The 72,089-nt window shown below is 36.0% G+C and overlaps 1 protein-coding gene across 2 annotated transcripts; it reads left to right on the top strand.

Moving 5' to 3' along the window:
• Positions 1 to 36,899: 36,899 nt before the first annotated feature.
• On the top strand, positions 36,900 to 48,931 carry LOC131148672 (glutamate receptor 3.7-like). Of its 2 annotated transcripts, none has more exons than XM_058098541.1 (6): positions 36,900 to 38,220; positions 44,587 to 45,920; positions 46,199 to 46,476; positions 46,628 to 46,659; positions 47,455 to 47,861; positions 48,368 to 48,931. In XM_058098541.1, the coding sequence occupies exons 1-6, from the start codon at positions 37,965 to 37,967 to the stop codon at positions 48,779 to 48,781; spliced, it is 2,721 nt and encodes a 906-aa protein (XP_057954524.1). In that variant the 5' UTR covers positions 36,900 to 37,964; the 3' UTR covers positions 48,782 to 48,931. The 2 variants fall into 2 exon arrangements, with proteins under 2 accessions (XP_057954524.1, XP_057954525.1); XM_058098542.1 differs by having other exon boundaries at positions 37,071 to 38,220; positions 47,458 to 47,861.
• Positions 48,932 to 72,089: the final 23,158 nt, after the last annotated feature.

Here is a 72,089-nt window from a genome sequence, read left to right as displayed (position 1 = left end):
GTTCAAGGAATTATTCTTCGAGCAATATTTCCCTGCTATTGTTCAGAGCGCAAAGGTAGCAGAATTTCTGCATCTGACTCAGGGGTTGATGACATTGACACAGTATGCTACGTGATTTCTTGAGCTGTACCGTTTCACCCCACATTTAGCACCGAACAAGGAGAAAAAGGTAAGGAAGTTTGAAGAAGGTTTGAAGCAGAGTTTATTTGAAAAATTTATTGACTTTCGGGCTCAGACGTTTGCAAAGGTGGTGGATATAGCTGCTATTATTGAGAGTGGTACGTAGAAAGGTGTTGCAGCTCAGGGTCAGAGGAAGAGGTCCACACCTCAGGATTTATAGGCGAGCTCTAGTTGAGGGCCATGGAGAGGAGATCGCCATGGAGGTGGTCAGGGACAGTTGTTAGGCCATGGTGGTTTTTAGGGTGGATGAACTATTCTTACCTATCCTAGATTTGGCTGTAGACATCTAGGTGAATGCAGAATGGGAGAGGACATATGCTACCGTTGTGGGTGACTCAGGCATAGATCTTGGTCGTGTTAGGGATTGCCAGCTCAGGAACCAGCTCCCAAACCACACCGGGGTGGTTATCAAGTGCCCCGTGGAGGACAACAAAGGAACATTGCACCAACAAGAGTGTACGCGTTGACGCCGGACGACACCGATGCAGCTAGAGACGTAGTTACAGGTACCCTTACTGCTTTCTCATATACATCTGTTGTTTTATTCGATACAGGTGCCACCCACTCTTTTATTTCAACGGTATATGCTAAGTTAATGGGTTATGAGGCACCGTTGTTGAATATTGGGTTAGCTGTAGCTATGCCGACTAGGTCAGTGGTGAGATGTAGGAGGGTACTCAGGGACTTTACAGTGACTATCCAAGGAAAGATGTTACTAGCTAATTTGGTGGTATTAGATATGCAGGGGTTTGACATAATTCTGACTATGGATTGGTTGGCAGTTAATCATACTAGTATTGACTGTTATTTAAAAGAAGTGATTTTCAGATCTCCAGGCGAGCGAGAATACATATTTCTTGCTTCATGGATACGTTATTCGCCATAGCTTGTATCGGCTATTTAGGTGAGAAAATTGATTCAAGAAGGCTGCTAGGGATTTGTCACCTACATTAAGGAATTGCCAAAAGAAGAATTGAAACAAGCTGATATTCTTGTGGTGAAAGAATTTTCAGATATATTCCCAGAGGAATTACCTGATTTGCCACCAGACTGTGAAGTTGAGTTTACAGTGGATTTTCTACCAAGGTCAGCACTAGTATCTAAAGTTCCTTATCAGATGGCCCCAGCCAAGTTAAAAGAACTAAAGGATCAATTGTAAGAATTGTTGGATAAAGGATTCATCTGGCCCAGTGTGTCGCCCTGGGGAGCGCTGGTTTTATTTGTGAAGAAGAAAGATGGGACTATGAGGATGTGTATAGATTATAAGGAGATAAATAAATTGACAGTTAAAAATAAATTTCCTCTTCCTAGGATCGACGACTTATTTGATCAGCTCTAGGGGACTCATGTTTATTCTAAAATTGACATGCGGTCTAGATATCATCAAGTGAAAGTGAGGGCAAAAGACATCTTAAAAATGGAGTTTTGAACAAGATATAGGCATTACGAGTTCCTAGTGATGCCATTTGGGTTGACTAACGCACTAGCGGTATTTATGGATCTAATGAATCGAGTGTTCCATTAGTACCTGGACCAGTTTGTGGTTGTATTCATTGATGATATACTGGTCTATTCGAGGAGTTTTGAGGAGCACGAGCATCATTTGAGGCTGGTATTGCAAACATTGAGAGAGAGAGGAAGTTGTATGTGAAATTTAAGAAATGTGAATTCTAGCTGAGGCAGGTTTCTTTTCTTGGCCATGTAATCTCCAAGATCGGTGTATCTGTTGACCCGAGTAAGATAGAGATAGTGGTAAGTTAGGTAAGACCTGGTAATGTTCAAGAAGTTAGGAGTTTTCTAGGTTTAGCAAGCTATTATCGGCGTTTTGTGAATGGTTTCTTCAGTTTGTCAGGTCTGATGACGCGACTCACGAGGAAAAATGTGAGGTTTGAATGGACTGATGACTGTGACTAGATCTTTCGGGAGTTGAAACAGAGGTTGGTTATAGCCCCAGTGTTGGCTATCCCATCGGGGGAGGATGAGTTTGTGATATACAGTGATGTGTCCCTGAAGGGACTCGGGTGCGTACTGATGCAGCACGATAGGGTCATTGCACATGCTTCTAGTCAGCTTAAAGAATATGAGAAAAACTATCCTATGCATGATCTATAGTTGGTCGCGGTGGTGTACGCTCTTAAAATCTGGAGGCATTATCTGTATAGTGGAAAATACGAGATCTTCAAGGATCACAAGAGCTTGAAATACTTCTTTACCTAGGAAGAAATAAATATGAGGCAAAGAAGGTAGTTAGAACTTATTAAAGATTATGACTGCACTATTAGTTACCACCCAAGGAAAGTAAATGTGGTAGTAGATGCTCTGAGCAGGAAATCAATGGGACCAGCACTGGCAGCTATGGAGATTCAACATCCGATCCTGTTAGATTTGGAGAGACTTTGAACTTGAGAAATTATCAGTAGTATTTCAGACAGATAATATTTGTGTATTTATATAAAAGAAAATATTAAAGAAGAGCGTATCGTTACACCTAGTTTACGTCCTCGTCTTGAGTAACCCGCTCAAGGATTCAACTAAATAATCTACTTCTTTAATTAGGATGGAGCTTCCCTTACAACCTACTGCTTACAAGAGGTGTAACTTCCTCCTCAATCCTGGTTCACAACTCGAAACATGTATACAAAATGGAAATTACAATTTCTGCAATAACTCAAAAACGCTTCTACACAAAGCTAGCGAGGACAATAAAAACCTAATACATACTCAAATGATAAAAGTTGAAGCTCAATGTGTGAGTATGATATTCTATGATATTTCTTGAAATAAGTGATGAATGATCTTTATATAAAATATGTAAGACAAAGATGCTCCAATGATCTAATCAACTATACGATTTTTATAAAATTATTTGAATAGCCAGTATAGTTCAAAAATCCAAATCATGTTTATGATCTTCACAAAAATTACTCAAACAATTGATTATCAGTAGAGATCAAAACTATATTCTTTATCAAAATACTTAGTTATTAAATTTTCTCTAGAATATTAAATCAGATAATTTCTTTAAGCAATAATTATGCTAAGATGAAATCTTTGAGTAAATAATAATTTTGATAGTTTTTTCAAAGATTTGAACCTTTAATAGTAACTTTTTCTCAAAAAATGATCTTTCACAAAAATGTATATATAATTAATAACTCAAGACCAATCTCTCAAATAAAATATTCAAGAATAAGTTTGAAAACAAAATTTGAAAATGAGCAAACAATTAGTTTGATCACCAAACCTCAATACCCAAGTTGTTTGCACAATGTTCACTGGAATGTCTTTTGAAAATCAACGTAACCGAAGCTTAGATTTGATGTGAATGCTTTGAAATCACAGGTAAGGGCTTACTAGCGTGTTCAATGCTCTCAAGAGATGTACAAAAGGTTCAAGGCTCCCAAGAATCTTTAAAAAAGTGAGGCACTAGGGTTTTTAGGTTACTTTTATAAGTGTTCTCGGCCCTAGATTTAATCATGGCCGTTGGATCAAATAAAAATAATGGTTTTCATCCGTGTCCACACTGAATTGTGTTTCGGCGTCCCGATCTTCATCAGCAAATGGGTACATTCGTCGACGAGAGTATAACACTCATTTGTCGACAAATCCATGAGTTTGTCAATGAGAGCACTATCTAAACTTTTAGGGCTCTTGGTATTTTTTTGTTGATGAGACAACACTATTCATTGCTGAATGGCTTTCATTAGTTCGTCGACGAGGCCATAGGGTTTGTCGACGAGGCCACTAAAATTTGCCTCCAAAAGTTTATTCAACCTATACTAATGTGAATGAATTTTTCATGAATGCATGAGTTCTAAGGTCTGTCTAAAGTGTATTTGAGCTTCTAATTATATCATATGACATATGTAAATACATTCAATTCTAAATAAAAATTATCCATTGAAGATCGTGAACTTTAAGCTCGCTTCTTCATCCTTCTATTCTTCAAGTTCCATGGAGTGAGCCAAGTAATATGTGTTTTAGGTTGCTCGTGGCTTCCACATCAAAATTACCATTCATGCATTCTAAATCATAATCTTGTTCACAAACTCAATTGCACATGTCAAATACAAAGTGATTTGTCATTATCAAAACAAGATTGGACTCATAGAGTCAACAATCTCCCCCTTTTTGATAATGACAAATACACGTGAAAAAATGGGTTACGCCTAACAAGGCTTCCCCTAAGATAATGTATAATTTAGAATTTAGCAAGATAGTTTACACACAATGAAGTTCATACATATTATAGAATATGTAATATTTTTGCTAGTAAAACTTCTCCCCTTTTTGACATTTTGAAAAATCTCTTCCCCTTTATTTCAAAAGAAAGGAAACAAAATTTTGCGTATTGAATTCTCCCCTCTTTTACAAAAGATAAATTATAATTTATTTTACAAACTTCTCCCAAAAATCATTTTATCATTTTTGCTTTAATTTCCTTTTTTGACATCAGCAAAAAGGTGTATATAAAAATGTTCGGACAGAAATATATCTCAAAAAAATCCAACCTTTACATTTCAAAATTGTATGGCGAAATATATCTTCGTGTATTATTCAATTTATGTTAGCTTTGGTACAATCCCAAGAGGGTGGGGGTGAATTGGATATTTAAAATTTATTGCCTAGGTTAAACCAGATTAACAGTATTACTTAACCTAGGGTCTGTCTATGTAAGAACCCGAACCATGATAGGTGGGTTTAATTGATTAAGAGAGATGGGCAAAATGGTAATTAAGCGAGCTTCATCGACGAAACCAGAGTTCGTCGATGAAGGCCCAATATTTTTCGTCGACAAGGTGCAGGGATTCGTCGACGAGGAGAAGCCAAGGGATTTTGGGAAACCGGGAATTTCAGGCTCGTTGACGAGGACGCCATTCATAAACGAGGATGGCTGAGTCAAAGGTACTATAAATAGATATTTTCATTACTTCTCAGCTAAGAAATCTCATTTTCTCTCTCTATCTCTCTAGAAACTCAACCTACTCTCCATCTCTCTAGATTTATTTGCTATTCGTTGCGGGAATCGTTGATCCAAAGTTACCACGAGGATCGTGGAAGGATTCTCTATAAGTTCTATGGATCGGATTTTCGGTTCGGATGTTTTCGGGTTTTGGCGTAAAATCGAGGTAAGGCTCAATTTTCATTTCTGTACTAGTAGTTTTGTAGAGAATGGAGTTGTGAGTATATTTTGTACTATATGTTGTAGGTTTTGGAACTTGGTTTGCTGTTTAGGGGCCTTGGAGTTCAGGTTTTTCCATTTGGGGAATAGGTAAGGGGATTCAGTTTATGTCGGTTATTTTTGAAATCAGACTCGATGGAACTGTGGTCCACGGTCCTGTGTGCATTTTGGCTACTCAATTTGGGGGGATCTAATTGGTAAAATTATGGTTTTCTCATGATTACAGTTTTGGGAAAAGGGGGTGACAGGTTGCATCCTTAGTTTTGTTGGAAAACTGTGTGCATAAGGTGATTTACACTGTGTAATAGGGATATTCGTGCCTTGACTTGTTTAAATTGTATATAGTTGGAAAATCATGATTTTAGATTACCAAATAAGTGTGGTTTTGTTTGGTTATATGAGCATGCATGTGTTGTATTTTGGTGAGATAGGAACGGGGTTTCAAATTGTTCTAGGTTTGAAAATCCAGCTTTTTTCGAAGAGTGCGCAGTACCACTAGATTGGTTGGCTTTCGAGTCGAAGGGTGTGCGAACACCAGATCTGCACCGGTTCAATGCTGATGCTATGCCAAGTTATCGGGGGCACCAGCGTTTGCCAAAGGGTGTGAAATATCACAAGACTGTCAGCCTTTGCTGAAGAGTGTGAAATATCACCAGATTGTCGGTTTTTACCGAGGGGTGTGAAATATCACCAGATAGTCCGGCTTCGACTCGAAGGGTGTGACGACACTAGATTGTATTGCTTGTTTTGTGAAAATACTAGAACTGGTTTTGATTGTTTTGACTATTGAACTATGCATATTAGTATATCTTGATAACACTCATATGCCACACATTGATATAACCTGTATTCTTCCTTACTGAGAGGTGTCTCACCCATACTGTACATACATATTTTTCAGGTCCTTCGAGTAACCAGAACTAGCATTCTTATGTAGGAGCATAGTGGTTGGTGTACTATGGACGGTACTTGGGTAAGTACTAGGACTGTGCTGGGTTGTCTTTTAAGGTTTTGGGTTGACACCCGGGTTGTGTTTTGTCCTATGGACCTGGATTTCCTTTTTGCATAGACTTTGGTATAGTGCTCTGTATGTAGAGAATGACCTTTTTCTGCTACGTATATTCTGTTGTGTATGGATGTGAATAAGGTGCCTGGGAACCCCATGAGGTCAGATCCTCATTCATTGTATTGTATCTTTGGATGATTTGTTGGATACAGGGATAGGTTAGATTACATTTTCACCCCTGGGTCTCATTTCCAAGTTCGGGATGTGAGAGCTTGGTATTAGAGCTAACCAAGTTGTTAGGTCTTGTAGACTTGGTTAGGTTTAGCTATGTGTATATACCAGAGTATAAGATGTTGGATTTGGGTAGAGTATGTTGAGGGTTGTTTCGTTGCTAGACTGGGACTTGTCGGTGGTATTCTGTGCTTTTCTTGGAATGACGATTCTAGTAAAAGTAGGGCAGACCATTAATGACTTTTGTGTCAGTGTGATAGGACATACTTGGACTTGACAGGGAGTAGTTAACATAGTTAGTTGTAGACATTTGTGTTAACTGTATGTGTTGTAGGAGTATTAATAAATTCCTATCGTGTTTTCAAAATGAAGCCCAAGGATAATGACCTGGGAAGTGGCTCCGAGGAGACTGTGAGTGACGAGTCTCCTACTGTGCCTCGAGGACTGACGAGGCAGGTATTGCAGGAGATTGAGCAAAGTGTCAAGATACGTGAACGTTCTCTTACTGCTGCGGGGTGCACCATTGAGAGGTTCACATGCATGCATCCTCCGACGTTCTCTGAGGGACATGACTCAATGATAGCAGAGGATTGAGTGGAGAAGACTGAAAGGATCTTGGAGGTCTTGCACTGTACGGATAGGCAGTGAGTCCTCTATGCTACCTTCCAACTATCTGGGGAGGCGGATCGATGGTGGACTACGGTGAGTCTTCTAGAGAAGCAGTGAGCTAGTCCAGTGGAGAGGATGTGGAGTCATTTTAAGGAGGTGTTCTTCAACAGATACTTCTCGGATTTTGTACGTGATGTTAAGGCAGATGAGTTTTTTGATTTTACTCAAGGGAGTATGATGGTGTAGGGGTATGCGACTCGGTATATAGAGCTATCCCGGTTCATGCCGTGTTTGATCTCGAGTGAGTATGCGAAGACTCGGAGATTTGAGAAGGGCCTGAGGAAGGACATCCGCAGATTGGTGGGTATGCTTCAGATCCACGAGTTCTCGGTTTTGGTAGATAAAGCCACTGTGATTGAAACCGGTATCCGAGAGGACGAGGTGGATCAAGAGCCGAAGAAGAGGCTAACACCTTCTGGTTTTCAGTCTAGATCTCATCAGGGATCATGAAGGAAGAGGAACAGGGGCTCGGGTTACCGTCAGAATACCAAGCGCCAAGGTTCTCAGGTGGACCAATCGCGTGATCATTATATTAGATGCCACAAGTGGCATGACGGTGCATGCCAACCTTTTGGAGGCAACTGTTATAACTGTGGCTAGTCATGTCACATGGTTCAGGATTGTCATACCCCAAAAGGGGACCGCCTTCTTCGAATTAGAATCAGGGAAGTAATTAGGTATCCTAGAGGACTTATCAGGCGAACACAGCTCCGGTACGAGTGTATTCGCTTACCCCAGCGAATGTTGAGCATACGGGGAATGTGGTGATAGGTACTATGATGTTGCTTTTAAATAGAGTTATGGTTTTATTTGATTCGGGTGCGACTCACTTCTTTATCTCTGTAGATTTTGTGAAACTGTGTGGGGTGGAGACCTAAGTCATTGATGAAGAGTTGTCTGTAGTCACACCATCTAGGAGTGTATCATTCTGTAGGAGGGTGTTGGAAGACTACTCAGTGGTAATTCAAGGGAAGCTGCTACGGGTGAATCTTGTGGTATACGACATGTCAGGGTTCGATGTTATACTGGGGATGGATTGGTTGTTCTCTAGTTATGCTGTGATCAACTGTCGTAGGAAGGTGGTAATGTTCAGACCTCCTAGGAAGCAGGAGTATGAGTATGTAGGACCGTGTGTGCTTTCGACACTACAGATTCTATCGGCACTACAGGCAAGGAGGTTACTCTTGGAAAGATGTCAGGGGTACCTAGCTTGTGTGAAGGAATCGCCGCGGGATGAGTTGAGACTCGAGGATATTCAGGTAGTCAATGAGTTTCCAGATGTGTTTCTAGAAAATTTTCTCGGTTTACCTTCGGATCATAAGGTGGAGTTTACTATAGAGTTACTGCCTGGCAAGGCACCGATCTCTACAGCTTCGTACCGAATGGCTCCAAAAAAACTTTGGAAGTTAAAGGAGTAGTTGTAGGAATTACTAGACAGGGGTTTCATTTGACCTAGTGTTTTGCCTTAGGGAGCTCCAGTATTGTTTGTGAAGAAGAAGGATGGGTCAATGCGCATGTGCATTGATTAGCATGAGATTAATAAGGTGACTGTGAAGAATCATTATCCTTTGCCTCGTATCGTTGATCTCTTTGACCTATTGCAGGGGTCGCAGGTCTTTTCAAAGATCGACTTGCGGTCAGGGTATCATCAAGTGAGGGTCAGATCTGAGGATGTCGCGAAGACTACTTTCTAAACCAGATACGGCCACTACAAGTTCTTGATAATGCCTTTTAGGTTGACGAATGCTCTGGCAGTGTTCATGGTTCTTATGAATAGAGTTTTCCATGAGTACTTGGACCAGTTTGTAGTGGTGTTGATCGATGATATTTTGGTATACTCGAGGAGTTCGGAAGAGCACGAGAACCATCTGAGGTTAGTATTGCAGGTTCTGTGGGAGAAGAAGTTGTATGCTAAACTGAAGAAGTGTGAATTTTGGTTGAGTCAAATTGCATTCCTAGGCTATGTGTTATCTGGGGACGATATCTTAATTGATCCTAGCAAGATTGAAGCTGTGGTTGACTAGGTGAGGCCATAGAATATGTAGAAGGTTCAAAGTTTTCTAGGACTGGTGGGTTACTATCGTCGGTTCGTGGAGGGGTTTTCTAAATTGTTCGGGCTTCTAACTCAATTGACTAGGAAGGGGGTGAAATTTGAGTGGACCAATGATTGCGAGTAGTGTTTTCAGGATTTGAAGCACCAACTGGTTACTACTCTAGTCTTGACCATTCCTTCGGGGGATTTCGGGTTTATGATTTATAGCAATGCATCTCTGAAGGGTCTGGAGTGTGTGCTTATGTAGTAGGGTAAGGCAATAGTGTATGCTTCTCAACAGTTGAAGGAATACAAGAAGAATTACCCTACACATGATTTGGAGTTGGTTGCTGTTGTATATGCACTGAAGATCTGGCAACACTACTTGTATGGTGTGCAATGTGAGATTTTCACTTATCACAAAAGCCTCAAGTATTTCTTCATGCAAAAGGAGTTGAATATGAGGTAGAGGCGGTGGCTTGATTTGATCAAAGACTATAATTGCACCATCAATTATCACCCTAGGAGAGCTAATGTGGTGGCTGATGCGTTGAATCGGAAGTCGAAGCCTATGATTGTATCTGCAGTTGTAGCTTAGAATGACATCAGACAGGATCTAGAGAACTTGGGTGTAGAGTCAGTATCTAGGGATCATCAGGCTTTCATTGCTAGTTTGATAATCCAACCGACTTTGTTTGAGCGTATTAAAATCGCGCAGGCTAGTGATGCGGAGTTGTTGGAGGTTGTGGAAAAGCTACAGTAAGGATTGGCTGCAGGGTTTAACATCTCTAAGAAAGATATGCTGAGGTTTGGGACCAGGTTATGTGTTTCGAACGACAATAGGATCAGGAGGACGATTCTGGAGGAAGCGCATCATTCGTTATATACGGTATATCCTAGTAGTACAAAGATGTATCGGGATTTGTGCGAGACCTTCTGGTGGAGTGGTATGAAATGGGAGATTGCTTAGTTCATGGAGCAGTGTCTGGCGTGTCAGTAGGTAAAGGCTAAACATCAGAGGCCGGCAGGGCCGTTGCAGCCCTTAGCTATTTCGGAGTGGAAATGGGAGCATATTTCTATGGATTTTGTGACCGGATTGCCACCAGCACTTCACAGGCAGAATGCTATTTGGGTTATCATGGACAGGATGACGAAATCTTCACTTCATATTGATGAAGGTTAGCTATCTTTTGAGTAGGCTAGCAAATATGTATGTGCATGAGATTGTGAGAATGCATGAAGTACCGGTGTCCATTGTATCAGATCGAGATCCGAAGTTTACTTCTTGATTATGGTCGAGCTTGCAGGAGGCACTGGGGACGAAACTTAATCAAATTTATAAAAAAGAAAAAAAATAATAATTAACATTTATTTTTATTTTTATTAATAAAATATATTATTATTAATATTAATTAATTAATTATTACACCTGAAGCTTCCTAAGAAGCTTCAGGATTTGTCATCTCTGCGTAGGAGGCCCCCCCTCTTCCTGTTCTACTTTCTTCTGTGCACAGGTTCTCTCATTCTCTCTCCCTTTCTCCTCATTTTTCCTAACGAATACTCGCCTGATCGGGAATCGGAAGATACCGTTGGACGCCATTCTCCGCTACCGTCATTTCTACCGGAGCGGATTGGCGGTAAGAGCGGCGTAGGCGTATCTCCTACGGTAAGCTAATTTCTTCTTTTACCTCAATTTCTTACAAATTATAAGCCCGATTGACGATCAGACACCACCATGAGAATCTAGGGATAATTCTCTACAAGTTTAATGGAGTGGAATTCTCGTGGGGTCGTCGTAGGCATAACCCCAAATTTGGGATAAGAGGGTTATTAAGGGGCTTATTATCATTTAATTACTATTAATTTAAAAATATTAAAATATTGAGCATCTGAAGTTGAAGTATGATTTTCGGAATTTAGGGCTCGGGTGAGCGCCAATGAGTGTAATTTTAGGACTCGCAGACATAATTTAGAAAATTAAGTGGGGATGTTAAATGTTAGTTTAAATGTTAATTTGGGGTATATGGAGCCTAGGGAAGGTTAGATGGATATTATTTTGGGGAAATGAGTTAATTAATCTGGGAAAAATGCAAATTGTAGAATTTGAGTTTTGAGCGCCAAAGGCGTAGGATTTGGGTTCTAACAAGATTCTTAGTAAGTCAGGTAAGGGGAATAAATTATAGCAGTATTTTTAGAATTACTGTTTAACTTAATATGTGAAAATGAGCATATGGTATTTTTCCTCAAAGTTATTATGATATAAATATCAAATAAATTGTGTGACATTTGAGTAATATTAAATTGTGATGTTTTGGAGTGTGAAAGTAATATATTATGAATATTAGATGAAAATTATGTGGCACATGACATGTATTGAAAAATGTGAAATATAACGATGAGTATTTTCTGAGAAAATATTGAAATGAGAATGATTGATGTGATTAGTGGAAAATAATGAAATGTGATATTTATACGTGAGTAGAAATTATTTGCATGAAAAATGAGATTTTACAAATTACTGATATAGGTATTTTGGGAAATGTGGAAATACATGAAATATGATATGTACTATTATGAGATGATGGAATGTGCACAGAAAATGATGAGAACATTTATATTGAAATGAATTAAGATATACTGATGTGTGATTAATGATGTATATTGACATGGAAATACTGAAATATGGAAATGGAAAATATGAATACTACAATATGGAATTGAAATATGATTGATGAAATGCCAATACCGCATAATGATTACAGGTATGTGGTACTGAACCCTGATGGATGGTTGTGATATTGAGCATGGTACTGTTGCTAGTGGTGTAGTGCAACCACATGGACTTTTGGAGCGTGTGGTGTGACATTCGACTGAGTCATTTTGTAGGGTTATTGGGCCCCCTAAGTCTGGATCAGGGCTATAGGCCGGCCAGTCGTTCTACAAACATGATATGATATTTTGATCTAATCGGGAAGCCAAACGCAGTTAGATCCAGCCTTCGGGCCGCATAACCTTGACCATGGGGGGAAGCATGGCATGGAAAGAATGATCCTTAGGGTGGCCATGAGTTATAGACACGATGCTAGTATTTGATACCAAGGATACTCATGAGCCAGAAAGTAAAATGGAAACAAAAAGTGAAAGAATGAAAAAATGGGCTAAAATGAGAAATGGAAGAAATAATGAAAATTGAGAAATAAAGAATGATAAAATTGAGAAATGGAACTGTGTGAGTTAATAACATAAATAATTGAGGCGAAGTGTCCACCTGAGGGCTTACTAAGTAAGGTGAGTGCTCTGATAGGTATCAGATGTGATCATACCTGGGTACATAACGTGTTAGGGTAGAGGGAAGCTACCTGTATGGGCGGGTAATCTTCCCTATTCTCAGGAAGTTCGCAGGTAAATATGTGTTGGAAATCATTGAATTTGAGAAATAGTTTTAAATCTTATAAAAGCTTGTGTTGTATATCTATATGATTATGAGAACGTGCATATTAATGTATTTTCTCAGATGAAATGATGATTTGAAAAGCAAAGTGTATTATAACTGAACTCATATGGCCACACACTATAAATAATTTATTCCTTCTTACCGAGATGTGTCTCACCCAAATTATCTAAATTTTTTAGGAAACAGGGATAGGTTAGGTGATAAAGCTCTGTGACCATAAGGAGCTGGGACCCTAACATACAGGATGAGTTATTGGACTAGGGAGGTGTAATTTTCCTATGGTTGAGTTGTTTTTGGGTATGTGATAGGTGATGTATATATATGTATGTTGATACTCTGGATATTGTATTTTGATTGATATGTATATACTGTCTTCCGCTGTTAGGTTGTACAAATGAAATAACTTTTTACCCGGTACTCAATGCAGGCCGGGTCATATGAATGGTAATAGGGTTGTTGACGTGGCTGATTTATGGATGTTGTTGATGACATGTGGATTTATATATATATATATATATATATATATTATTGTATTGAAAAAAAAATTTGTATGAAAATCAAGGCATCACGATAGCGTTCCACCCCCAGACTAATAGACAGTCGAAGAGGACGATATAGATCTTGGAAGACATGTTGCGAGCTTGTGTGTTAGACTTCGGTGATAGCTGGATACAATTTGTGCCACTAGTAGAGTTTGCTTATAACAACAGCTTCCAGGCTAGTATCAGGATGGCACTGTTCGAGGCTTTGTATGGTCGGCGGTGTCGATCTCCTTTGAATTGGAAAGAGGTTGGTGAACATCAAGTGTTAGGACTTGAACTTGTGCAGTAGGCGTCTGAGAAGGTAGGTTTGATCCAAGAAAGGATTAAATTAGTTCAGAGTTATAAAAAGAGCTACGCAGATGTTCGCCTCTGTGAGTCAAAGTTTGAGGTGGGGGGTAAGGTATTTATGAGAATCGCTCCGATGAATGAGGTGATGAGATTTGGGAAGATGGGCAAGCTGAGCCCACGGTATATCGGACCATTCGAGGTTCTCGAGCGAGCGGGTCCGATAGCCTATAGGATTGCACTACCCCTAGCACTCTCGAGGATCCACGATGTGGTTCACATATCCATGTTAATAAGGTACGTGTTGGATCATTCACATGTTATTAGTTATGAAGATGTGGAGATTAGGGATACTTTAGCGTATGAGGAGATACCTATTCAAATTCTGGACCGTAAAGTTCAGAAGCTACGTACCAAGGACATACCATTAGTGAAGGTTTTGTGGCGGAATCACGAGGTCAAAAACGGAAATACACTACAAGTATCCACAGTTGTTCTGAGTATATGTACATTACCCTACTTTGGGATGGGATAGGTGGTTAGTTGTTGGGAGTGTATGCTATTGTGAACTCTTGAGACGATTTATGTATGTAACCACAGTATTCCTTCGCTATAAGTGAGAGTACGTATATATTGTGATGGGGTTGCGTTGTAGTAGTCGTTGGTTTCTTTCTAGAATTGCGTATATGTATTTTTTGTATGTTGAGTTTGTGAATGAGAAATGACAAATTTTGAGGGCGAAATTTTTGTAAGGAGGGGAGGTTGTAAGAACCCGAACCGTGATAGATGGATTTAATTGATTGAGAGAGAGGGGCAAAATGGTAATTAAGCGGGCTTTGTTGATGAAGCCAGAGTTCGTTGACGAAGGCCTAATATTTATTGTCGACGAGGTGCAGGGGTTCTTCGATGTGGAGAAGCCGAGGGAGTTTGGGAAACCAGGAATCTTAGGCTCGTCAACGAGGTCATCACTTCGTCGATGAGGTGTCGATAGGGACTCATCGACGAGGACGCCATTCACCGATGAGGACGGCTGAGTTAGAGGTACTATAAATAGATATTTTCATTACTTCTCAGCTAAGAAATCTCATTTTGTCTCTCTATTTCTCTAAAACTCAACCTACTATCCATATCTCTAGATTTCTTTGCTATTCGTTGTGGGAATCGTTGATCCAAAGTTACCATGAGGATCATGGAAGGATTCTCTACAAGTTCTACGGATTGGATTTTCGGTTCAGATGTTTTTGGGTTTTGGCGTAAAATCGAGGTAAGGGTCGATTTTCATTTCTATTCCAGTAGTTTTGTAGAGAATGGAGTCGTGAGTATATTCTGTACTGTACGTTGTAGGTTTTAAAACTCGGTTCGCTGTTTAGGGGCCTTGGAGTTCAAGTTTTGCCATTTGGGGAATAGGTAAGGGGATTCAGTTTATGTCGGCTATTTTTGAAATCGGACTTGGTGGAATTGTGGTCCACGGTCCTGTGTGTGTTTTGGTTATTCAATTTGGGGGGATCTAATTGGTAAAATTATGGTTTTTTCATGATTACAGTTTTAGGAAGAGGGGGTGACGGGTTGCATCCCTGGTTTTGTTGGAAAATCATGTGCACATAGTGATTTACACTGTGTAATAGGGATATTCGTTCCTTGACTTGTTTAAATTGTATATAGTTGGAAAATCATGATTTTAGATTACCAAATGAGTATGGTTTTGTTTGGTTATATAAGCATGCATGTGTTGTATTTTGGTGAGATAGGAACGGTGTTCCGAATTGTTCCAGTTTTGAAAATCCGGCTTTTGCCGAAGAGTGCGCAATAACACTAGATCGGCCAGCTTTCAAGTTGAAGGGTGTGCGAACACCAAATCTGCACCAGTTCAACGCTGATACTATGCCAAGTTACCAGGGGCATCGGCGTTTGCCGAAGGATGAGAAATATCACCAGACTGTTAGCGTTTGCCGAAGGGTGTGAAATATCACCAGATTGCCGATTTTTACCGAAGGGTGTGAAATATCACCAGAAAGTCCAACTTCGAGCCGAAGGGTGTGTTGATACTCGATTGTATTGCTTGTTTTGTGAAAATACTGGAACTGGTTTTGATTGTTTTGACTATTGAACTATGCATGTTAGTATGTCACGATAATACTCATATGATACACACGGATATAATCTGTATTCTTCCTTACTGAGAGGTGTCTCACCCCTACTATACGTATATATTTTTCAGGTCCTTCGAGTAACTGAAACTAGCGTTTTTGTGTAGGAGCGTAGTGGTTTGTGTACTGCGGACGGTACTTGGGTAAGTACTAGGACTGCGTCAGGTTGTCTTTTGAGGTTTCAAGTTGACACTCGGCTTGTGTTTTGTCCTATGGAGCTGGATTTCCTTTTTGTATAGACTCTGGTATGGTACCATGTATGTATAGAATGAACTTCTTTCCGTTGCGTATATTCTGTTGTATATAGATGTGTATAGGGTGCTTGGGAACCCCACGGGGTCGGACCCTCATTCATTGTACAGTATCTTTGAATGATTTGTTGGATATAGGGGACAGGTTAGATTACATTTTCACCTCTAGGTCCCATTTCCGAGTTTGGGGCATGATAGTCTATGCAAATTTAAACCCAATCATTCACAATATAACATACACATGCAGTAAATAAATTGCAGAAATGGAAAGAACACGCATGATATGTTATCGAGGCTCGGCCAATTATGCCTACGTCCTCGCCTTGGCCACACCAGTACAAGGATTACCACTATAATGCTCACTTAAACGGGTGGAGTAACACCTATACAAACCAGGTCAATTCAAGGGGCTGACCTCAACCAACATGCCTTAATAGGATGGCGCACCTAGCTTTCCTAACCGGGTCTAAGCCAATCCGAAACTATTTCATAGGACTAGTTTCCCTCTTCAGGCCCGCGCCTGGATACAACCAATTGTTATAAAATGTTTGTTCACGGAAATGCGCTTCTAGACAAGAAGATGTGTGCACCAATACAGCTCAATCAATAATGCAAGCATAAATGATATGTAAATATGTTCAGTGCTTTAATGTATGCTAAACACTCAATCACGTTTAAATTTTCAGTTTAGATCTAGAGTGTATACCCAAGCAATATTTAAAACACACTATATGAATAATAAAATATCATATTAGTGTTTCAAAATATGCTAAGCAAGTTCAAACAAACAAACTCAATACAATAGTCTAATATTCAAAGTACACTAGAGTTGTTTGAAGCACTAGCTTTTGAAACAAATTTTTGCACACAAAATATAGGTTTAGGTATCTTGCAACAACAATGCAATAACCACAACCCTCAAAGTTTTTCCACACTAAATTTATCAAATGAAATTGGTGGAAAAACCTTAATGCTAAACACTCGCAGAAAATCAATCAAACAATAATATAACTGAGAGTTCTAGCTACAGAGATCAAGCACAATAGCCTTAGAAAATACTCACAATGCTTGTAGAAATCAAGAATGAGGAGTATGTGAGTGTTTGGAAGTATTATTTAGCTAATAAAGGATTTGGGGTGTTAAGAAAATTTTTTTCTAATCAAGTTTGCTAATCCTTACTGATTTTCCCAAATGAAGGGGTATATATAGACACACCATGAATTATGACCGTTGGGGACAAGGTTGGTATTATTAGAAAAGATATAATAACGTTTAGAAATTTTAACCTTGTTAAAAAATAGTTAACCATGGTAAAAATTCAAGTCAACTCGAGAGCACCGGTCAACCAGAAGACTTTTAGTCAACCAAAGTTCTTATGGCTTGGTCGACTGGTCCAATTTTGAATTTCAGGGTTGGTCGATTGGGCCAATTTTGAACTTCAGGGTCGGTCGATCGGGAAGGGCGATTTTTCCAAAATAGCGCAGTTCAGTCGACTAGGATGGAAATGAACTAACTGGTCGGTCGACCAGACTATTGGGTTCCCACACATGGGAACTCGGTCAACCAGGTTGGTATAGTACAAAAATGTCTCGGTTGACTAGGAAGTCAAACTATTGACTTTAAAGGGTTTCGGTCGACTAGAGTCAAATGAACTATTATATCTCGGTCGATTGAGCTGTGGTCAACTAGTTGACCCAGACCGGATTCAGTTGATCGAGGGCAAAATGACCTGTATAGGTCAGTCGACCGAAAGTGCATAACTTGTGCATTTCAGTCCTATTTCAATACACATTCACCCTATTCAAGTGTCTATCACAAACAAGTGCAAAAGTAAGTGAACTAGGGTCATTTCTGGGTCCTTTTGAAGACACCAAAAAAATCCGGTGTTGGTCGACTGAAGGGTGATCCCTAAGGTCTTTCTAAGGTCTGTGTAGGTACCTAAAGTCCAACTAGGGTCTGTTATGAGCATATCTACCTACCATGCATGATGCAAACTATTACAAGCCACAGGGTGTACAGTCCATAATAAAATTACATCCTAGAATGAAGAAACTAAATAATAATTACAAAGACAACACAAAATTCTTCATTCATCGACACGAACACCGCACGCCATCAAAGGTATTTCTTTCAATCTGAATACACGTGCACAGTGAACCTGCATGCAATCCTTAGTACAACTATCAGTACCAAGAGTATTTATCATAATCAAAACTGGGTGTGACCTATCATGTCTATAGTTTACTTCTCCCCCATGCTAAGGTATAGCTGTGTTATTAAATTAAATTTCAATGTAAACATACACAGTGTGGCAATTTTCATATGCATAGATAATCAAATTAGCCATTTATATTTACAGTTTATGTGAGCATCAACATGTGTCATGTATCCATAAGGAATTTAACATGCAATCACCATGCTTTGAGTTTAATACCAAATATGAGAAAAATTTTCCAAATGTGATACTAGATGCAATATGAAACGTTTAACCACATGTTAATGTTAATGTAAGTTGTTCCCCCTTAATTATGTAGTCTAATGTAATTTTAAGCAACTTCTTAACTATGCATCAAACCTAATTCACGTCTAATTTGGATAAACCTATCCTTCAGAAGTGGTGTCATGAATATGTCTCCCCATTGTTCATTTGTGCATACAAACTCAAGTGTCACATCTCCTTTTTGCGTTTGCGCATGATCACAAAGAAAATGATGTCTAATTTCCTTATGTTTAGTTCATGAATGTGATATAGGGTTTTTTGAGATGTTTAGTGCACCCATATTGTCGCATCTTATAGGAACTATGTCATATTATAGTAAAAAATCCATAAGTTGTTGTTTCATGTACAACGCTTGAGCACATCAACTTCCAACCGCCATATATTCTGCTTTGGCTGTGGAAAGAGCAACTAAATTTTGCTTCTTAGAAAACCAAGATACTAACGAATGTCCTAAGAAATGACATGTGACGCTAGTACTTTTTCAATCTACTTTACTTTGGTAAAATCTGCATCTGAATAGCTAATAATCTCAATGGAGGTATACTTAGGATACCATAATCCAAGTTCAATTGTTCCAATTATGTATCTAAGTATTCTTTTGACGGCTAATAGATAGGACTCTTTAGGTGCAGCCCGAAATCTTGCACATGAGCATATGCTAAACATTATGTCAGGCCTACTGGCAGTCAGATATAGTAAGCTGCCAGTCATCCCACGATAAAGCTTGACATCTACTAGTATACCTTGTTCGTCTTTGTCTAATTTCAAAGAAGAGCTTATAGGTGTCCCTAGTACTTTTCCATCTTCCATATTAAACCTTTTAAGAAAGTCTCTAATGTACTTTTATTGATTTATAAAGATTCCACATTTTGCTTGTTTGATCTGAAGTCCTAGGAAGAAGTTTAGTTCACCCATCATGCTCATCTCAAATTCATTTTGCATACAACTTGCAAACTCATTGCACAGCTCTTCATTCGTTGCTCCAAAGATGATATCATCTACGTATACTTGTACTAGGAGCAAATTTTCATTTTTAACTTTTATGAATAGTTTTGTATTAATCTTTCCTCTAGTAAATCCATTTTCCAGTGGAAAACAGCTTAGCCTTTCGTACAAAACTCTAGGAGCTTAGTTTAAACCATACAAGGCTTTAGTTAGTATATAAACATGATTTGAATACCTATGGTTTTCAAAACCTAGGGGTTGTTCTACTTATAATTTTTCACTTATGTAGCCATTTAAGAATGCGCTTTTGACATCCATATGATACAACTTGAAATCCTTAAATGTAGCATAAGCAAACAGCATTCGAATGACTTCCATTCTAGCTACACGTGCGAAGGTTTCCTGAAAATCTATTCCTTCCTCCTGATTATATCCCTGAGCTACTAGCCTTGCCTTCTTTCTAACAACTATTCCATTTTCATCTTTCTTGTTCTTATATATCCATTTTGTTCCAATGACTATTTTATCCTCAGGTATAGGAACTAATGTCCAGACTTTATTTCTCTCAGACTGATTTAATTCTTCTTGCATAGACATTATCCATGATTCATCCTCAATTGTTTCACTCACATTTTTAGGTTCTTCTTGTGATAAGAAGGCAAAATGACTAATCATATTTCTAAATGAGGATGGTGTAGTTACTCCACGAGATGGTTCTCCTATAATTTGATCTATAGGATGATTCTTTGTGTACTTCCATTCTCTAAGAGGTTCATTAATCTCTTTTTCTGCTTGAATATCTTTAGTGGATGTTTCCTTAGCTTCAGTGTTCTTATCTGAATTATCTTCAATAGATAATTTTACAAATTTCTTATTAATCTCAATTTCATCCTCATCATTCTTTTGAGAAAATGGGTTGGATTCATCGAATACAACGTGAATGGATTTTACAATGGTTAATGTTAGTTTATTATATACCCTGTAGGCTTTGCTATCTAAGGCATATCCTTGAAAATCCCTTCATCATACTTCACATCGAACTTTCTGAAACGTTCATTGTCTCTAAGTACAAAGCATTTACAGCCAAAGACATGAAAATATGAGATGTTTCGTCTATGGTCATTCCATAATTCATATGGAGTCTTATTTAGGGTTGGTCAAATCAGGACTCTATTTAGAACATAACAGGTGGTATTAACTGCCTCTACCCAGAAGTACTTAGGTAGTTTATGTTCGTTAAGCATAGTTCTGGCCATTTCTTGTATAGACCTATTCTTTTTTTCAACTACACCATTTTGTTGTGGTGTTCTAGGAGTTGAAAAATTATGAGATATTCCTAATGAATCGTAGTATTCTTCCATACCTTGAATTTTAAATTCTTTACCCCTATCAGGTATATCCCTTTTTGTTTTGAATTTTCTTGCACAGTTTAATAAATTGTTCACATGCTTCATCTTTGTGACCTAAAAATAGTACCCATGTAAATGTAGAATAATTATCAACAATAATCAATGCGTATCATTTTCCTCCTAAACTTTGAATTGGGTTTGGACCAAATAAATCTAAGCACTTGGAGTGGCCCAGTAGTAGAGATTATTTTCTTCTTCTTAAAACTAGATCTTGCTTGTTTTCCTAATTAACAGGCATCACAGATTTTGTCTTTCACAAATTTTGTTTTAGGCAATCCCTTAACTAAGTCTCCCTAAACTAGTTTAGATATTAAGTCCATGTTTGCGTGTCTTAGTCTCTTATGCCAAGTCCAACTAATTTCATTCATAGCATAGAAACATATCACACGTTGAGAAGTTAAGTTATCAAAACTTGTGGAATAGACATTTTCATGACGATTAGTAGTAAATAATATTCTTTTTTGCATATTTGTTTTCTATAGTGCATTTGTCATATTCAAATGAAACTTTATAACCTTTATCACACAATTAGCTTATGCTTAATAAGTTATGTTTCAACCATCAACTAATAACACTTTATCAATAACAAAGGAGGGCTCCTTACCACCTTTACCAACTCCAATTATTTTACCCTTTAAGTTATCTCCAAATGTAACAAATCCTCCATATTTAAATATAATATATGCAAATTTAGCGTTATCTCCTGTCATATGTCGCGAGCATCTGCTATCCATATGCCACTTGTCCTTTGAAGAGGACAATCTCAAGCACATCTGCAAGATATAATCAGATAACTACTTTTGGTATCCAGATTTTCTTGGGTCCATGAGGGTTAGTATTAGACTCTCCTTTGAATTTCCAGACTTTCTTACTTTTGACATCTTTGTTTTTAAAAGGAGAGTCAAATTTTATGTGAACTAACCTCTTACATTTAAAACACGAAACATATTTATAAGAATCTTTAGTTGGAACATAAGATTTTGACTCTCTTACAAAATATCCCATGTAAAGATGTCTCTTTTTTAGGTTTTTCTTTCCATTAAAATCAAGACCTTCCTTTTCTAGGGAATTTCTTTGAGCTCCAAGGAGTTTTTAAAAATTATTTTGTCCTTCTGTAAATTTACAAATAATCTTTGATTTATCTTTTAAATTCCTTTCTAACCCATCAATTTTCAAATCCTTGTCTCTTATTAGGGATACATGAGATTCGTTTTGACTTTCTACTAGTTTTGAAATTTTTTTCAATTTTAATTTCAAATCAAAATTTTTCTTATTCATTTTCTCAAGCATTTTAAGGGTATACAAATATTCCTATTGCGGTTCATCATAAGAAATCATGCTATTTTCATTTTCTGAATCACTGGAATAAAAAGATGAAGCAAAGCAGAAGGATTGTACCTCGTGATCTTCGTGAGCCATTAGACACAGATTCGCAATTTAGTCATCACTAAATTCATATTCTGAACCACTAGTACGGTGAGTATCCCAACCAACCTTTAGTCCCTTCTTCTTCTTTTTAGACATTTTCTTCAGCTGGGGACTATCTGGCTTGATATGCCCAACTTCTCGGCAGTTGTAGCAAGTTGGTGGATCTTCTTTCTGTTTCCTCTCGCTAGACTCTCCTCTTTCAGATTTCTTCCTTCAGTTATTGTAGTGGCTTTAGCTTCCCAAATTGGAGACAGACCCCTAAGGATTTTCTTGATCAACTCATAAGTAAGGTAAGATTTACCAAGGGCATTTAATGAATTCGTGATGTGTGTGAATCTAGTGTACATGGATTGAATAGATTCATCAGTAGTCATTTTAAATGCCTCATATTCACTAGTAAGCATATCTATCATACTAAATTTTACTTCCTTAGTGCCTTCATATGTTGCTTCTAATTTTTCCCATATCTCTTTAGTAGTTTTACGGGCCATCACCCTATTAAACTCATTAACATCTAGTGCACAATAAAGAAGGTTCATTGCAGTAACATTTATTTGAATAGATTTCCGATCATCTTCAATGTACTCATCTTCAGTCTTATTGAGTACATTTACATTATCAACTACTTTCATAGGGACAAACATTAAAAAGATATATACTCATCATACGTTTCCAGTAGGTGTAATTTACACCACAAAAAATTGGTGGTCTAGTGGATGAGTGTCCCTCACCAAATAGGGTTACACCGGTGTGTGCCATTTTGATCTTTTACAAAAATAACGGTTAAATCTATGTAAACCGCTTTGATACCAAATGTGAATTATGGTTTTATCCCAAGAGGAGAGGGGGGGTGAATTGGATATTTTAAAAAATAGATCCTTTAGGTTCTAATTTTGAAAACGATAATTTCGAACTTGCAAGCTACCAATTACTACCTCAATCAATTTTTTATTAATCAACCCAATGAGTAATTTTAAGTGTCTTTATCAAGCATACAATGTTACCCAATTATTCAAACTTAAACCAAATGATCAACACATACACAATATGATTACGCAGAATTTAAATAGAGATAAGGGTAAGAGAGATGCAAACTCGATTTTACAAGGTTCGACTTACCCCAGCTTACGTCCTCACCTTAAGTAACCCACTCAATGATTCCACTAAATAATCTACTCCTTTAACTGGGATGAAGCTTCCCTTACAACCTGTTGCTTACAAGAGGCATAACTTCCTCCTCAATCCCGGTTCACAACCTGAACCATGTATACAAAATGGAGATTACAATTTCTGCAATAACTCAAAAACGCTTCTACACAAAACTAGTGAGTACAATAAAAACCCAATACATACTCATATGATAAAAGTTGAAGCTTAATGTGTGAGTACGATATTCAATGATATTTCTTAAAATAAGTGATGAATGATCGTTATATAAAATATGTAAGACAAAGATGCTCCAACGATCTAATCAACTATACGATTTTTATAAAATTATTTGAATAGCCGGTATAGTTTAGAAATCCAAATCAGATTTATAATCTTCATAAAAATTACTCAAACAATTGATTTTCAGTAGAGATCAAAACTATTGTCTTTATCAAAATACTTAGTCGATAAATTTTCTCTAGAATATTAAATCAGATAATTTCTTTAAACAATAATTATGCAAAGATGAAATCTTTGAGTCAATAATAAGCTTGATAATTTTTTCAAAGATTTGAACCTTTAACAATAACTTTTCTCAAATAATAATCTTTCACAAAATGTATATATAATTAATAACTCAAGATCAATCTCGCAAATAAAATATTCGAGAATAAGTTTGAAAACAAAATTTGAGAATAAGCAAACAATTAGTTTGATCACCAATGTAATGACCTGGAAAGTTAAATAATTAGGAAATACAATAAATGAAATGGATTAATGGGTAATAAGGGAAAAGGAAGGATTTTAAAAAGGAAAAGTAGGCCTCGTCAACAAATGTCCTGTCCTTGTCGACGAGGGTCCTTCTAAAGCTCGTTGACGAACTTTGGTTTCTCGTCGATGAAGGAATCCCGAGAGAGTATATTTTGGAACTTTAAATTTCGGCGATGAAGGTATCTTCTCGTCAACAAAGTCTTTATAGTGCCTCGTCGACGAATCCATGTGTCTCATCGATGAAGTCCTTTCCATAAATAGGCTTTTTCTTCATTTTCAGAGTAAAACTCGGGAATTCTCTTCTTCTCTCTCTAAAAATACGAACTTCCAACCTTCTGTCTTCGATTTCGAGCCAGTTTTGATCTGGTTTGATGATCTGGAACCACCACGAGGTTCGTAGGATCATTCTCTGCAAGAATGTAGGAGCTGATTGTTGGTTTGAGGGGTTTAGGAAACATGCCAAAATTAGGGTAAGTGAATTATTTTAGGGTTTCATTAATAAATAATGCTGTATGGAGCATAGGAAATAGTAAATAAGTATTCTTCTTAAGATTTAAGTTAATTGGAATTTATTTTAATTAAGTTAGGATTTTTGATTTAGGGCCTAAATGAATGTTGTGGGTATCGGTTCGAGGATCCTGCCAGCGTAGTTTGAAAGTTAAGTAAGGGAGAAATTCATATATATTAAATCAGTTTTTCATGAATTAAAATGGAATATGTGTTATATATATATATTGAATGAGTATAAAATGTCAACCATGCAAAATTATGATTTATGAGCCTAAGGTTGTTTATATAGCTATGTATATGTGAAACAAAATGAATGAAAGTGAAAGGCATTTTCTAAGGAAGTAAGTAAGGAATGAAATCTATTTTCGACAAATAAATGTTAAATGTGAGTTGACTTATTTTGTAAGGAATATATATGAATTTTACTGTTAAATTGTGTGGCATGAGATTCTGTGCAAATATATGTTAAATGTCTGAGATGCAGGCTAAGTAAGTAAAGTATTGAGAATAAAATATGATATGGACAATGTTGCTTGTGTATGTTAAATGCAACCATGTAAATGTAAGACAACTGAAAGACAGCTATGTTATAAGATTCTAGCGCATTTCTATGTGGACTAACTGTTGTAGATTCTAGTGCATTTCTATGTGGACTAACAAATGATGGCTAAAGACCAATTGTAGTATGAAGGAACAAAATGAAAATGTTATGCAATGAAATGACAATGAAATGGCAATGAAATGAAATGACAAATGTGAATGACGTAAATGGGAAAGAGTCACTTAAAGTGAAATGAAATGCAATGTTTAAAACTATAAACATGAACAGATGTGTATGAATGACTAATGACAGAAAGGAATAAAGTATTATGATATTAGAAGTATCTATGTTTGTAGAACATGTTATGATTGAGCGAGACAAACTCTTCGCCTAAGAGCTTGCTGAGAAAAGCGAGTGTACTTATAGCTTCGGATGTGGCAATAGCTACCTATCGTATTAGGGCAGAGGGAACCTATTTGTATAGGCAGGTAGATTTCCCTATCCTTAGGGCCTTTGCCGGTAAATTATTGTTGAATGCATGAGTACGAGATCAAGTTAACACTTGAGGGCTTACTGAGTAAGGTGAGTGCCCTAGTATGCTTTAGTTGTGACCTTAGGGTTACATAAGTATCAGAGTAGAGGGGTGCTACTTGTATGAGTGGGTAATCACCCCTATCCTTGGGTAATCTCGTGGGTTAAATATTTGCATGTGATTGTTTAGGTTCAGAAAATGATTTCAATGTTATGAGATGATTTGCAAATGTAATTAAAATTATATATATTTACCTCATGTTGGCCACACGCTGTTTTAATATGTATGTTTCTTCCCTTAACTGAGATGTGTCTCACTCGAATATGAATGTTTCTTTTTCAGGACATTCTCGAAGTCGGTCTTAGGAGCTCGATGATATTTTAGAATTTTTTAGGACTATAAAAGAAAGGGTATATGTTGATAATACTTTGGGGATTTATATGTTTTATGTTTTATGTCATTATGTTTTAAGGATGTGAGTAAGGAATGATTGTGAAAATACTAAAATGTTCTGGAGATGTATGTATTTATGGAAATGCAAGTGATGGTTGAATTTTATGGATTTATAGATATTAAATAGTAAACTCTAGTATTATGGTATTATGGTAAATGTTATATGGAGGTTATGTTTATTTTTTCCACTGCGTATATTATGAATTATGGATTATATGGTTTTTATTAGGTATAACGCACTGGACCCTGGTTTAGGAGTTCGGGGCGTTATATTTTGGTATCAGAGCAATGGTTTTGGGGATTTTGAGGATTTAGGAATGATCTTTACCAAAGTATAGGAATAAGTTAGGATGAAAATAGGAGATAAATAGGTTAGGAATTGAGAAATAGGTTTGATATAGGGAAGTAAGGATTGTGTGTTGTAATTTAGAGATGAAAATACATCGACAATTTTATGTGATTTTTCTGAAGCAATCGATGGCCTCAAAAAAGCCACAGTAAACCTTAGATGTTTTTGTTTCTGAATTATGAGACTGGTCCTTTATGGGGATTTTGGATTTTTATTGGATTTAAGTTAATGATTATGATATTTGAAGTTATGATATTGAAATCTTATCTCTTTTATGTCCTATTTTCAGGATGGATTCTGAAGATGAGAATGTAAAGGCTGAAGGAAGGGAGGATTCAGTGACCTTTAGCGAGGAAGAAATAGATACCTCTAAGGTGCTGCGAGGTATCGTCGGTCAAATTAAAGCAGAAATGAAGAAGGGTCCAAAGGAACATAACTGTCCACCTGCAGGATAGGGCTGCAACATAAAAGAGTTTATGAGAATGAACCCTCCAGCCTTTATAGGAGGACCTAATCCAGTGACAGCAGAGAACTGGGTACAGGAGATAGAGGAGATTATGGTTGTACTCGACTGCACGGATGAGCAGAAGGTCCTTTATGCCGCTTTCAAGATGACAGGAGAGGCGAAGCGCTGGTGGCTTTCTGCGAAGCTGCTAGAGGATTAGAGGGTTGTAAAGATAGCTTTTACCTGGGAGAGATTCAAGGAGCTATTCTTTGATAGGTATTTTCCTTCATTTGTCAGAGAGGAAAAGATTGAAGAGTTCACCAATCTAACTCAAGGAGATATGACAGTTGCGGAGTATGCGACTAGATTTGTGGAACTGTCGCGTTTCGCTCCAATTCTGGTCCTAAACAAAGTAAGGAAGGCTAGGAAATTTGAGAAAGGCCTGAGGCGTAGGATCTATGAGCCGGTGATCAGGTTTCAGGTTCATAGTTTTTTAGAATTACTTGATAAGGTTTCGGTGCTGGAAAAGAGTATCCAGGGTTGCACTGAACCTTTAGAGCAGAAGAAGAGACCTGCACCATCTGGTTTTCAATCTAAGGTCAGTCAAGGATCAGCGAAGAAAGGGAAAGAAGCAATGGGCTCTGTATGCCTGAAGTGTGATAAGAGGCATAGGGGTGAATAGTGGTATGGCACTCCAAATTGCTACAGGTGCAGTAAGCCAGGGCACCACAGGAAAGATTGTTGAAAACCCTTGCCTATGGTAGCTGCTTAGAAATCAAGATAGGGGAAAGCAGCAGATACCACTTGGAAGAGGTGGTCCACCTTAGCTGTATACACTTTGAGCTGAGGAGGATGCCATTAGAGAAGCAGGAATGATAATTTTATTTAATGAGAAATGATGGAATGATTTATATGATGATATGCATGTAGAGTTCTTATAATGGTAGGTAGCAAATGAATTCAAGTAATCTGAAAGCATGATTAGTTGGTAAAATTTCGAGGACAAAATTTAATAAGGAAGGGAGAATGTAATGACCCGAAAAATTGAATTATTAGAAAATACAATAAATGGAATGGATTAATGGGTAATAAAAGAAAAAGGAAGGATTTTAAGAAGGAAAAGTAGGCCTCGTCGACAAATGTCATGTCCTTGTCGACGAGTATGCTTCTAAAGCTCGTCGACAAACTCCAGTTTCTCATCGATGAAGGAATCTCGAGAGAGTATATTTTGGAACTCTAAATTTCGGTGACGAAGGTATCTTCTCGTCGATGAAGTCTCTACAGTGCCTCGTCGACGAATCCACGTGTCTTGTCGACAAAGCCTTATCTATAAATAGGCTTTTTCTTCATTTTCAGCTTAAAACTCAGGAATTCTCTTCTTCTCCCTCTAAAAATACGAACCCTCAGCCTTCTTTCTTCTATTTCGGGCCGATTTTGACCCGGTTTAACCATCTGGAACCATCACGAGGTTCGTAGGATCGTTCTCTACAAGGTTGTAGGAGTTGATCATTGGTTTAAGGCGTTTAGGAAACATCCCAAAATCAGGGTAAGTGAATTATTTTGCAATTTCCTTAATGAATAATGTTGTATGGTGCCTAGGAAATAGTAAATAAGTATTTTTCTTAAGATTTAAGTTAATTGGAATTTATTTTAATTAAGTTAGGATTTTTGATTCAGGGTCTAAGTGAACACTGCGGGTGTCGGTTCGGGGACCTTGCCAGCGTAGTTTGAAAGTCAGGTAAAGGGGAAATTTATATATTAAATCAGGTTTTCATAAATTAAAATAGGATATGTGTTATTTATATATATATATATATATATATATATATTTAAATGGGTATAAAATACCAACCATGCAAAATTATGATTTCTGAGCCTAAGGTTGTTTATATAGTTATGTATATGTGAAAGTAAACGAATGAAAGTGAAAGGTATTTTATAAGGAAGTAAGTAAGGAATGAAATGTATTTTCAGCATATAAATGTTAAATGTGGGTTGACTTATTTTGTAAGGAATGTATATGAATTTTACTGTTAAATTGTGTGGAATGAGATTCTGTGCAAATATATGTTAAATGTCTGAGATGCAGGCTAAGTAAGTAAAGTATTGAGAATAAAATATGATATGGACAATGTTACTTGTGTATGTTAAATGCAACCATGTAAATGTAAGACAACAAAAAGACAGCCATGTTAGCAGATTCTAGCGCTTTTCTATGTGAACTAACTGTAGTAGATTCTAGCACATTTCTATGTGGACTAACAAATGAAGGTTAAAGATCAGCTGTAGTAAGAAGGAATGAAATGAAAATGTTATGCAATGAATTGACAATGAAATGGCAATAAAATGAAATGACAAATGTGAACAATGTAAATGAGAAAGAGTTACTTAAAGTAAAATGAAATGCAATGTTTAAAGCTATAAGTATAAATAGATGTGTATGAATGAATAGATGTGTATGAATGAATAATGACAGAAAGGAATAAAGTATTATGATATTAGAAGTTTCTATGTATGTAGAACATGTTACGATTGGGCGAGGCAAACTCTTTGCCTAAGGGTTTGTTGAGAAAGGCGAGTGCACTAGTAGCTTCATATGTGGCAGTAGCTGCATAACGTATTAGGGCAGAGGAAACCTATTTGTATGAGCAGGTAGATTTCCCTATCCTTAGGGCCTTTGCCGGTAAACTATTGTTGAATGCGTGAGTACGAGATCAAGTTAACACTTGAGGGCTTACTGAGTAAGGTGAGTGCCCTGGTATGCTTTAAATGTGACCTTGAGGTTACCTAAGTATCAGAGTAGAGGGGTGCTACCTGTATGGGTAGGTAACCACCCCTATCATTGGGTAATCTTGTGGGTTAAATATTTGCATGTGATTTTTTAGGTTTAGAAAACGATTTCAATGTTATGACATGATTTGAAAATGTAATTAAAATGATATCTATTTACCTCATGTTGGACACATGCTGTTTTAATATGTATGTTTCTTCCTTTACTGAGATGTGTCTCACCCGAATATAAACTGTTGAATTTTTGAGTCCGATCCCTATTTTGATAATGACAAACCACAGTATCCCACTTATGCAACTGAGTGTGAATAGGTTTATATTTCTGTAACTACAAGTGTTGAATGCAAAATGGAAGCCGTAAAGAGCACTAAGAAGAACACCAATAGGCATATTCCATGGAGCATTGAAGAGCAGAAGACACGAAGACTTTATCTATTTTTTGGGTTTGTAATAGTAATTAGGGTTGAATGTGCATGCATTTTACATGATTTAAAATTGAAACTCCACCTGACCTTAGATTGACCATAGGGCGTCCAAATAACATGAAAAACTCTTTTCATAAAATTTCTAACTTATGCAAAGGTTTTTAAATGGTTTTAAAGTTAAAAGAAGACAAAACTAAATTTTTCAAAGGGATCGGTCAACCGGCCAGTCGATCGAATGTTAGAAATAAGAAATTTTCTCATTCAATTCGATCTCTTCTCAAATTATGTCCAACATGAAAATTGTGGAATTTTCCCATAGCTTTTGTTTGATACCAAGAGCGTCCAAATTGGAGTTATACAAAAAATATTATGACTAAAACACTGAAACGTGTCCATAACAAAAAAACTCCTTTCATGTTTCTTCTGTCTCATTGATGGGAATTTTTCTCAAACCAAAACTCATTATCTTAAAATGTTTTCAACATGAAAGTTGTGGTATTTTCTCTTATATTTCTATTGATATCAAGAACATCCAATTTGGAGTTGTATAGAAAAAGTTATCTCCAAAACACAGAATAGTGTTCACGTAGAAAAGTCGAGGCTGGTTGACCGAACCTTCACTACGGTCGACCGAAACTCATGGATTTCAAGCCTCGGTCGACCATACCTTCAGCTTGGTCGATCGACCTTCTTGGGAAAGCATCCCAACAGCTGAAAAATGGCTAGTTTTCAAAATAAAAATATATTTTAAGGTCCCAAAAGCTATATGAAGGTCACAAGGGGTTTTTGCCTATAAATACAACCTCAAAACACTTGAAAATGGTTGGAGAATACCTTTGTTAATTTAGTTTATCATTCTTTGATTCTCCCACACTTCTATACCCCATTTGTTCTTTAAATTGTCATTTTTGTCTTACTCTTCTTTTATTTGAAAATCATTTTGGGAGAAAATATTCTTGGGGGTTTTATGTGAAGAGGCTTGAGCATATATCATATATATATATATATATTGCTTGATGGCCTTCTTCTTTCATTTGTGATATATTTTTGAAGATTAAAATATCTCCTATCCTCTTCTTTTGAAAACCATTTTTGGGGAAAATATTTTTGGGATTATATTTGAAGAGGCTTGAGCATATAACATTCTCTATATGTATATTGATTGAAGGCCTTTCTATTTTTCATGTTTTCAAAGATTAAATTTCTCCCATATTCTTTTATTTGGAAAAATATTTTTTGGAGAAATTTCTTGTGAATAATGTCTTGAAGGCCTGGGCTAATATTCTTGCTCATATATCTTGCTTGAATGTCTTCTTGGGATTAATTTTACTAAGGTCAATCATTTTGAAAAAAACCCTAATATTTACCTACTCTTATCTTGAAATACATTTGTTGGAGAATTTCTTTGGGTTATATAAGAGGGAGCCTTGAGCATATATCAATTTAATATATACTTGCTCGAGAGACTTCTCCTTTTATTTTATAAAGGTCAGTCATTTTGATAGCAAAATCCTAGTTTTTCCTACTTGTCTTGAAGTATATTTTTGGAGAAACTCTTTGGGTTATTTAAGAGCTTTGAACATATATTCATTAATATATATTGTCTTGAAAAGCTTCTTGAAAAAAAGGGGAAAACATATATTCATATTTGTTTGGTAACCTTTATAATTTGAATTTGAAAAGGTCAATCATTTTAGAAAAGAAAATCATTTTCCAAACTCTCAAGTTTTACTTGAAAAATATTTTGAGAGAAAAGTCATACTTTACATGAGCTTCATTTCAAAATCATATGAGAGTGCATATTAAATTTTAATGTTGTACATCCCTACTTAGTTAAGAAGCATTTGTTTGTACGCAAATTCTATTAAATATATTTGTATTCCAGGCATGGCCTAAAGAGGGAGACTCTCCCTATGAAGAGTCCCAGATAGACTTAGACCGGTTAAGAAAGTCCTGGACTGACTTAGACCCTGTTAGGAAAGTTAGGTGCGCCATCCTAGTAAGGCGTGGTGGTTGGGTTTAGCTCATAATTAAACTGGAGAGTCTCAGCCCTGTAAGTGAGACCAATTCGGTTCAGCCTGAAAATTGAACTAGGGTTTTTCTCGCCCTATAAGGAAAGGATGTAAAAGGCTTTTATTCCGCCCAGTTAAGTGAGTAGGTATAGTGGAATCCTTAGGAGGTATGCCCAAGGCGGGGATGTAGGCTGGTTTGGTCGAACCTCGATAACAAATTTAGTGTCGCTCTCTTTATCTTATTTAAATTTCTGCACTTTAATTTCAGCATGTGTATGAATGTTTATTTAATGCCAAAATTATTTGAATACACACATTTGATTTAAATAAGACACTGCACGTGTATGTTTGCTTTCACTGTTAAATTTATTTTATATACACGCGTATACATTGAATGGGCTATAATATGTGGTGAATTAGCTTAATTGTTTAAATTAGCAAAAAATGTTTCAAAACCCAATTCACACCCCCCCCCTCTTGAGATCATACCAATTTCAACATGAATATTTCTTTTTCAGGACATTCTCGAGGCCAGGCTTAGGAGCTCGAGGGTATTTTAGCATTTTTGAGGACTATAAAAGAAAGGGTATATGTTGATAATACTTTGGGGATGTATATGTTTTATGTTTTATGTCATTATGTTTTGAGGATGTGAGTAATGAATGATTGTGAAAATACTGAAATGTTCTGGAGATGTATGTATTTATGGAAATGCAAGTGATGGTTGGATTTTATGGATTTATAGATAGAAAATAGTAAACTTTGGTATTATAGTATTATGGTAAATATTATATGGAGGTTATGTTTATGTTTTCTATTGCATATATTATGCATTATGGATTATCAGGTTTTTATCAGGTATAACGCACCAGACCTGGGTTTAGGGGTTCGGGGCATTACAACCAAACCTTAATACCCAAGTTGTTTGCCCAATATTCGTTGGAATACCTTTTAAAAATCAATGTAGCCCAAACTCAGATTTGATATGAATGCTTTGAAATCGCAGGCAAGGGCTTAGCAGTGTGTTTAGTGCTCTCAAGAGATGTACAAAAGGTTCAAGGCTCCCAAGAATCTTCAAAAGAAGTGAGGCACTAAGGTTTTTAGGTTACTTTTATAAGTGTTCTTGGCCCTAGATTTAATCTTGGTTGTTGGATCAAATAAAAATATTGGTTTTCATCCATGTCCGCATTGAATCATGTTTTTGCGTCCCAATCTTCATCAATAAGTAGGTACGATCGTCAACGAGTGTACAACTCTTGTTCGTCGACGAGAGCACTGTCTGAACTTTTAGGGCTCTCGGTATTTTTTCATCGATGATACAACACTATTCATCGCCGAATGGCCTTCATAAGTTCGTCGATGAGGCCATAGGGTTTGTCGACAAGGCCACTTAAATTTGCCTCAAAAAATTTATTCAACCTAGACTAATGTAAATGAATTTTTCATGACTGCATGAGTTCTAAGGTCTGTCTTAAATGTATTTACTTCGAAATTTATCATATGACATATAAAAATACATTCAATTCTAAATACCAATTATCCATTGAAGATCATGAACTTTAAGCTCACTTCTTCATCCTTCTATTCTTCAAGTTCCATGGAGTGAGCCAAGTAATTTGTGTTTTAGGTTCCTTGTGGCTTCCACATCAAAATTACTGTCTGTACATTCTAAATCATAATCCTGTTCACAAACTATATTGCACAGGTCAAATACCAAGTGATTTGTCATTATCAAAACAAGATTTGACTCATAGAGTCAACAAACCATTTTTTACCAAACAAAAATCTTTATGTTCAAAATACAAACCATAACAATATTACAAGTCTTGACATGGAAATTGAATTCCTAGAAATAGTTGGAACATAAAAAGTATCACATAGGTCCAAACAGTGACCTAACTCTAAAAATAAATGAAAATTTTCAACACCAACAATTGGAACTTGATTTCCATTTCCCAAGATTATAAAGCGCTCATTTTCCTTTATGTTCTAGATTGTAAGGTATCCCTGCATTGAATTTGAAACATGAATAGTAGAACCAAAGTCAATCCACCATGTATTAGAAGGAACTTGTGTCATATTTGATTTGAAACATACATAAGCTAATAGCTTACCTTTCTTTTCGTACCAAGCTTTACGTTTCGGGCAATTTTTTTTTCAAATGACCATAACCACAACAGAAACAACATTTTGGTCCATTATGCTTCTTCTTGTGAGCCTCATTGTCATAAGAAGGTCCTGCAACCTTCAATGGATCTTTCTTGAAACTCTTCTACGGTTTCTTTCCTTTACTTCCAACTCCATAACTTATGACATTAATTGAATGTTGTCTTGTTGTATAAGCCTTACTTCTTCTTGAATTAACATAATCGCCAATTCATTCACATTCCACTTTTCCTTAATAGTGTTATAGTGAATCTGATATGATGCATACTGAAGAGGCAAAGAATTCAAAATAAACTGAACAAGGAAACTTTCATTAATATTCATACCCAGAGTTTTGAGTCGAGCAGATAGATTAGTCATATCAAGGACATACTCATTCATTCCTTGGCTACCATCAAACTTCATTGTGGTAAATTCAACCATTAATCCCCCTGCAAGGGATTTGTCTACTGAACGAAACCAATCTTCCATAGCCTTAAGATATTCCTTTGCATTTTCAATTTGAGGAAGCATTGACTTAATATTGTTTGCAATACACATTCGCATGAAAATAATGCTTAATCCATTTGATCTTTCCCATGACATAGACAAAGCTTGCTGCTCCAAACTGCTTGTTTTAGTAATAGTAGCCGGTTTATCAATTCGCAGTGCTAAGTCAAGATCCAAAACACCAAGGTAAAACTGAATCTATTCATGCCAATCAGTGAAATTTGTTCCATTAAAGATCAGAATAGAAGAAACTAGCAAATGAAGTGAAACAGGAACTGACACTGCAATAAAATGATCACAACATTAATGCTTTGAGAAACACATTTCCATTAGTAAATTGCGTTCAATCTTTGGATTAACTTATGCAATATACTAACATTCACATTTAATGGTGATTTTCATTCACCTAGGCATAATTGATAACCCTTTAAAGTTCGATTGGTCTGTCACCTTTGGGCATCCATTCCAATCTCACTACCATTCTATCAATTATCTTGATTAATTTAATAATTACTTGAAAGTTGGTGCACGTTTGGGTCAACCGTAATAATCAAATAATCATTCTGTAATAATTTTTTTACAAAATCATATTTCAATTCAATATTTATAACTTTTCTTAACAAGATCACTTTGCTGACAACATGTTGACCATAATATAAATGTTCATTGATACCTTACTCAGCAAAAAATTGTCCAAGTTCAAAACAAATAACCAATTTCCCACAATGAGAATTTTACTTGGATTAACTTTTATGTAAAATCCGACAACCCATGCATGCATAAATATAATTTTTCACCCAATACAAATGGGTCCATAACATTGCAACCATGATCAATTTACTATTATAAAACATGTGAGTGCCCCATACTTAATCAAACAATAAAATGGTTTGCAGGCATTACATTTAATGGCTCAATTCAGAATTTACTTCATGGGGAAAACAGTCAACGGTTTCAGAAAATCCATTGATGGTTTTCTAAAACTCAGAAATCCGCTCTCGATATTTTATTCTGTTGATAGTTTCAAAAAAATCGTTGACGATTTTATTCGGGCAGCGAGGTCATGATTTCATAACCATGATATTCCAAACCAATATAATCCCAATAAATCTAGCAAAGATTATATAAATTTTTTGTTTGATTCTAGAAATCTATCATGAACACAAACTTTACATATAAAACAATAACGAGATCGAAAGGCTTAACGGAAACGATCTTTATATTGAAAGGAAGATCATGATAATATCAACCATGGCTCCAATACCACATGTAAGACTTTAATCTAATATTCTATTGTAATTTATTGAAATAAAGAGGATGTTTAATTATCATGATCTTCACACACACACACACACACTCTCTCTCTCTCTCTCTCTCTCTCTCTCTCACACACACACACACACACACACACACTATATATATATTGCCTTTCTATATTACTTTTGATGCAAAAAAAATAAAAGAAACCATAAATTCACATACTGGGATCGTTTATGATATATATATATATCAATCGAGAAGAGCACTTGAAGAAATCGTTTCTCTCATTTCACCCTGATTTCTTTCTGTACTTCACCATATTTTATGGGAGTAGAGTTGATTGTAAGAGAGCAAAGGTAGAGAGAGGATGACAATTCTATATTTCTTTTATTCCATTACCATACAGATTATAATTCAGCTACTCCCCATAACCGTAGTTATATAAGAAAACCTTTCAACTTTCAGCCATTAAATCTCATATTATTTTTAAAGCCAATCTATTTAGTTAAACCTTTCATTATCCTTATCATATGTCATTATCCTGGACATATATCATTCATGTAGGACATATACTTACAATATCGACAAATACAATCTAAAATTATTATATTATATTTTAAACAAATTCATACAAATTCAAATTCCAAACACTAAAATCTAAGGTTACCTAGTAATAAGAAAGATGAATTTTATAATCAAACACTAAATCCTACAAACTTGGAAGCCTTCCTAAGATCATACTTCTCGCCATAAGCTTGATGCAACTATTCTGCTCTACAATATTTTTACATCACAAAGGACTGGTTTGTCACTGAATCTAATTTTCTTTAAAAAAAATTTGTTCCAAGATTCAAACTTGTTACTGATTCTATTTTTTTTATTCACTTTGAATCTTTGTTTTTTAAGAGTGTCAATACCTTTGGGGCTGGAAAAGAAAATCCATGCATGGTGATTGATATAGACCACTGCATGTATGCATGCATGTAGAAACGAAGCTTTCTGGCTTTTCTTTTTACCCCATCTTTGATAATTCTGTAGCGCTAAGCGAAATTTCCATCTCTCATCTTCTCAACAATTTTCTTGTTGTGCACATTTACTATGCGAGGCCCACCAGACCATATCCGGTGCAGAAATTTCTCATGTTTGGAAGCGGGGAAACTGCCAGGAATTAAAGATTTGGAGATGGCAGTTGATCGCTTTCTTCGGTCTGTGGCTGTTATTGACACTCCTGATTGAAGTGATGTTCACTCCCTTCTGGGTACTACTCTGATGATGGCGCAGAGGTGCCCTTGAATCTCCAGGATACCCTTAACTTTTTAGGGCACCATTGCTGTTCATAATCCCTCAACTCTACTCTCTCCATCAAAGACTATTTGGGTGTTTGTAAAAATGTTCTTTTGAGGTCAGGTTCACACACTTTGCAATGTGGGTTAATTAGCTTTCTGATGAGGCGCGGAGATGCCCTTAAATCTGTAGGATACCCCTAAGTTTTTAGGGCAGCATTGCTGATTATAATCCCACTACTCTTAAAAATGTGCTTTTGAGCTCAGGTTTACAGACTTTGCAATCTTGGATTATGTAACAGATCTTGGGTTATTAGTTTTCTGATGATGGCGCAGAGGTGCCCTTGAATCTTTAGGATACCCTTAAGTTTTTAGGCACCATTGCTGATCATAATCCCTCTACTCTTACTCCGTCTTTCAAATACCATGTGGGTGTTTGTAAAAATGTGCTTTTGAGCTCAGGTTTAGAGACTTTGCAAGCTTGGCTTATCTAACAGATAGGGTTATAATTAGTTTCAAGCGTAAATTATGAAGTGTTCTCTGCTGGTTCCACTGCTCCTTTTGACATGGGTCTTCCTCAGTGGTCATGTGTGTTGCCAGACACCTGCTGTTGTGAATGTTGGTGTGGTTTTTGCTTTTAATTCAGTAATTGGTAGAGCTGCAAGGGCAGCCATGGATGCCGCTGTCTATGATATTAATCATGATCAAAGCATTCTCAATGGGACCGAACTGAGATTAGTCATGGAGGATGCAAAATGCAATCCCTTCTTGGGGTCCATTAAAGGTACCATCAAAACCTTTCTCTTGTAGTTTCTTGTTTAATTTTTGGACATGGAATTTGTCTGAGGGATTCCAATAGGTACAGCCTGTTTCTTACTGTGATTGATTTTTTTTTTTCTCTTTTTCAAAGGTTACTTGCAGATTTTACTGCTCTCTTGCTTATTCTCCTTTTTCCTAAGTTCTATGCCAGCTGCGAAGTTTGCAATCTGTCAAACTCTTCCAATCTTTAAATTGTAAACATTGTATTCTAACAAGATTTAGAGTTATTCTGCCTGTGATTATCCAAATTCGTATTCTTTGGTCTATATTTTCATTTTATTTTATATTTTTTATGTGTGAAAGATTTATGTAATATTGGTGGATACCCAAAGATGCCAGTTAGATTGATAACTACTCAAAATGTAAGAATTGGAAGTTGGGCTTATTCTCTTATAACGAGTTGTGTCCTGTTTGAATGTTGGGTAGTCACTAGGAAAACAAGGGGAGAAAAAAAGACCAAATAAAAGTTCAAAAAATAAAATACGATAAAACAGACATGCACACAAATCAGTGGAAGCAAAATCCATGAGGTATTGTAAACTCTAGGCCGGATAATTTCAATCATATTCAGCATCATTTATCTTATATATGTATGTATATAAATGTGAAAGCACACACGTGAAACAAAAGCAATGATCTCTCCTGTTCGTGACAATGACATTTGACTATTTGCTGTTCTCAGAAATTTGGACTATGAGATGTTAGGATGCTTTTTTCTGATGTAATTCTCATTATGCCCCTTGAACTGAAATCATTAGAGGGTGCACCCTGAGAAATTCCTGTACTAGGATTAGTGAACTCCCAGTTTTGTACTATGGACTATCAGTGTCACAAAAAAAAAGGGGGAACTCGTATCAAGTGATTATGGGGTTACCATGTGAACTGTAATGTCCTAACTGATAGAGAATAATTTAAACTATGTTCGCAACTAAGAATGTAGAGACTTAGAAATGTCTCACAACTTTCTCTCACCCAAGAGGTTCCATAGACAAAAGATGCCAGTTAGATTGTAAATGTAGTAGCTAGCAGTTGGCTTCATTCTCTTATGATTATGTTCTGTTTGGTTTCTGAAGATTCATTAGAAAAGCATAAGAGAAACAAAACAAAATAAAACTCTAAATCTTGCAAAGGCTGCCCCAAAAAGCCAACATTTCAAGGATGGCAGGCTTTCCTTTCATATCCTTTTATTTGATTTGCCTTTCCTCATTTTCTTCTCCACAAATCAATAAAAGAGAAATCCAGGAAACTTCATAAGTTTCATGCTGTATAATATTATTCATACATGACATCATTTATCTTCTTTTACATATGCCGATTCGTACACAAATATGTGCATGCACTTGGGCTTTATAGTGAAAGAAGAGCTCTCAGCTCCCTTAGCAATGATAATATTTACTTAATGATTTTGTTTGTGGTTTGAACTTTGGAATATGAGATGCTACAGCGTTATTTATGCAGAAATTGATGCTTCTTGAACTGAAATCATTAGCCTGCCCTTTTGAATAATGTGCTAGATTCTTTTCATGTCCCTTTGGGGAATGATACAAGAATTGGGAGCTTAGATTCTTCTGGCGAGTATTCTAGCAAGTCTTTCTTTTCTCATTTGACTTGTGATCCTAATGTTACACCTTTTTCTCTTTAGTCTTTGATTTGGAAACCTAAAATCCTTTAAAATTTGAGGCTTTTACTTGGACTGGTCCTTGAGAAAATCAATGTCAGTGACTTGATTGAGAAGCTAAGACCTAATAACGCCTTTTCGCCTGACATTTGTGCCATTTACTTTAGGAGAGTGGAGACCTGTTCATATCTATTTTTCCACAGCCTCTTCACTTGGTCTCTCAGGGGTAAGTTGTTTAGTGTTTTTGGCTAAAAACTGGGTCTTCCCGTCCTCTTTGGAGGCTATATGCACTATTATGTTTAGGGGATTGGTAATGGGAAGGAGAGGGAAGCTTTGTGGCAGTGTACTGTTAGGGCTGGAGTGTTTGGCTAGAGAGAAATGCTAGAAATTTTAAGATCTATTTATCTGCTTTGGAGCAGAGTGGTGTTTCTTGCATCACTGTGCTGTTTGACAAATTGCTTCTGTTGACATGTCTCTCTCTCAGAGTCTCAGATTTACAGCAGGATCAGCTGGTTTTTCTTCAAGTTGTTCTGTGATTGTTTTCATTTTTCTATGGTTTTTTTTCCTTTCTTAGAGGGAGGATATTTTGTTCTCCTTGATTTTATTTTCCATTTTTGTTGTCCTCTCTCTCTCTCTCTCTCTCTAATACAATTTATTTGTTTATAAAAAAAAAAAACCCTACTCTTCCAGTTCTGTAGGACTATTAATTAATGATTCACAAACAAGAGCTACCTCTGATGAAATGATTATAAGCTACTCTTTTGGCCTGTAATGTCCTGGTTCAACTGTTAGCGGAAGAAAGGATTCTTAAAACATGTTTGCTGCTTGGGAATACAAATCTTTTGATTTTCGGCATAGATTTAGAAATTTCCTGCAACTTTCATTCTTCTGACAGGACAAATTTTGACACTGTTTATCTTTTTCATGTTTTTACATCACAAGAGAATGTTCCTCAGTAACAGAATCCTCAATATTACTACATACTACAAATTCTTACTGCTGAAATTTCTCTGATCCACACCTCATCTCTGACTCAACTTCATTTTGTTTTTTTTTTTTATTTTTTTTTATTTTAACGATTGTTGAAACTAAATGCACACTCACCAGAGAGTTTGGCTACCAATCTCTGCCTTTGAAAGACGCACCCATGTGTGGTTGGTACTTTTTTTTTCTATGCAGATGTATAACCTCTTTATTTTGACAAAAATATTTCTAAAAATCAATATGAACCTGAACCACTCCCTGACCAGGCCCAATTATATTGCTTGCCCTTATTTTCATAATTTGTTCTCTGTTCCCTTCTCGTTTCATAAGTTCAGGAATATCAAGGGCCTCAAAGCATGATCTATCCTAACCCATCTTATCCTTCTACTGCCCAAAGAAAGGCATAGAGACCATAAATTTCAATTCAAAAATAAGGAAGAGGAAAAGACTTTAGTTTCAAAACAGCACATTATTCAGGTTATGTCTATTGCAGTTTATTTGTGTTTAGCACTTCATGATGAAAGGATACATAGAGGATATGGATATGGAGACAAAAATGAGTCTGGGGAGATGATCTTAGACTTTGCTATGTCATATGATTTTAGTATAATGAATACTTGCTTTAAGAAGAGAGAAGAACACTTAATAACCTTTAAAAGTGGACAAAATAGAAGTCAAATAGATTTTTTTTTAACTAGGAGGGTAGATTGTGTATCATGCAAAGATTGTAAAGTTATTCCAGGTGAAAGTCTAACCACACAACATAGAATCTTAGTGTTAGATATATGCATTAAAAAATGGAAGAAAAAGGATAAAATAAACCAGTGTAGGAGAACTAGATGGTGGAACCTAAAAGGAGAAAATATAATAAAATTTAAAGATAAAATGATCAAAGATGGGGATTGGACCTTAGAGGATGGGATAGATTCAAATACTCTTTGGAATAGATTAGCTAACTCTATTAAAAAGATAGTAAAAGAGATTTTAGGCAAATCAAGGGGAAGATTCTCAAATAACAAAGAAAGTTGGTGGTGGGATAAAGATGTACAAAAAATCATGAAGACAAAAAGAATTTGGTATAAAATGTGGCAAAAATGTAGAAACAACGATAACTTTGAAAAATATAAGGAGGCAAGAAAAGATGCAAAAAGGGCCGTTAGTGAAGCTAAATATAGATCATTTAATAGTTTGTATGATAGATTAGGTACAAAAGAAGGAGAAAGAGATATATTTAAACTTGCTAAAGTTAGAGAAAGGAAGAACAAGGACTTAGGAAATGTAAAATGTATAAAAAGTGAGGATGATATTGTCTTGGTTAAGGACGAAGATATTAAAGAAAGATGGCGAAGTTACTTTAGTAAGTTGTTTAATGAAAACCAAATAGAAGGCTTAAATTTAGAATTGTCAATTGAGGAAAAGACTAAAAATATAAGATTTATTCGAAAAATTAGAGTTAATGAAGTTAAGTTTGCACCAAAAAAGATGAAAAATGGGAAAGTTATGGGACCAGATAACATCCCAATTGAAGTTTGGAAATGCTTGGGTGATAACGGAATTATATGGTTAGCTAATTTATTTAATACAATTGTAAAAACTAAGAAAATGTCAGATGAATGGAGGAAAAGCACTTTAATACCTATATACGAAAATAAAGGAGATATTCAAAATTGTAATAACTATCGTGGAATTAAACTTATGAGTCATACGATGAAACTATGGGAAAGAGTAGTTGAACAAAGATTAAGGTTAGAAACGAAGATCTCAGAAAATCAATTTGGTTTTATGCCTGGGAGATCTACCACAGAAGCTATTTATCTTTTAAGAAGATTAATGGAAAAGTTTAGGGAAAAGAAGAGGGACTTGCATATGATATTTATTGACCTTGAGAAAGCATATGATAGGATACCTAGGGAAGTTTTATGGTGGGTTTTAGAAAAAAAGGGTGTATGTTGTAGGTATACCGATGTCATTAAGGATATGTACGATGGAGTAATGACTAGTGTAAAGACTATAGATGGAGAAACTAGAGAATTTCCAATTACCATAGGTGTACATCAAGGATCTGCTTTGAGTCCTTATCTTTTTGCTTTAGTGATGGACCAATTGACTAAGAGTATTCAAAAGGAGGTTCCATGGTGTATGTTGTTTGCAGATGATATTGTATTAATTGACGAAATTAGGGATGGAGTAGAGGCTGAGTTAGAATTATGGAGAGAAGCTTTGGAATCTAGAGGCTTTAAGATAAGTAGAAATAAAATAGAATATATGAAATGTAATTTTAGTAATGATAGGAGGAATATTGGAGACAAAGTTAAACTTGATTATGAAGAAATAAATAGTACTTGTAGATTTCGATACCTTGGATCTATTATGCAAGCTGAAGGAGAAATTGAAGATGATGTAATGCATAGAGTTAAAGCAGGTTGGGTAAAATGGAGAAGTTCTTCAAGTGTTCTATGTGATCGTAGAATACCCTTAAAATTGAAAGGGAAGTTTTATAGGACAGCTATAAGACCAGCTATGCTATATGGATCAGAATGTTGGGCGACGAAGAAACATAATATCCAAAAAGTAAAAGTTGCCGAGATGAGGATGCTTAGATGGATGAGTGGTATAACATTAAAAGATAAATTAAGGAATGAACATATTCGTGGTAAGTTAGGTGTAGTTCCTATAGAAGATAAGATAAGGGAAGGACGACTCAGATGGTATGGACACTTGCAACGTAGGCCTTATAGTGCACCTGTGAGGAAGAGTGACTTAGTTACTGTGGGGGATAGTAGAAGGGGTAGGGGTAGACCTAAAATAACTTGGGAGGAGATAGTGAGTAAGGATTTAATGTCTTTGAATCTATCAAAAGAAATGGTCCATGATCGCATAAATTGGCGGAAAAAGATTCATATAGCCGACCCCACTTAGTGGGACTAAGGCTTGGTTTTGTTGTTGTACTTCATGTGGTTTACAGTTGTTAATGTAGAGTGTTGTTAGAGTATAAACTAACCCTGTGTTTGGGAGCTTGGAATTGGGACCTTGGATTTGGATTTATGTGGATTTTGACAAAATGTAGTATATAATTGTATTGAGTTCCATCCAAATCCACACAAGCCCTAATCCTAGGCCCATAATCTATGTTCCCAAACACACCCTAAATATACTTCTCAAATTCACATGCAATGGCCCAACTCGATTTTATTCCATGAACCATTTGTATCAATGGATTAGCTCAACCCAAAACTTGAGGTAATGGTTATAAACTGAAAAAAAAGATTCATAAGTGGTAATTAATGGAGTTGAAGTTAATAAATTCTGAGGAGTCGGTATCAATTTATGCCTAATTGCCCCACATATAGTTCCTCGAACCACATTTTCTAAACAAATCAAGTTCTATCCAAATTGATCGCTGAGTTTCTTAAATCATGTGGTTCAAGCTCTGTTTGGATTTAAGAATGCTTAGGGCATTGATTCTTTATTTGATGAGAGCAATTGAATGGTTGCCTTTGTGCATAATTTATGCATATGCAGTGTATTGATATATCATGGAGTCAGAACTTGAATTTAGATTTCTTCCTACAAGCTGCATTCTACCTAAATTGAATGGTTGCCTTTGTGCATAATTTATGCATATGCAGTGTATGGATATATCATGGAGTCAGAACTTGAATTTAGATTTCTTCCTACAAGCTGCATTCTACTTAAATTGTGATTTTGGATTTCCCCTATTTTTTGCAGCTTTTCAACTGCTTGAGAAGGAAGTAGTGACCGTGATTGGCCCCCAGTCCTCCACAATAGCTCATATTACTGCAGAAATTGCTAACGGTCTCCAAGTGCCTTTTGTCTCATATGCTGCCACTGACCCTACACTCTCTGCTTTGCAGTTCCCTTTCTTTCTCCGAACCACACACAGTGACTCTTACCAAATGGCTGCAATGGCTGATTTGGTTTACTTTTATGGGTGGAGAGAGATCATTGCTATCTTTGTGGACAATGAATATGGAAGGAATGGAATATTGGCTTTAGATGATGAGCTTCAGAAGAAGATGTCAAAAATATCTTATAAATTGCCCTTACCTACCGGATTTAATCTCAGCACTATAACTAGTTTGCTCAATAAATCCAAATTGCTTGGACCTCGTGTTTATGTCGTTCATGTGAATCCTGACTCAGGTCTTAGGATTTTTACTATTGCTCAGAAACTTAAGATGATGACCAGAAACTATGTGTGGCTTGTGACCGATTGGCTTTGTACCACTTTAGACTCATTCTCCCCAGCAAGTCAAACTTCGCTCAACTTTCTCCAAGGGGTAGTGGGGATTCGTCAATATATTCCACCATCCATCCAGAAGAAGGCTTTTCTGTCTCGGTGGAGAAAAATGCAGCAAAAAGGGTTAGCCCATTCTGGGCTGAATACCTATGGATTTCATGCTTATGATACAGTGTGGGCAACTGCACATTCAATTGATAAATTTTTAAAAGAAAACGGCAGTATTAATTTTTCTTTTGCCCACCAATTTCACGATCTAAACCTCAGGAAGTTTAAAGTATTTGATGGTGGAGATCTTTTGCGCAGGACATTATTGCAGACAAATTTCTCTGGTTTAACAGGTCATATTCAATTTAATCCAGATCGGAATCTCATGAGTGCTGGCTATGAAATCATTAATATTAACCAGATGGCAATTCACAGGGTAGGCTACTGGTCTAACTATTCAGGTCTTTCAGTTTTTCCCCCAAAAACTCATCAAGAGGAACAAGATAGCTATGCCCGTCGCAATCAGCAGCTTCAAAATGTCACTTGGCCTGGAAAAATGACAGAAAAGCCACGTGGGTGGGTGATTGCTGACAATGAAAGGCCACTGCGAATTGGAGTGCCAAACAGATTCAGTTTTGTTGAATTTGTAATGTCGGATTCACACAATGTCCATGAAATTAGAGGATACTGTATTGATTTGTTTAAGGAAGCACGAAAACTAGTCCCATATGATCTTCCTTACAGATTCGAGCTGTTCGGGGATGGTAGGTCCAACCCCAATTATGATGAGCTCGTGAGAATGGTTGCAGATAATGTAGGTGAAATTTACATATTTCTCAGAGTATTGAAAAAGATAGAACTCTTAAAGTCAATGCTTTCCTTTCAGGCTAGCATGGCTGGTGCATATTTAAGCATGCTAAATGCAAGAAATCCCCTTATATAGCTCTTGAATTATATGTGCTCTTATGCTAAAAAATATGGCACTGACTCTTTGACGTAAACCATTAATTTGCAAGGCCAGATACTATATTGCAAATTGTTATGCAGAACACGTCTATTAGCATTTAGATTGACATAACATTTTGGTGACAGGTGTTTGATGCTGCTGTTGGAGACATTGCAATTGTGCCACACCGAACTAAGATTGTTGATTTTTCTCAGCCTTATATTGCTGCTGGACTTGTCATTGTTGCTCCAATTGGAAACTCAACATCAAGTGCTTGGGTATTTCTCAAACCATTTACAGTGGAGATGTGGTGCGTCACTGCAGCTTCCTTTGTGATGATTGCAGTGGTTATTTGGATTCTTGAGCATCGTGTCAATGAAGATTTTCGAGGCCCCCCTAGAAAGCAGCTGATAACGATGTTCTTGTAAGCATCTCCTATTTATTGAAATGCGTTTTTGTTTTACATACACACACATGCACATGCAAGCACTCGTGGGGCTTGATGCTTTGAATTGTGGATGAACCCAATGTGTACCGAAGTATTTATCCTCACTTTCACTCATTTAATGTTTCAGGTTCAGCTTCTCAACACTGTTTAATACAAACCGTAAGGAATAGCTCAACCTTAATCTTTTTATTTGTCTTTTTAGCCATATATATGAGTGCATCCATCATTGGTAAAGTTGCGATGAGAAGGCCTTAAGGATTCCTTAAACTTGCTGTGTCTTGTTAAGATGTTAAAAAAATTTTTGGTCTTTCGTTTTTTCATATTTGACAATTTTCATTACGAATCTTAGTCCTTAAATCATATCTACTCTTGCAACTCCAATTAAAATCAAGCTGCGATTCATTAAAATCTCTAAATGCAACTCTTTTTAATTTAATTTTCTTCTTATCTGAATATTGGCAGACATAGAATTCCCAAAAAGAAAAAGAACCTAAAAAAAGTTAGAGATTTGGAATTACCAGGTGGGTTTAAGGGCCCAATATGACATTAAAGGGCATAAAGACGACAAAAGCTAACGTACTTTTGCCATCTAAAAGATTCTATTACAACAAGTCCTGGGTAGAGCAGAGCATTTGTTCTATAAAATTTATTTATTTTCTGTGCATGAAAATCATAATATAATTTATATCAAAGTTGATTACTTCATGAATATTTGTTCTTAATTTTGAAAAAGTTCTCTTGAAATTTCTTTGTTATTTTTGGGGGCATGATAATCATTAATTTATGTTCTCAATTTTTTACAAAATTCTCTTGAAATTTCTACTGAAGTTTTATAAATAAAGTACTCCTGGTTGGCGTTAATAACTCTTCTGATTATGATGCTGAATTACATAATTTTAAGAATCTATGCTGTTTGAAATTTAACAATCCTTTTGTCTTCTCATTAAATCACAGAAGAAGATACTGTAAGCACACTAGGGCGGATGGTAATGGTGGTGTGGCTTTTCCTGTTGATGGTGATCACATCAAGCTACACAGCTAGCTTGACTTCAATCCTTACAGTCCAACAGCTGTCATCATCCATAACGGGAATTGACAGTTTGATTGCAAGTAACTTGCCTATTGGATTCCAAAGGGGTTCATTTGCATATAGCTACTTGACGGAAAATCTTAACATACATCGGTCGAGGCTTGTTTCTCTAGGATCCCCAGGAGATTATGAAAGAGCATTGAGGAAGGGGCCAAGAGATGGAGGGGTGGTGGCTATTGTTGATGAGCTTCCTTATGTGGAGTTATTTTTGTCAAATCAAACTGATTTTGGGATTGTTGGGCAATCATTCACCAAGAGCGAATGGGGATTCGTAAGTAGATGTTCATAAACATATGCTTTCTAAGATCTCTTCCCACCCCTGCAGGAGCGGGTTCCCCTACACCACCCACTCCACAGACATGAAAATATAATTGCATCATGTACAAACAAGCACATGTGTACACAAGTGTTGAGCACTGAATAAGCATGCACTCTTCGATGAACACATAGCTTATATCCATTTGCTCTGCAGAATTATGGATATGAGTGGAAGTAATTTTTAAAAATTCAAACGTCAGGTTTTTGGTGAAGTCATCATTATAGTAGCATATTTTCATTTACATATTATTTTCTTTAAAGTGATGTCCCCTAATTTGCAACTATGGAATGCACCAGTTGTGCAACATGAGGTTTAGCAAAAACAACATCAAATTTTAAAGAAATAGTGATCTGAAAAGTGGAATGATTATCATGATAAATGAATGATATGGCATTTCATTTTGGTAGTGATCTTTTTATGGTATTTTCCCATTAATTCTACTCTGTATAATGAATCAGGCTTTTCAAAGAGACTCTCCACTTGCCATTGACATGTCTACAGCAATCTTGAAACTTTCTGAGAGTGGAAGACTTCAAAAGATCCATGAGAAGTGGTTTTGTAAGATGGGTTGTCCTGGGGCAAGGAGAGAAGATTCTGAGCCTAATAAACTTCACCTGAGCAGCTTCTGGGGTCTATATCTTTTGTGCGGAGTTACTACAATCACTGCTTTTCTTGTGTTCCTATTACGAGCGGTCTGCCAATTTGTACGGTACAAACGGAAGCAGAGGGACCTTTCTGGTCCACCATCTGGATCAACAAGTACCCACTATTCTCAAATCATTTTTAACTTTTTTAATTTCATTGATGAGAAGGAAGATGCCATCAAGAAGTATTTTACCCAGTGTGACAATTCTCAACCCCAAGTAAATTGACCAATGCAGCATGCGTGCTGATTGGAATTCTCCTAGTAGTGTAATTTGATGATTTTGGTGTTGGACACAGATCCTGTTTAGATTTTGATTTTTTGTTATAGCATGTAAATATTTCTATTTCTAATAAAACTATGTTGTAAGGTGTAGTAACATTTTGTTTTATCATTGTTGTGCAAAGTGGCTTGAATGCCAATGCGCAGTGGTAACAAACAAATCGAATCGGAACAAGCAATGCAAGCAATCAACAATGAATATACGGAAACAAGCAATCACAAATAGAATAAAGGAAAGCAAATAATAAAAAAACATAAGAATTTACGTGATTCGGCAATGTGTCTACGTCCACAAGAGCAGGCGGCTGATTGTCACTATCAATCGTCAAAGCTTACATCAAGGGTTAAAAAATATTGTTTATATTTAATTCCTATGTGTATAGAAGACTTAGAAACTATCTAAAATGTTTCTGTAGTAAATCCTAGAGGAAAATCCTCCAAATCTCCCAATCTATTGATCTCTCGATTCAAAATTCGTGATCTGTGCTGAACAAAATCGTTGACGGTGTCAAGTAAACCGTTGATGATTTAATACCAAGGCAAATCCTAAAGACTAAAATCATCGACGATTTCAGACAAACTGTTGACGGTTTAATACCAAAAGCAAACCGTCGATGCAATCGTCGACCTAATCGTCGACAGTTTCTTCCTACAACCTCTTTCCTTGTTCTTTGCTTCACCATGCTTTCTTGGTGCATGCGTTCCATAAAATGAACCCTATTCTGCTTCCCAAGCACACAGTACTTACAGAAATCTAGTTTGCATGATTTAACTCCCTTAAAAAGATTTCTCTTATGAAACTCCTTCATTCCACGCTCACCCATATGCTCTAACCACATATGCCACAAAATGGTACTATCCAACTCAAATTTTGCAGTAGCTCCACCTATAATTGTAGTAGTATCGAGTAGTGTATAGATATTCCTCATTACTTTTAGCCCCTTCATCACGGTCAGAACACCCTTGCTCACCTTCATTACCCCACTTTTATACTTGTAACTAAACCCATTACAGCCTAAAGTGCCTAACGAAATCAAATTCTTTCTTAACTTTTGTATGTGCCTAACATCACATAACGTCCTCACCACACCATCATACATCTTTATTATGATATTCTCCATTTTGACAACATTGCAAGCAACATCGTTTCCCATCAGAAAAAAACTAGAACTCACCAATTTGTAAGTGGTGAACCAATTTTTGTTGGGCATCATATGATAAGAGCACACCGAGTCTAAGATCCAAGAATCCGTGAACTCATCTGAACTAGATGAAACCGAGAGCATATAACCATCATCGCTCCCAGAGTCTCCTTCTTTGGTTACATTCGCCGTGTTTGATGAACCTTCTTTGTTTTCAGCATTTTCCTTCTTCCTCTCTAGACAATTGGGTTTTATGTGCCCCTTTTTCTTGCACTTAAAATACCGCACATCCTTCCTCTTCCTGTAATTGGACCGAGCCCTATTGTTGCTTGATCCACTCCGAAACTTGCTTCTCCTATGATCTTAATCACCTTTCATCACAAGCCTTTCACCTTGAGAATTCTCATTGTTGATCTTCTTCCTTTGATGGAAACTCAACAGGACACTCATGATATCCTCCAACTCTAAAGTCTTTTTCCCTCATGTTAGAGTTGTAACCCTATTCTCATATGTATGAGACATAGGTAAGGAATTCAACAGCATCAATGCTTTGTCTTTATCCTCGAACTTTACATCAACCCGCTTCAGATCACTAATGATCTGATTGAATACGATGATGTGTTGATTCAGGTCCGAACCCTCTGCCATCTTGAGCCCGTAAAGTTTTTGCTTAAGATATAAGTTGTTTGTCAATGACTTGGACATATACCGGCTCTCCAGTTTTAGCCAAACTGCGACAGGCGATTCCTCATCCATAACGTGATATATCACGTCATCGGCTAGACAAAGTTTGATAGTAGCCACAACCTTCACTTCCAACTCATGTCATCCAAGCCTTTCGATTGTTTTCCGTATAGAGCTTTCACCATACCTGGCAACACCAACAAGTCCTTAACCCTCTTGTGACCTCCTAATTTTTCTACCTTTTTTTTTACAATAAACCAAAATAATTAATCATCTACTGCGTCACAAACTCTGATACCATTTCAAACATAACCCGACCCAAATGGGTATTGGGTAAACAGTCAATCTTATACAAACAACCCTAACAGTGAAGTCAATATTTACAAACCATCCAGAATACAAATAACCAGAGTTCTATACATCCATATACATCCCCAAAAATCCATAACATATACTAGGAAATCATACATCCCTAATACAAGACACATACCTTGACTATCAGGGTACCGGCTCCCCTCTATCTCGGAACTCTATCTCCTAGTCTATCATGGTTCCCTGAAATATTTAAATATTTGGGTGAGCCACCTCTTAGTAACACTATATAAGTTATTTACAGTATGTGACACATGAGTTTAGTTTTATCATAATACACTCATTTTAATGATTATATCATTTGAGAATATATATATATATATATATGTACTCAAAATTATATAGATATGAAACATAATCTTTGTTGGCCTAATTAGGCTTACAAACTCTTGGTTTTGATGATAACAAAGTAAAAGTTATTTAATATATTTTCAAGTGATATGATTACAGGAAAAGATGTATTGCTCAAAATACATATACCCTGATATGAAAGCTTACAAGAACCAAGGAACAAAGAGAAGTTCATGAGAATATCAAGGCTTTATAAATGAAAGCTCCAACAGAAATCTAAAAGATTGAAAAGCAGCATTGAAAGGACTCAAAGCCAAGAAAATGTCAAATTAGCTTAGGTCAAAGTCTTTGTAAGTACTTCAAGTTAATTCAATGAATTTTTCATTTTGAAACTCATTAGGCAAAAGGAGACTTAGAGACCATAGCTTAAGCCTTGGAACATGCTTTTAAAAGTTAAACAAGTTAATATTCCAAGATAAATTCAAACAAAAGAGAGAGAAATCAAAATGGGCTTAAAGAGGAAAAACTACCTAGACAGACGACTGTCTGGTTATGGATAGACGACAAGCCAATTTTGTATAGCTTAAGTAAAGAACAGAAGCCTGACAGACGATTGTCAAGGCTCTGACAGACGACTTCCAGTGCAAAGTGAGAAGTCTGTGAGTGTTTTACCAGACGACTGTCCACCTTCTGTGTTATTGAAAAACTTAAATTGTTCATGGACAGACGACTGTCACCATATGGACAGATGACTGTCACCTTACTGAGTTGCATTATAACTACCTTACTGAGTTGCATGATAACAGACGACTGCCAATGAAGGGACAGACGACTGCCACCTCTCTACCTATGTTTCTATAGTTATAACATATGGACAGACGATTGTCAGGACTTCACATTCGTCTGGCTCGTGGCATTTTTCAAAATTCCAATGGATATAATTTTTGAAATTCAAATAATTGAAAGCTCAAATAAATTTAATATTTGGAAACAACTCTAAGTATTCTTGGGGAACAAGCAAGGAAGTTTTCTACCTCTATAAATACCCTCAAGGATCATTGTTTTAAACACCAAGAAATCAATTCAGCTCTCATTCTCTAAAAGCCTACTGAAATTCTAAAAGTGTGTTATTGCTCTCATCACTCACGGAATTTTCTAAAAGCTTTGCTGAGTTTCTCACTGAGTTTGTGCATCAAGTTTATTGATTCTTTCATCCATTGAAAGTTACCTACGGTGATAAGTTTCTAAGAGTTTCATTCTGAAATTCATGTTCTGAATTTACTAAAGTACATAATGTTTCAAATATTGTACTAATCAGTTCTTTGAGGAGCAAGTTCTTGTACGTCTTATTTTATATCTTTGTAACAGGTTAGTTGACGTTTCGAGTGCTAAATTGTTGGACCAAACAAGGGAATATTATTTGGAGAAGGTGGGCTCTAGCCTTACCCAAGGAGTGCTTGTAATTGGTCTTGTTCCGCTTGGTAAATGAATAGTAATAGTGAATCCTTTGGTGGTTTTGCCAAGGGCGAGGATGTAGGCTGTGTTGAAGCCGAATCTCATAAAAATCAATATTTTCTTCTTTCTCTACTCTACTCTTTATTTTTATTTTTACAAAAGATATAATCTGTGTGGATGCTTTAAATTTCAATTTTGAATGTTTGGTTGTTAAATAGACGAGAAGGTAATTCGTTTTGGTTGATTATCCTTGACCTATTAATCTAAAAGTTTATTTAAAAACTAAACATGAGGAAGAAGAATAATTGTGATACAGGGCTTATAATGAGTTCAGCAAATTTTCACATATATACAGGATTATTGTTACATAAATTGAGTGATTGATCTTGCTGTGTTAATTGTGATTGTTTCTAAGTTTTGATTGTTATTATAACTCAAAAGAACTAAGACTAAAGGGAATAAAATTTTTAAAACCCAATTAACCCCACCCCCCCCCCGGGCCCCCCCTATTGGGAGGCTATTCCAATTTCAATTGATATCAGAGCCTAGTTATAGTAAGTCCTAACAAGAAACTATAAAAAGATCGAATGAAAAATATAGGAGTAGCACCCTTTGGTGAAGGCCAATCCTCAACCCATCCACCAATTTTTTGTGGACATAACTATACGTTTTGGAAAAAGAGAATGCAAATCTATCTCTAACACATGGATTAGAAAGCATGGGAAGAAGTTATGGATGGAGACCTTATTCCCACTAAAATAGTAGATGGAAAATAGATTCCAAAAGAAAAAAAAGGATATGACCGATTCAAACTATAAAATGCTTCAAATCAATTCAAGGGCTATAAACGCTTTATACTGTTCCTTAGATGTTAATGAATTTAATAGGGTCATGGCATGCAAGACGGCTAAAGAAATATAAGACAAATTAGAAGTGACATATGATGGAACTATAGATGTTAGGGACTATAGGATAGATATGTTAACAAGCGAATATGAAGCATTCAAGATGAATGCAGATGAAATAATATCAAGTATGTACACCAGATTTACACACATAATAAATTCCTTAAGTGCCTTAGGGAAAACTTATACTACCTACGAAATGATTAGAAAAATTCTAAGAGGCCTTCCCTCAATATGGAAACCAAAGATTACAGCTATCACTAAAGGTAGAAACCTTAAGACCACCTCTTTAGATGAACTCGTAGGTTCACTTCTTACCTATGAAATGACCTTAAAAGAAAGAAATCCTGAATCAAAGCATAAAAGATCCATTGCACTAAAAGTGTCTAGCCACAGCTCTAGCGAAGAGAAAAGTGAAACAAGTGACTGAGATCAAGATGAATTAGCATTCATCACTAAGAGACTAGGTAAGTTCTATAGAAGAAACAAGAGATTTCCTAGGAAGTTCAATAAAAAGAAACCTGAAAAAGGAGAGACAAGTAGGAAAGAAAATAAAAGTAAGAATGATCCTCCAATATGTTATCACTGCAAGAAATCAGGGCATATCAAACCAGACTGTCTGTTGCTCAAGAAAGAAAAAAAGAAAAATAAACGTGGGGTGATTCAAGCTCCAGCGAGACAGAAAACGAATCAAGCGGACAAAAGATGGCAAATATATGCTTCATGGCAAATGAAAAAGAGGTAAACTCCTACTATTCCTCTACAGAATCTTACATTGAGTTGTGTAATGAGTCATGTAACAGCATGTCTTCCTATAAGGAATTGCAAGTTGAGTTGTTTTCTTTGCATAAGAGATTCATAAAAATTTCCAAGAGAAATATAATTTTGAAAGATCAAAATAAAGAACTATTGAAGCAACTTGAATCATTCAAAACCATTGAAAAAGAAAAAGACACTTGTATTAAGAAGTTAGAAGAAGAAGTAAATAAAGTAACTCAAGGATTAGGCAAAAATCATAAAGATAGTTTGAATAAAAAGGATTTAGAAGTAAATGAACTTAAGAAATTAGTAGAGGATAAGGAGAAAATTATATATAACTTCACCAAAGGTAAAGATAGTTTTGAAAAGATGATTGGACAGCAAAGGCTACATGGAAATAAAGAAGGGATATATTATAATGGTAAAAAAAATTAAAAGAATAAGAAATTATACATGAGATACTTCATCAAGGAAGCCAAGCACTATGCTAGCACTTACTCAAACAATAAACATGAACACACCACTTGCTATATGTGCAAGACTAAAGGTCACGTTATGTTCGATTGCCCACTAAAAAGAAAGTACAGTAAAATGCAAGGGGAATGGAAAGTCAATAATGGAACTAACAACAAAACAAAGAAAGTTAAAAGAATTTGGGTTCCAAAGACTAACACAAAGAATCCTCCATTGTAGGTATGTTTTAGGACAACACCGTCAACGGATAAGTGGTACTTGGACAGCGGGTGTTCAAGGCACATGACCGGTGATAAGACCAAGTTTACATCTCTAAGAAAAAAGGATGGAGGATATGTCACCTTTGACGACAATGCCAAAGCTAAAATTATTGGCATTGGAAAAATAGGTAAAGAACCTTCTCTCACTATTGACAATGTGCTATTAGTAGAAGGATTAAAACATAACCTTTTAAGCATTAGCCAATTAAGTGACAAAGGGTTTGAAATAACATTTAAGAAAGAAAAATGCATTATCCAAAATCCTAAGAACAATGAAACCTTGTTTATAGCTCATAAGATAAATAATGTTTATTTTATAAATCTTGAGAACTTAGTAAACCAGAACATAACTTGTTTGACAGCAATGAATGAAATAAGTTGGTTATGGCATAGGAAACTAGGACATGCTAGCATTGACCTATTATTCAAATTATCAAAGAAAAATCTTGTCAAAGGACTACCTAATACCAAATTCATAAAAAAAAAAAATGTGCCATGCATGCCAAAAGGGAAAGCAAGTTAAAACAAGTTTTAAAAAGAAAAAATACGTATCTACTAAAAGACTCCTAGAATTGCTGCACCTAGACTTATTTGATCCAACTAGAACCTTAAACCTAGGAGGTAAATAATATGCTTTTGTAATAGTGAATGATTATTCAAGATTCACTTGGGCATTATTCTTAACAAACAAAGATAAAACCTGTGACATGCTAATCACATTATGTAAGAAATTACAAAATGAAAAGGGTTATAACAAAACAAACTTTAGAAGTGATCAAGGTAGGGAATTTAAAAACAAAAAATGTTGAAAAATTCTGTAATAAGTATGGAATAAACCATAATTTTTTAGCACCTAGGACTCCACAACAAAATGGAGTTGTTGAAAGAAAAAATAGAACCTTACAAGAAATAACAAGAACCATGCTAAACGAAAATGGTTTACCTAAATATTTTTGGGCAAAAGCTATGAATACAGCTTGTTACATCATAAATAGAGTATCCATACGATCTAATATAGACAAAACACCATATGAATTATGGAAAGGAAGAAAACCCAATATTTCTTACTTTCATGTATTCAGTTGCAAATGCTTTATCCTTAATACTAAAGATGATCTAGGAAAATTCGATGCAAAATCTAATGAAGGAACTTTCTTAGGCTACTCAACAAATAGTAAAGCTTATAGGGTTTACAACAAAAGAACTCTTACAATTATTGAATCAATACACATAACGTTTGATGAATCAAATGATCAAGTTAACAAAATTAAGATTGATGAAAAAGAAGATATTTCACAAAAAGAAGAAGATATTGAAATAAAAGAAGAAAATGATATTGAAGCTTCCAAAGAAAACACAATTGAAAATCTAGAACTGCCTAAAGAATGGAGATATGCTAAAAGTCACCCAAAAGACCAAATTCTTGGAAAACCATCAAAAGGAATAACCACTAGAGCCTCATTAAAAAACATTTGTAATCATTATGCTTTCTTGTCTCAAGATGAACCCAAGAATATAGAAGAAGCCTTAAAAGATGACTCTTGGATCATAGCTATGCAGGAGGAACTAAATCAACTTGAAAGAAGTCAAATATAGGAACTTATACCTAAACCCAAAGATAAGTCATTCATAGGAACTAAATGGATGTTTAGAAATAAAAAGGATGAAACTGGGGTAGTTATAAGAAATAAAGTTAGGATTGTAGCACAAGGTTACAATCAAGAAGAAGGCATTGATTATGAAGAAACCTTTGCTCTTGTAGTAAGGATGGAAGCAATAAGGATGCTTCTTGCCTATGCAGCCTATAAAGACTTCAAATTATACCAAATGAATGTAAAAAGTGCATTCCTAAATGGCTATATTAATGAAGAAGTTTACGTTAAACAACCTCCAAGTTTGAAGACTCTAAAAATCCAAATCATGTATTCAAGCTAACTAAAGCCCTATATGGATTGAAACAAGCTCCTAGAGCTTGGTACGATAGACTAAGCAAATTCCTACTCTAAAACAATTTTTCAAGAGGAAAGATAGATAGCACATTATTTATAAAAACCAAGATATTGATATGCTTATAGTACAAATTTATGTTGATGATATTATATTTGGAGCAACTCATGAAGACTTGTATAATGAATTTGCTATAACTATGCAAAGAGAGTTTGGAATGAGCATGATGGGAGAGTTAAATTACTTTCTAGGATTACAAATCAAACAAGCTAAAAATGGAACTTTCATAAATCAAACTAAGTATATTAATGACATGTTAAAGAAGTTTGATATGGAATAAAGTAAACCTATAGGAACTCCCATGAGCACCTCAACTAGTCTAGACAAGGATAAAAAAGGGAAACAAGTTGATACCAAGCATTACTGAGGCATGATAGGAAGCATACTTTACTTAACAGCAAGCAGACCAGATATAATGTTTTGTGTGTGTATGTGTGCTAGGTTCCAATCAGCTCCAAAGGAATCACATCAAATAGCAGTGAAACAAATCCTTAGATATTTTCTAGACACACTAGATTTAGGATTATGGTATCCAAAAGGAACTGATTTCAAAATGATGAGTTACTCAAATGCTGATTATGCGAGATGCAAAATAGATAGAAAAAGCACTAGTGGGACTTGTCAATTCTTAGGATACTCACTAGTTTCTTGGTTTTCAAAGAAACAAAATTACGCAGCATTATCTACAACTGAAGTAGAATACATAGCAGCTGGGAGTTGTTGTGCTCAAACTTTATACATGAAATAACAATTAAGGGACTTCAAAATTCAATACCAAACAATTCCCATAAAATGTGATAATACAAGCGCGATAAATATTTCAAAGAATCCAGTATCACATTCAAGAACTAAACATATTGATATACGTCATCATTTCTTAAGAGCTAATGTAGACAAGAAAGAAATAGTACTTGAATTTGTTAATACTCATGATCAATTAGCTGATATATTTACCAAATCGTTAGTTAAGGATCAATTTGTATTTATTCGACGGGAATTAGGCATGTTACATATAAGAGAAGTTAACTAAAAGAGAAGGAGAATAATTGGTCAGGGCAGATGACTGTTGAAGATCTGGCAGGTGACTGGCAGGCTACTGTCTGTGTAAAAGACAATGGATAGATGACTGTCTCGCAGCTGCTCATGTTTATCTCACATAAAAACTCTATTTTAAAACCCCCCCAGACGTCTGTCCATTCATCTACCAGTCTCTAAATCAACTTCTCTTCCTTTTCTTCAAAGTTCTTTCTCTCCTAAACTGCTCCCAACAATCATCCACCATAACCCTAATCCATTCACACCTAGGGTTTCCTAAAAATTCAGCCTCACCAAAATGGTTCATACCAAAACAGTTGGGAAAAAGGACAAAGCTTCCTCGTCTTCTTCAAAGCTGACAAACAATGACAACATAGAGAAATGGATGGTTTCTTCGCATGCGAAAGCATTATATCAAAATCACATTTTGGCAATTGATCCAATGTTCTGCAAGGTACTAGATATAACTTTCTTTGAAGAAGATTTTCCTGAAATTATCAAAATGTTAAAAACTATAGGATGGGACAAGTTCATTCTTCACCAAGTGAAGGGGTATTACCTAGATCAGATTAAGATTTTTTATTCAAACTTGGTAAAGAAAGAAGTTGGAATTGCTACCGAAATTTATGGTCAAAAGATAACTCTTACCCCACACTCTTTAAGGAAAATTCTTCACATCAAGCATGGAAATTTTGAGTGTACTCCAGTTGAAAAGCAATGGACTATGGAACTGGTTTCTCACCACAAGAATTTTTGCCTCTTGTGATGAATGATATACCTGTTTATTTTGGACATCCTCCACCATATAAACAGCTCAATCTTCAAGCACAAATCCTACATAAATCATTGCATACAATATAATTCCGAGGTCTGGAACCTTTGATCATGTATCGTTCTTCAATTGTTTCATAATGTGGTGCTTACTAAAAGGGAAGAAATTAGACTTATCCAGCATTATACTGAAATGGATGGTTATGAAGCTCGAATCTCCTAGAATTGGGCTTCCGTATGGCGGCATTCTTTCCTTGATCTTTGCTTATTTTTAAGTCCTCTCTCCAGCTTCAAAAATAGTGAAATGAATTCATTATCATGTTTTCTCATCTACTACACTAAAACGAATGGGTTACAAAAAGTATACCGAGGGATGGATGTTTCGGGGCAATAGACCAGTAAGACCTGCACAAGAAGAAAGGAATCCAGCTCCTAAAGAAGCTGATATGCCACCTTGGTTTGTTCTATTTTATCAGAATTATACCAGTTTTAGTTCTGAAATGCGGGAAAATTTTACTTCTCTTCAAGATAAAATCTCAACCATTGATGACAAATATACCTTGTTAGATAATTGAATTGCTAAAATAGTGCATCATGTCACTAAAAATGACACTGATTCAGATAATGAGGGTAATGAGAATTTTGATGAAGAAGAAGCTGAAAATGAAGAAGGTGAAGAAGAAGAAGAAGAAGAAGAAGAAGAAGAAGAAGAAGAAGAAGAAGAAGAAGAAGAAGAAGTCATAGACTTTTGATGTTGTTTTTGTATGCTCCACATACTTCGGTTCTGGTTATAGTTTACCTTTTTGTTTATGTCAAAAGGGGGAGTATGGTGAGTGAGCAAAGTGTAATGTCTATGTGCTTAGTGTAATGTATGTATTTGCTTATGTATTTCCTGTTATGTAGTTTCCGTTCTGAAATTTGAAACTTATGCCTTATTGTGTCTTATTGAGTTTATTTGAAACCTATGCTTGTTGACAGGGGGAGCTTTAAGTTTAATTTTTACATCTTTGCTCATTCTTTGTCATCATAAAAAATGGGGAGATTGTTGGCCTAGTTAAGCTTACAAACTCTTGGTTTTGATGATAATAAAGTAAAAGTTATTTAATATATTTTCAAGTGATATAATTACAAGAAAAGATGAATTGCTCAAAATACATATACCCTGATATGAAAGCTTACAAGAACCAAGGAACAAAAAGAAGTTCATGAGAATATCAACGCTCTATAAATGAAAGCTCGAACAGGAAGTCTAAGAGATTGAATAGCAGCATTGAAAGGACTCAAAGCCAAGAAAATGTTAAATCAGCTGAGGTCAAAGTCTTTGTAAGTACTTCAAGTTAATTCAAATATGAATTTTTCATTTTGAAGCTCATTAGGCAAAAGGAGACTTAGAGACCATAGCTTAAGCCTTGGAACATGCTTTTAAAAGTTAAACAAGTTAATATTCCAAGATAAACTCAAACAAAAGAGAGAGAAATCAAAAAGGGCTTAAAGAGGAAAAACTACCTAGACAAACGACTGTTTGGTTATGAACAGACGACTGGCCAATTTTGTATAGCTTAACTAAAGAATAGAAGCCTCACAGATGATTGTCAAGGCTTTGACAGACGACTGCCAGTGCAAAGTAAGAAGTCTGTGAGTGTTTTAATAGACGACTCCACCTTTTATGTTATAGAAAAACTTAAATTGTTCATGGACAAACGACTATCACCTCACTGAGTTGCATCATAACTAAATTATTCTGGTAAATGATGACTGCCAATGAAGGGACAGACGACTGCCACCTCTCTACCTATGTTTCTATAGTTATAACATATGGACAGACGATTGCCAGGACTTCACAGTCGTCTGGCTCGCGGCATTTTTTCAAAATTCCAATGGATATAATTTTTGAAATTCAAATAATTGGAAGCTCAAATAAATTTAATATTTGGAAACAACTCTACGTATTCTTGGGGAACAAGCAAGGAAGTTTTCTACCTCTATAAATACCCTCAAGGATCATAGTTTTAAACACTAAGAAATCATTTCAGCTCTCATTCTCTTAAAGCCGACTAAAATTCTGAAAGTGTGCTATTGCTCTCATCACTCACGAAATTTTCTGAAAGCTTTTCTGAATTTCTCATTGAGTTTGTGCGTCAAGTTTATTGATTCTTTCATCCATTGAAAGATACCTATGATGATAAGTTTCTAAGAGCTTCATTATGAAATTCAAGTTCTAAATTTAATGAAGTACATAGTGTTTCAAATATTGTACTAATCAACTCTTTGAGGAGCAAGTTCTTGTACGTCTTGTTTTATATCTTTGTAACAAGTTAGTTGACGGTTCAAGTGCTGAATCGTTGGACCAAACAAGGGGATATTGTTTGGATAAGGCGTGCTGTAGCCTTACCCAAGAAGTGCTTGTAATTGGCCTTGTTCCACCTGGTAAAGGAACGGTAATAGTGAATCCTTTGGTGGTTTTGCCAAGGGTGAGGACATAGGTTGTGTTGAAGCCGAACCTCGTAAAAATCATGTTTTCTTCTTTCTCTACTCTACTCTTTATTTTTTATTTTTACAAAAGATATAATCTATGTGGATGCTTTAAATTTTAATTCTGAATGTTTGGTTGTTAAATAGACCGGAAGGTAATTTGTTTTGGATAAATCAGCATTGATTGCAGAAACCGAAAGGGACTATGTTGGTTGATTATCCTTGACCTATTAATCTGAAAGTTTATTTAAAAACTGAACATTAGGAAGAAGAATAATTGTGATACAAGACTTATAACGAGTTCAACAAATTTTCACATATATACAGGGTTATTGTTACATAAATTGAGTGATTGATCTTGTTGTGTTGATTGTGATTGTATTTAAGTTTTGATTGTTATTATAACTCAAAAGAACTAAGACTAAAGGGAATAAAATTTTTAAAACCCAATTCACCCCCCCCCCTCTCTTGGGAGGCTATTCTAATTTCAATATCATAAGCTTTGATACCATTACTCTTACTCACACGTATATACAACCAATGTTTAATAACGAAAGTTCCCAAGGACAAGGGAGATTACATGCCCATATATGTAACACCCCTCTACTCTGATATCATTTGTAATCTTGCCCAATTACTTCAGGTGTAGCTACAAATGATACTTATTAGGGCACTCGCCTTACTCAGTAAGTGGTAGGCTCGCCAAGGCTTGGGTCCTTAACTACCAAAATAATATTTATAAACCTAACTATCCCAAGTTCAATAGAAAGTGAGTAAGTCAGGTATCGATCCACAGGGACTTGAAGCGCAGTTAGTAAATCACTTCCAAGTTAGTTTATTATGGCCTTGTTATGAAAAAGAAGTAATATGTGATGTTTTTGCAATGGTGGATGTTTCTAACTACTGGAAAGCGATTATATGAAAGTAAGTAAATCTACACTATGGGAAAGAAAGTAAATTTAAGAGTTACCCTACTCCTACAAAGCAATACTGTGGTCTGAATCAGACGTTGGACACTATGTCTCTATCTACGTTCATCCAAACTTCCATAGAAGTACTAACCCGAGCAAGCCAAAGCGGGAGAGGGGCGATTTACGGCACAAGGTAGCAAGGGTGCACCAACCATCTGGAGCACGGTCGAAAACCAGAGTATACCCTGTATCAACGATGAATGAACACCTCTGCAGTTTCGTAGCCGACTATTTCCCTTTGACTGATATGCAGAAGTGCTTATCCTTATCTGCAATCCTTCATCAAACACACAGCAGGTAAATGGAAAGCAGTAAATGAAAGCATGTAAATGAAAGCAAGAGTAAAAGGATCATCACTTTATTATTCAAAATGTCTGTCACTAACATCGGGAATTACAAATGGAGTGATCTTGTAATATACACGAATAGCACACGAACGCCGCCAGTTGTCATAGGTCGACGAGCACTTCATGCACACACTAAAACAAGATTTGAAAATTATGCTACTTCTCATCTATTTTGGCTCTCAAGGAAATCTTAAGTCTGTCACTAACCTAAGAGAGCCCAAAGAGGAACCTAGAGCTCATGTTCGTAGCAAATATTTATAGGCTCTAGGGTTTACAATTTTTTTTTTTTTTTTTGCAATTTAGGAAGGTTTGCAGCAAATCTTGCGTAGAAGAATCATCACTGTTGACCAAGTCGCTCCTTCATCATTCTTGTGCATGCCCTGGTTGAGACTTGCAGGAAATCAGGGATTCGAATCTCCAATACCTTCGACTTCCTTGCGTTTCACGGTCTTGATGGTCGAGACTTGCAGTATCTCGTTCTTCAAGAAATCTCAATATCTCGACATAGTTGCTCCTGAAGGTCTCCTGATCGAACACTTCATCGAGATTCTCGGTACTTCTGAATTTCAATTCTGTCTTAGCATCTCGATGTAGTCGCCCCAGTGGGTCACTTGGTCGAGCACTTGGTCAAACCTTACAACATTATGATCTTTGTGATGACCCAAAAATATATATATGATTAAAGCACAATAATAATAAAATAATAAAAATGGTCATTGAGTTAATATCAGTACAGAAGTGTTTTTCTATAGGATCCTTGATTCCATGTTTGATGCCTAAGAAAGACCTTGTCTAAGCGAGTGCTCAGAGACCATTGCGGCTCAGTCGCTCCCTGGAGGTCGGCCTGGTCAAAATGGAATTTCATAGGATAAACAGGATAGACACTGTTTGTACACGTAAATAAGTATATATACATAAAATAGTGTTTTGATAGACATAATTCGTAAAAATACATAATAAGATGATAATAATATAGGTATCATATGTGGGGCCCACAAGACTATATGGGGTCCACATAAGTCCCGGAGCCACAAAACACTGTTTATATACGTAAATAAGTACATAAAATAATGTTTTGACTGATATAATTTGTAAAAATATATGATAAAATAATAATAATATAGGTATCCCATGCGGGGCCCACAAGGCTGTGTGGGGCCCACATGAGTCCCGAAGTCGTATAGAGGTTTACACGAGTCTCAAAGTTATGTAGGATGCATAAAATCGTATAAGAGTTATTCGAGTTACGTATGATCCATTCGAGTCTCGAAGTTGTGTGGAGCCCACATGAGTTTTCGAAATTTAAATTGAATTCTTGTTCAAAAATAAATAATAAAATAAATAAATACTAAAAGTAGTTTAAAATTAATAACAATGATAATAAAAATGATAATAATGATTAGAAAAAAAATAAAATAATAAAATAATTAATTAAGTAATTGATTAATTAATTAGGTAAGTAATTAATTAAAAAATTATTTAGTGGGAATGGTGGCAAGTACTCCCACATGGCCTCCATCCCTATCCCATACTCAACTCATACCTTGCCCATTCTTTAATTTTTAAAAATTATAATTTCACCCATCTCCCCACACTTTTATAAATTCAATTTCTTCCCCAAAATTTTCCTATAAATAGGGAGCTCTCAACCTTCATTTTTCACAACAATTTTCCAAGGAAAAGAAGGATTAGTGAGTGAAAGAATTTGTGATGGAGAGAGAATTTTTAAATAAGTTCTCAATCACCCACTCTTTCCGATCTCATTTCTTAGAGATAGTTGCAGTGTTCGTAAGGAAGAAGGTAAGTAAATTTTGATTATGTTAGTTTTTTTTATTTAAAATTCATACCCGAGTTTATTTTATAAGTAAATTTTAATTATGTTAATTAGTTCCACAAAATTTCCATGAATTTATTTTTACGCGTATTTAATTATACCAGTTCTATCTTTAATATACTTGCATCTATTTTTGGGTTAAGAAATGTTCTAATCCCCTCGGGTAAATTTTCAACATTTCTTTCTATTCAAAAATAAAATTATATATATTTTTAACACAAAAATTGTGTGGCATGAGTTTATTTCTACGTTGCATTTTTTTTATAAAAAAAATGAGTAAAGATGAGATTTTCACGATAGTATTTTAAATTACATAAATTATAATAAGATGATTTTAAAACCCCTTATGGCAACGAAAGTTCAAAGTTACAGATGCTCGGTACCGCATCTTAAAGTTTATATGGATCAGAATGCACCCACACTGTTTACAAAGTGATTATTCATGTTAGTGGATTTCTCCTAAGTGCACACCTGGTTTCGGACTAGGACTTAATAAGGAAAATCTCACTTAAAGTTTACGTACGTTGATTTAGTTTGGTCGGCCAGCCAACTAAGTCCAGTCTTCGGACAGTACAACCCAGTCATGGGAGTAAACATGACTTACGGTAAAAAGGCCTAAGGGTAATTTTTTTTATAATATATGTTTATACATATTTAAGTACGTGTACAAAGTTACTGATGATTTGAAGGAAAAGTGTAAGTTTACTTGAAAAGGATCATTCTGGTGCTTAAATGACGATCTAAGGAAAACGTGTAAGGAAAAGTATATGTATTTTTATCATTAAATATTTTTATAGTTTTAAAATTAAAAGTTTAATTTAACAGTTATAGTATATGATTATAAAATTTTATTATTGAAATTGATGACAAAAGTTTTATACAGAAATTTTTAAATTTATATTTATTCTAAAAGCAGTCTTGAAGTTGTAGTATTAAATATTGTTTTATAAAATTCTTTAAAAGCTCATTTTGGCCACACACTAATAATAATCTTATTTACTTACTGAGCGTCGTCTAACCCCAATCATATTTTTATTTCAGACAACTTTGAAGAGCATGTTGGAAATCAGGCTTAGCAAGCATGCAGGTGGGGATTAGAAAAATAAAGATTGATTAGAAATATTAGTATGATTTCAGATATTTATGTTTGTGTAATTTTCTTCTTTTGAAAAAAAAATGATTGTAATATGGATAATTAGTGCTCTGATTTAATAAAAATTGAATTTATTTTGCTTCCGCTATAAATTAGTAGTAAAAAGTTAATATCCCAGGCCCCTCGGGGTCGGGGTGTTACAATCTCAGTCTGAACCTTGGAGTTTGTAGTGGAAGACCAAGTCGCCCCTGTGATTTGCTGGTCGCACCACATGGTCGAGCATCATCTTCTAGTCCATTTAGGCTTTGAAGCTTCTGGAGCTTGGCTATCCGTTTGAATTCGAGCTTTGAGTCCTCCAAATTCTCCTTGGCTTATTGTAATGCTTAATTTCATGATTTTGTCCTATTTTTTGCTAAAAAGAGAAACAAACCTTGCATAACTTTGAACAATGATAACCCTAGTTAAATATATAATAAAATGATGATAAACATAGGTAAATGAGGGTCTGAAATCATATATTTTAGGGACTCATCACAAGCCACAACTTACACTTTGCTAGTCCTCTAGCAAAGTAAAATCTAGAAAACTACCCGATCCTACCTATATCCTCTTTCGCGGGAAACACGATTGCATTTACCATATGCAACAAGACTTTAGACCCCTAGGTCGATCCTAGTAGACAAGTTTTAGTCTCGTGAGTGTTTCTAGAGTGATACCCACAAACAGCAGTGTAGTGAATACAAAGTGGAAACACATGTAACGTAATCATACGACTACTCACATAAAATTAATCCATGATTATAATTCAAAGTTAATATTAGCATGCAAATCTATTACCTTTGGTGTATTCCCAAGAGGGGGGTGAATTGGGTATTAAAACTTTATTCTTAGGTTTAACTAATTCAACAGCAACATTACACAAACCTAGGGTCTTTCTATTTAATTATAAACCCAATCAACACATGTACTACATATAATAAATCAAGCATACAACATACATGTACTAAAAATAAAAGGGCAGAAAATAAATTTGCTGAAATATAAAGAACATGCACGATATGTTATCGAGGTTCGGCCAACTATGCCTACATCCCCGCCTCTAACTCGCAAGCCCGAGGATTCCACTAATGCTCACTTAACGGGTAGATCGGCACCAATTTCAACCAGGTCAATTAGCACAGGGCTGACCTCAACCTTTATAAACTCTCCTTGCGGGGTGGAGAAGACCCTAGTTCAAATTCACAAGACTGACCTCGACCTTTACACAATCCTTATCGGGCTGGATTACCGCCCTTCAAGCCACGCCTGGAAATATAATAATATGTTCACTCAAATGGTACAATGATTATGCTTTCATGTAAAGAAAATATGTACCCAATACGCGCAATCACATACACATCAACAATGTAGGTAAATGTAAGCTTAGTGATGTGTATTTTTGTGCAAGCCACACTCAACAAGATACGATTACTAATATGCTTAAGAGTTTTCTAATCAAGCTATTTCTTTGAAACAGTAATCAAATCTCAATAATAATCAGGGTTTCAAAGATGTTGCAAATATTCAAAACAATTCAAAATATCTTCTTCAATGTAATATGCTAAAGAGTTGCTTGAAAGAATAATATAGCTTGTAGAAAAATGTTTTTGCACAAGAAAATCAAGCTATAGGAATCTTTGCAAAGACAATGCAAAGATCCTTAAGTTAATGAGTTTTTCCTAACACTAGATTTATCAAATAAAAATCTATGGGAAAACTTTTGCAGGACTCCCCAAAAATAAATAAATCAATCAAACAAGAACAATGGGAGTATTAGCAATATAATATATGCTAGCACAACCAATATACTCTCACAACACTAAAATGTATTAAGGGAATAAAAATTTAATTTGGACAAAAGTAGTATTTTCAAGAGAGAGGATTTTTGGCTAATCTCTTGCTAATCCTCACAAATGAACCCATATTTATAGGCATAGGTAAAATTATAATCGTTTGGGACTGGTTGAGAATTATTAGAAAAGATTCAAAATGTTTAAACACACTTAACCCAACTTAACCTGATTTTACCGCAGTTAAAACAATTTTAACCCGCCGAGGTTCGGGTGGCTGAACCGAGGTTCGGTCGCCCTAACATATACAATAATAAAAGTAATTTAAATGAGTTCGGTCACCTGTGTCATGGTTCGGTAGCCCAAATCAAAGTCAGTAGCATTGCTTCATAACTTCGGGTGCCCGATCATATATTCAGCGGCCCGAACTCGTGTGTTCAGTTGCCTGGGGCTCATTTTGAACTAAACAGTTTGGTCAACCAAGTTGGTGGAATGTCTTTTTCAAGGGGTTCGGGCGCCCGTGGACGGTACGTACAAAATGGTTCGGTCGCCCGAGAGCCCAAGCCAATTATTGACTTCTCAACCGTTCGGGCGCCCGAGGAGTTTTGAACTCCTGGGGTTCGGTCACTTGAGCTCTCTCAAATTCCTTAGAGATATTCAATTTAAGCACATTTTTAACACTCTTGTATTTTGTATGATATATGTGAGAGTGTTGGGACCTAGAGTCATACTAGGGTCTTATTGAGGCCGTTTTGAGATAGTCCCAAAAATTCAGCATCAGTCGACCCGTAAGGTCATTCTATGGTCATTTTGAGCTTACAAATACCTACATGCATGACATGCAGAGATTATTACATACCGATATAAATTATTACAGACCAATATAAAAATAAATGCAAATACAAATGAAAATGGGTCTTCATTCCTTTTGCTTCTCCAAACGCCATCATACAGTGTGAGCATTGAGTTCCTTATGGCATCAACTGTATCTTTACCATCCATGCGTGCAAAGAATTAACCCTATTCATAAGCTCAATGCATAGGTAAGATAAATATGCTTTGTTAGCATCAAAAATAAAGATCGGACTCAAACAGTCAACAAAATCCAAGTATGAATAGGCCACCTCATAGGGCATTTGTACAGTACATGATTTGTCTCACTTAGAATTCTTGAAAGTACCTACAAAGTAGTCTTCTTGACTTAATCTCATTGGTTTATTCCTACAAAATTCACTCAAGAGAATGGGTTCACTCTCATATATGAGGAAGAGTGTCATGATCAAACTTCCCACATATTTGAAGAACTGACGCTAGAAGTGCGGAGTGATTAGTCTTATAAGAAAGGAATCTAGCCTTTATTGAGGCATCGAGTCCTTCACCCTAACGTCTTCTCACTTACTCGTCACATTTAATCAAGACCACCCTAGAGGAACTTATTCCTAGACTTGTGTGAATTCAACTGATGCATTGGTTAGAAGATTCTTCATACGTACAGACTGGTAGTGTGTGTTTTCAGCTAGATCTTTTCATATTTTCTTAGAGCAGGTGTATATTTTTGTTGTTTTTCTTTTTATTTTCTCAAGTTCCTTTTTCTATTGCATGGTCAACTAAAACAATCATCACGTTCTTATACTATCTTCATGTTTTCCAATGGGAGTGTAGCTTAGAATGAGTCCATGGAAAAAGTCAGTCTTTAGGGTTGGCTTAACCTTTCTATCTTGAGTAAGCTACAAGACTTAGATTTATATCTTCCCACTTGATGTCACCTCTAGGCTAGCAAATACAAGAACAAAGACTAGTTGACAAAGGAAATCTAGTAAAAGAAGGATAGTTTAGTTTTGTAAACTAAGAGTTAGACGTCAAAAACTCGAGAAATGAACGGATGACTCAAATACCTCACAAAGTGTCATAGTTGCCACAGTTGTTCTCTCAGTATTCTCAAAGAACCCTACGTGTTACAAATCATGTGTGAGTGTGTTTTTAGCCCCATGAAATTCCACGTAAATACAAGAGTTTACATTGCAATATTAACCCAAACAAACCACTTGGTTAATTACCTAGAGTAATGTCAAGTTGTCAGTCATGTTATGCAAATTTTATACCACTGATTTACTACATTATTGGTAAGCATAGTTAAATCATATAATTAGAAAGTTTATGCATGTAATTTTAGGTTATATGGGTGTATGTATAAGGTATAAAATATGTTAGCATGGTTCCCTGGATTTTGTTTGCAATTTTTTTTTATATGTGTCTATTGTGTCGTTTTTGTGCATGAAATAATGTTGTGCAATGTACTATCACCTACCCCCAACTTAGAACTTCAGTGTCCTCATTAAAGTGTTGAAAAAGAATAGGATTTGGGCAAGGGATAAGACAGTGCATGGTGCCAGGAAGAGCAAATAGTGCCCTGCAAAATAGAATAACCAAAAGAACATACAAGCAAGAAGACATGTAGCACAAAAGACAGATATTAGTCAAAACCACCATGTTTGTTTCATTCATATCCCAATTAATGCAATGTAGTGCAAGCATGAGAGCAACTGCTGCAAAACGTGGTGGGCTCGTGTAAAAGCAAGAAAGAAAACGACCCGATGCCGCAAAGGTATATTACAAGACCTAATATTATGTGATACAGATTTTAGTCAGAATCTGAGTCAGATGAGATTATCAGTGGTTGAGCCAATGTAGCGTTACAAGAAGGTGCAGTTTCCCATAGGTACTAAAGCCGGCGGGGAGAGAGGAGAGGTCGAGGCCATCATGGCTAAAGAGCCTAGAGTGGCCTCGGTTGGTTAGACATTGTTCGTGGAGGGAGGGACTGATATGACAAAAAGGGGTAGGGTAATGGTTGCGGGTTAGGTCTGGGAATCGAAGGCGCCATGATGGGAGGATCGGGAACCCCTGACAGTGGGATATATCGCATGGTTGGCTGGAAGTGGTGGAATGGTAAGGGGTAGGGAAACCAAACCTCATGAAGATCAATGGAGGTTTGGTCCATGAATGGTGGTATTACTCCCCGCGGCGAACTCATTGGTTGGGGGGCCGACCCTCATCATGGTGTCATCCACAGACGTCTGCAAGGAGCCCAAACTAGGTGCATAACCTCCTCCTAGAACTCGGGACCCTACCAGCCCCGCGATGAAGACCCCTACTGTGGCATGGCTCAAAGTCGTTGCCTCATGGCAGTGGGCTGTGACGATGCATGGGAGGATGATGGAGATGAATCAGATGGAGAAAAAATCACTTGGGGGTGCGATGGGGCTACAGATTGCTCTAATAGCATGTGTGAGAAAGGGGGGCGACTATGCTCACCCAAGCTATAATGAGAAGGTAGGAGATGTAGAGTCGAGGTTAAGTAGAATTTAAATGACTTCTTAATGTTTCTCGACCAAGTCACACCATGTTAGTGCTAGTCGTGGACTTGGTCGACCCTTTCAGTATCTCCTAATCTAATAACGGTGCAGGGATTTGACCAAGTCGCCCTCATACGTGATGGTCATTGTTCTTTGTAGCACTTGTTGGCCTTACAAGGCTTAAAACCTTATGATCTTGTTTTGATGCTAAAAAACAAGTGAAATTTAATGTATTTGTGTGAGTAATGATGTTTCAGGGCTTATATATGAGAAAGCAAAGGTCAAAGTGCTCAAGAGGCTCAAATAAAGCTTAAAAGAGTTCAAGCATGGATTTAAAGATGAAGACATGAATGAGTTGTTGAAAGCCAAGGTTTAATATTAAAGTCCAAAGAGTCAAAGAAAAGCAAAGTGAGAAAGTTCAAATAATATGAAAGCTTGAAGCTTGAAGAAACAAAACAAGAAGACTCAAGAACCTAGAATAAGAAAAGTTTTAGAATTTTTCATGTAAGTACTTTAAATGCTTAAAATATCGTTTGCAATATTTTGAAGCTTTTAGGTTAACTTCTTGGACCTAAATACTTTTTAAAATATTTGTAAAATAATTTTATAAAGTCAAAAATTATTTTAAAAGGGTTAGAATCATTTTTGTAATAAAAAGCACCAAAAAGGGTTTTTCTGTTTGCTGTCAATTTTGATAGAGTCGTATTCAGGTGTATTTTTCACTATCAAAACTTTATTATTTTAAATATTTATTAACATGAAAGTTTTATTATTTTCTCTTAGCTTTCTTTTGACACAAAAAACACCTAATTTGGAGTTATAAAAAAAAAAGTTATGGTTAAAACACTGAAGTAGGGTCACTGCTGTCGATCAGCTGAACACTGTTCACGGAGGGACTTTAGATGACTGAACAAATGACTTCAGGAGACTGAAGATTAAGTTCAGTCGACTGAAGATTTTTTGGACAGAATATACAGCAGGTAGTAGCAGTTCAGATGATTGAACTTGTAACTTCAGTCAACTGAACACTGTTCAATGGGCAAAAATTTTTTTCCTCAAGTTTTAAAATATAGCTGTTTGAGCTCTAAACTTTCTAAAATTTTGGGAAACTCTCTAAGAAAACTTTTGCAACATGGAAACAAGTTTGAAATCCTATAAATATATGGTTTTTCAAATCAAAACTCATCCAAGAATTGAAAAA

This window comes from Malania oleifera, chromosome 2 (assembly GCF_029873635.1).
Source record: "Malania oleifera isolate guangnan ecotype guangnan chromosome 2, ASM2987363v1, whole genome shotgun sequence".
NCBI lineage: Eukaryota > Viridiplantae > Streptophyta > Magnoliopsida > Santalales > Ximeniaceae > Malania > Malania oleifera.
This window is presented reverse-complemented; position numbering and strand designations above follow the sequence as displayed.

Coding starts and splice junctions, on each gene's coding strand:
- LOC131148672 (XM_058098541.1), top strand. CDS start 37,965: ATGAAGTGTTCTCTGCTGGTTCCACTGCTCCTTTTGACATGGGTCTTC. Junction 45,921..46,198: donor TGAGAATGGTTGCAGATAAT/GTAGGTGAAATT, acceptor TTTTGGTGACAG/GTGTTTGATGCTGCTGTTGG. Junction 47,862..48,367: donor CCAAGAGCGAATGGGGATTC/GTAAGTAGATGT, acceptor ATAATGAATCAG/GCTTTTCAAAGAGACTCTCC.